The 72,089-nt window shown below is 40.9% G+C and overlaps 2 protein-coding genes across 2 annotated transcripts; both read right to left on the bottom strand.

Moving 5' to 3' along the window:
• Positions 1 to 23,010: 23,010 nt before the first annotated feature.
• Positions 23,011 to 28,391, bottom strand: SLC35D3 (solute carrier family 35 member D3). Its single transcript, XM_058020317.1, has 2 exons — positions 27,956 to 28,391; positions 23,011 to 26,741 (listed from the first exon to the last, which is right to left on the bottom strand). Exons 1-2 carry the CDS (start codon positions 28,389 to 28,391, stop codon positions 25,912 to 25,914), a joined length of 1,266 nt encoding a protein of 421 aa, XP_057876300.1. The 3' UTR covers positions 23,011 to 25,911.
• A 3,084-nt stretch (positions 28,392 to 31,475) lies between these two features.
• Positions 31,476 to 70,803, bottom strand: PEX7 (peroxisomal biogenesis factor 7). The gene is made up of 10 exons (XM_058020323.1): positions 70,678 to 70,803; positions 69,305 to 69,362; positions 67,667 to 67,817; positions 63,192 to 63,269; positions 62,780 to 62,888; positions 55,529 to 55,635; positions 55,015 to 55,128; positions 51,963 to 52,018; positions 45,550 to 45,649; positions 31,476 to 34,220 (listed from the first exon to the last, which is right to left on the bottom strand). The coding sequence occupies exons 1-10, from the start codon at positions 70,799 to 70,801 to the stop codon at positions 34,152 to 34,154; spliced, it is 966 nt and encodes a 321-aa protein (XP_057876306.1). The 5' UTR covers positions 70,802 to 70,803; the 3' UTR covers positions 31,476 to 34,151.
• Positions 70,804 to 72,089: the final 1,286 nt, after the last annotated feature.

Here is a 72,089-nt window from a genome sequence, read left to right as displayed (position 1 = left end):
CCAACAAGAAGAACAGAAGTCTGACAAACCCAGACTTCAGGGCAAAGCCGACCAAAAGGATCTAAGTAAACCACTCTCTAGTTAACAAGTCATGCCAGGCGACCATCTAAGATGGCATAAATCTCTGCTCTGCTGAGTGGGGTGAGCTCCAAATTGCCCCTCTGCTGTCCCATTCTGTTCCACAGCCTCATTAACATTGACATTAAAGTTTTGCTGGATGTGGTTTGTGTGCTAGTTTATTTTTTAACACTTCTTTCTTCCAAGGGCACTGGACCAGTGGAGTAGATGGTTTAGGAAGAGAGGACAGACTTCAAGAATTAAAGAAAAAAAAATAAAGAAATATCAGTTGGAGTGGTTTAAATACAATCAATCTTGTATTTATTGTATGGTGCAGGGTGAGAATCAAATGAAAGACTCCTGTTTTGTACAGCAAATGTCATCAACCCAAATAGCACAGGAAAATCCCAGGGCACATTGGTGAGACTGTTTCTACACTTCTCCTTTGCTCTTGGCCACAGGTGAGGAATGGGTTGAGGGAAGGGGTTCTGTTCTTGTAAACTTCTTTCCCCAGCTGAGATGGGGCCCTCTCCACCAGTGTTCAGGTTTCTCAGTCATGCCCTTCCCAACCTGTGTCGCCTTCCAGGCTTCTGATCTTCTAAGCTCTGAATGGCCATTTCACCCTTAGGCCAGCCCTGCTCCTGAAGGACCTCTGCCCTGCAGACCCTTAGAGACAAAATTTATTTTACTAATACTTTATTGGAAAATGGTTTTATGTGTTTCTGAGTTTGCTTAATTATTCTCTGTGCAAAATAAAGGGTTGTTAGAATATATCTGTACATCTATTTCTCGCCCTTCCTCTGGGAGAATGATGTTCTTTAGGTTACCCCTTGCTCCTTGCAATGCAAGCACCATCACCTCTACTGAGATCAGAGGGACTCAGCCTGTGTAATGTGATTTAGAAGCATGTTTATTCTTCTCCCACTAGACTTAAAAACACAGTGTGCTTTATTTGTCTCCTTCTAAACTGACTTACACAAGTACCCCAAAATAATTCTCCTGACCTGAATGTGCTTAAGTTTTCCTATGTGGTCACAGAGACATTTTGTCCTTTAAGCGGTTGTCACATATTATATGCATCGTAAAAAAGTATTTCATGTTTACAATTAAATAGTTTTTAAAGATAAATCCTAAAAACTCTTGGTGTGGACTTTTCCCTGGCATGCAAGATTGATCTTGCATAGCTCTCAGACTGCTGGAAATAAATATTTGTTATTTAGCCAGGATACGTATTATATACTTATATGAGGATATAATAGAAAGTTTAGAAACATTCATAGAGCTTTCATGATCAACCAGGATTTTTAAACCCCTCCATATTTCTTAGCTGTTGGAAAAGATGAATAGCAGTCTGTTCTGCTGGTCAATGCTGTTCTCTCTTTTCCTTCTACACCCAGTCTCCCTGGGGCTCACATTTTTAATCTGCACCCAAAAAGCAGTCTGGCAGCAGGGCAGCTGTTATCAGTCAGAAAGGGACAGTCAGCAATTGTCAACAGATAGACAGCAAAATTAATTTCAGGCAGTGCAGTTGGCTGCAGTAAAGACAGTGTGCATTGCCAAAGAGCAAAGGAAAATAGTGAAAGCTGTTTAAGGGTTGCCTTCTGTTCTACTGAATCAGGAGTTTAATGATGCTATAGATGAGCAGAGAGGCTCTGTGCGTACCCCGAGGCAACAGCAGGAGGTTTTTTTACCCTCTTCTTTTTGCTGGGAATTCGTTTCCTACAGGAAGGAGGAGTGCCTACATCCCAGCACAGACCTATGAGCAACCTCAGCATGCAGTAATGACAGCATTTGGCAAAGGGCTCCAAATTAATTACAGCTACAAGTTTCACCTTTGCCTGAAGCTGACACTCAATCTCTTTCTGTAAGTAGTGTAAGCAAAGATACTGTTAGGGAATAATAGGGGTAGTGATAGGAAATCTGCTCCTTTCTCTCAGTCTCTTGCTTGCAAAGAGACTTTATTGCAGCTGCTAAGAAAGGGCCTGAAGCAATGTCACCTGCAGCAAAGTCAATCTCTCTCCTGAGCCTCTGGAACCAGCACTGATCTGGTCTGTATGTTCCTGTACTGCTAAGGAAGCAAAGGTTTGTCAGCAAATAGGATCTGATAGCTTATAATACACAAATGTGAGCGTGAACCTAAAAAACCTTCCAAGTTATCTACTGCACTCATCTCTTGATGGCTAGTTTACAGTACCTTTGTGTACCTTACATCACTAGTTAATTATTTACTTTCATTTATGTCCTTCCTGTATTTGCCATATCCTTAATTTCTCATTGCAATCACAAGTATTTAATCACAATTTTTTATCTTTTGGGACAATTGTACTTCTAGATCATCAAAAATACAAATATCAGAATTACCCAGCCTTGCAGCCCTTGTCAAAACAAGCCCACATCTCTGTACACACATTCTGCTCCAACACATTGGGTGTGGCAGGGCCATCACCTTTTACCCAGTTAGTAAATACAATTGATCTGTGTGGCAAAGAGAAGAGTCTTGCTTCCCTTATGCAAACAAATAAATTTTTTATAAAGTCTCTCAGGAGGGACCTGTTCTAACCCCCTTACACCACTAGCTTTAATAGAAACCTTTCTATAAGCAACACAAGATCAATCTAAGCATGCTTCTCAAATCCTCTTGATTTTCAAGTTGCAGAGTATGCTTATGGAGCAGAAAGTACTCCTGTTTTCCCAAGATTGCATCAATGCCACTAATAGAAACAAGCTGGCCAAGATTAATGACATAGGGCAGCTAAGCTACAACCTTTTTCTACAGCAGAATGCTGTGCAATATGACATTGCAGCTGGCCTTGGGTCTCTATACTACAGGCTCTATTGTTTTCATTCTCCTGGCTGTAGTACATTACAGCAGGTGCTTTACCCTCCTGCTTTTACCCTGTGCCATGCTCTGTTTCCTCAAGTTTTTTAAGGTTAACACCAGTTTTCCTTTCCTAATTAACCTCAAAGGAAATCTCAACTTAATCCTGGTGTTTTAGTGCTTCTCTGAGATCCATTGTGTAACCTGGCCACCTGAGCATGTAGGACATTCGAAAGAAGCCATTGCCAAATTGCCAGCTTTCTTCTCAATGCCACATGAAAAATGTGAGAGAGAGAAATCCATGGCTTCTGCCAGGGCTGAGGAGTTTGAAAAACGGGGTAGTCAGTACCCAAAATGCTGTGGTTGCCCTGGACACTCCTGCCAAGGACTGGAGCACTTGAAATAGAAATTCCACCTTCTCCCAGGAACGGGAGCTAAGTGCTACATTTGATGTAATACAGATAATAAACTGAACTGGAACTGAAGATTTTGTTCAGAATGCCATGAACATTCTATAACAGTTGATAATTTTCTGATATTTCCTGATATTTCATTCAGAAATGCAGAATCTCTCATTACTAGATTTCTTCACAATAACTATGATTGTTTTGAGGTCCATCCTGCAAAAGCAAAACCATCCCACCTATCCTCTGGAGCTTGTGCAGTGATCATGTTACTACTGGCTCCGTTAAAAATTAGCATTTTGCTCGTGGCTGATCCAATGCCAAATATTCCAGTAAATAGCAATAATCAAAATCCATTAAGTCAATGGGCCAGTTGTGGCTTGTTTTCCCTACCTTTTTACTGTTCTGTTTTTCATTAGTAAGAAGGCAGATCTGTTCCACATAACTTTGTTAACATTTATCTGAAAGTTATCTGCTATAGAGAGGCCATCAGAGTTCCCGGGAAATACAAATAAAGACCAAACCAAGCAACTTTATTGAGACTAGGTTTGTAAATTTGCTTATCTTCTAACTTCTGGTCACCATGACACAGGGCAGATGGCTAAGATTACTTTCAGTCTGATTCGATTATTACTTGTTTTTGTCTCTTCTGCAAGAGAGCACAAGAGATCCCACACTGAGTTAGCTGGGGAGAGCCTTGTCCTAACAGTCTCACCAAGGGTATCTCATTACTCCACGATCCAGTGTGCTCTCCAGTCTTAGCAGCAAAGAAACATCAAAAGTCAGTGCACATGGTTGAAATTCAGTTAAAGTGAGCACCTGAAATATAGATGTAAATATTATCTATTAAAAATAAAAATATCATTGCAACAAGCACAGTAGAAATACCAATATGTACCTTCAGTTAGAGATGGAAAACTCTTGGCAGTTCAGATTCAGCTCAGGGATTTAGCACGTAATCCTCAGGCTTGCAACACACTTCACTAGGGCTTCAGGCAAACCAATCTTTTTTCTTCCTGTTTTCTATTTCTGCCTCTATTACTCCACGTTTAGTATTTAGAAAGCTCCCCAAATCTCTCTCAGCTTTGCTCTGCCTGGTGCAATACATGCAGGGACTCAGACTCCTCCTCAGGCAGTTTTCCTTCTCTGAAGGAAGCAGGAGCATTTTGGCTGCCAAGACAAATTGCAACTTCTTATAACTAACACTGGGAGCTGCAGGGGAAATCCATTGATTCATTCTCTCAACCATGAAAACTGCTTGGCAGAAATGTGTCACACCATGGTGTGTTTTGTCTGCAGGTTCATGAGCACCCCAAGATGAGAAGTCCCTAACTTTCCAAAGCTCTTGCTTCCTCAGAGGGAGGGATTGGAGGCCAGGCCCTCTGTGCCTTACAGAAACCAAGGATGTTTGAGTCTTCCCATGCAGAGGGAAGCCTTCCAAAGGAAGTTGTTCATTGAATAAGAAAATCTTCACAAATTGAGTAGGACTACTCAATGAATGGACTAAATGGATAGACTAAATCTGCTTTATCTTTTTAACATTTTAAAGGTGTTGCCAGCAGTGCAAGAGGAAGTAGAGAGTGAGATTCTTGTTAGGCACAGTTTCAAGGAGAGCAGATGACTGGGAATTTAGCTACTCTGAATTATGCTGAACCCCACTGTTCACTGCCTTTTTTCTCAGTTACTCCATTTCTGTGTTACTTGTCTAGGTTTTAAGAGTTTCAGAGCCCAGTTCAGACCCATCTGGTTTCCTCTGCAGCTTGTCAGTAATACAAAAAGGATGAAAATGGCAATGGCACATTCAGCATGGGCCTTCTGGTCTATAATGAGCACATCTTCAGAGGCAAAAACTTGCAGTGGGTGACATCCACTTGTTATTTCAATATCTAAAAACATAAACCAAGTGGATGTCTCCCAGATAAATACATTACAATATATAATATAATGCAATATAATATAACATAATATAATAATAACAACAACAACATCATTTTAGAAGGCTAAACCAGACAGGCTGTTCTGAAGAAGCATGAGTGTGATACATAACTCAGGCTATTGCAGAAACCTGGAGCAGTCTTGGCCCTGTAACTAACTACAAATGAGCACACACACTGCTCAGACTCCCTTTCGCCCATCCATTTGTATTTATTTCCGAATGAGACCTTTTTGGGAAGGCTATCTCATGATTTTGCATCCCGTCTCAATGACTGCTTATAATCTTGCCTGATTTCCATTCATCAAAATTAGTGTCTCACACTAAATAGCATTAGCTGGTTTATCTACCTGGGCAGTTTCATCTATCATGTGTCCAACATCCATGGGAATGTTCCTCTACAGGAAACCTCTGAAGGGAACAAGCTGAAGGGAAACCTCAGATACAGGCACCCAGCTGTTCACCCAGCAGTTCATCCGTCTGCAAGCAGGCCAGCACAAACTCGGGTCTGAGGACACCCTCATATTCAGAGAGAAGAGTCATCTTTTATGGAAGAGGGGGCAATGAGCACTTGGGGATGAGCCCTTGCCGGATGAGTCAGAGGCCTCTGGTCACATTGCCCCAAGCAGGACAGGGGTACCCTTGGATTTCAGGACAAGTGAAAGTAAAACAAAGATTTTTTTTTTTTCTCAACCACTCTTTAAATTCAGAGCCAGAAGGATTATGAGTCCACTTGCAGAATAGGTAACACCAAGAGACTGAGAGATGGGCTTTGTTCCATCCGAGTTTTTATACTTTTCCCTGAACTGCTTGTGAGTTTAGTAAAGACTCAGACAGAAAACTGTGCATGGTGCAAAAAGTAAATCATGTCACTGAGAACTTATATGAAGCAAATCATGTCACTGAGAACTTCTTATATGAAGCAATCTTTTGAGGGTGAAAAAGCAGATGCAGAATTACAGGTGGTGACTGCCACATTTCAAGGCTTTTGCAGTAATGCCTGAGAGCATCAAAAGAACACATTTTTAATGTAAACCTGGACCCTAACCCTAAGCAGAGAAGGAAAAGCAGCCTTTTCCTGAGGTTCTCACCACATGGGTGGTGCCAAGGACCAAGATGTGGAGGGAGCAATGTTGTGGCAGTGCCATGCTCCCCTTGGCATGCCTTTTGTAGTTATAATGGAGCTTTAAATTTTGTGGGTTTTTTTCAACCCTAATTGTAACCCTAAGCCTAAGCCCAAACACCTCTGAGACCTGGCATACATAACTTCAAGGACTCCTTGCAAAGCTTTTCCTTTCTTCTTTTTGTTACCTACATGAGAATCTTTCTCCAGGCTTCCCAACAACTTCCCCACCAGCACATTCAAGGGAAGAATTAAACCAGCAGCTGGCAGCTGGACTGACTTACCTGTCTAAACCCACAAGCCAATGACATCTCCTGGGGCTCCACAGTTTTGCAAGCCAGGCTGATGGCAAGCTTTTAGCTGGGGTGACAGCTTTCTGCATTTCAGTGCTTTGGTGTGCCAGTTATTTAGGAGCAGATGAGGGCACTGAACCCACCAAACTCCTGGAACCCATTTGTCCCCCCACACCTCTGCTGTGGCACACAGAAAGGCCTGTTGGTGCTCCAGCAGTGCTGTGCTTCCCCAGCTCCTGCAGGCAGGTGGGAAAGGATGAGGAGTTTCCTTTGTATTTCTTTATTTAAAAAGGAGTCAATGTATTTTTGCTTGCTTAAAGTGCTTAGTGTGGAGAACGTTACCCGCGATCAAATTGTGGAAAGTGATAGTGTTATTTTAGCCCATACCCAAAATACATATTTAGCTTGTTTGGGATGCCCTGAAAGGCACAAATAACCACAGTCTCCGGTGCCTATCTGGAGCATTTGTCATTGACAGCTCTGTAGCACAAGACGTCTTTTCCTCCGAGCATCGCACGGATTACGTTTCCCAATTTTTCCCGTTCCTGATTTTAAGGCGGGGCTTGGCGCCGCCTGGCGGTCACGGCGCGCCCGGCTTTGCTGCGAGGCAGAAGTGAAAGAAAAAAGAGAAAAACGTGATTCCTTTCCCCCCAGTTTCTTAGTTACGTGCACTCGTGTAATTTTTAACACTTCACTTTAAAAGTTCTTAAATACAGCACCAGCTGTGCATCCTTCAAGTGAAATAAAATATAGTCTCCCTGTCCTGATTTCAGCTGGAATAGAGGTAGTTCTCTTCCTAGGTGGCTGGTCGAGTCCTGTGTTTTGGATTTAGGATGAGTGCTAACACACTGACATTGCTGAGTGCAGTGCTTGCTCTAAGTCAAGGACTGCTCAGTTTCCCATGGACTGCCAATAAGGAAGTGCACAACAAGCTGGGGGGGCCCATGGCCAGGACAGCAGATGGAAACTGGCCAGAGGGACACTCCATCCCCGGGAACATCACGGCCAGTATAAAACCTCTGCGGAATTGGCTGGGAGGGACCAACTGCTGCTTGGGGCCGGGCACATCATTTGCTGGTGGGTGGTGAGCAACTGTATTGTGTTTCCTGGGATTTGTATCTCTTTGTCTTCTTCTTATTACTATTATTATCATTATCATTATTATAATGTTTTACTTAGTTTCAATTATTAAACTGTCTTAACCCAGCATTTTTACTTTTTCCCCCTGATTTTTCTTTCCATCCCACCGAGGGGGCAGGGGGAGTGAGTGAGCAGCTGTGTGAGACTCAGTGGCTGTCAGTGCCCCCAGTACACTGGAGTTAAACCACACCACTTCTTTTGCAGGTATTTTAACTGCATGAGCGCATCTAGGTTCAAACAAACCTTAGAGAGGGTATTTTTCTCTTTATCTTTTCACAGAAAGGATTCTGTGACAAATGTCCTCACATCAGCGACATTTTGGAAAGGGAAGCAGGTTAAATGCAGCTGTTTAAAAGCCATCATCTCTGCCCAAAGTTACACACAGTAACCACCAAAATGCTGGCCATAGAAAGGCAGGCTCTGTAAAGGAACATGTATTGTGGCTCTTTTCATGTGTCTAGAAGCTCCCCATGAGGCTCTTCTCTGAGGGTTGTCCTGTCTTTTTCCAGATTGTGGAATTGTAGCCCAAAATCTTTCTAGTAGTTCCAAATGCAGTTGATCCTCACAATTCTCTCATTATTTCTGAAATGTATATTTCCCAATTTTTCAAGAAATGGTGAGGGCAAAGCAAAATTCAAGAAAGATTTTAAGTGCAGGAACCTGCTGTGTTAGTGCATCACCACCCTCCCCTGCACTGCCCTGTCCCTTCTTACAGAAACCTAAAATATTCATTCATCACACCAGCCCCAGAGTGGACTCCAGGCTCTGAATTGGTGCCCAAGTTTGTTACTGAAGGACAAAATAGGGACAGTCAGACATCCCATGAGGTGCCAGAGCATTCAGGGTTCAATGGATCTTATGTCACCAAGCCTAGCCACCAAACAGGAATGTGCAGAGGGAAATCTCATGCATTTCTAGGGTGTCAGCACCTTGTGCTAAGTGAAAAGACAGGAAGCTCCTACACTCAGTATCTGGAGCCCTGAAATAATACCTTTTGAAACCAGGTATTCACAGCAAGAAAGGCTCAGTCTTCTCTTGAGCATGACCACTAGATGGTGAGGGGATCACCAGTAAATTTGAAAGGCTGGATCATCCACTCCAGAAGTGGGTCACAGAAATTAACCTCTTCCTCTGCCCAAGGAGGGATCCAAATCCATGTCAGTTTGAATATCCCCCACACCAGGAGATTTTAAGCCTACATAGAAATTCAAGAAGGAAGACATTCCACCTCTCTTGAAGAACACAAGAGGAAGCAATTGTATCTTTTCTTGTTAGTAATGGGAAGTCATTTATACTTGTCTCTGCTCTCAATCCCAGTTATCTAATTTATGCACAAATGTAAATGCTGCCTACAGAGGAGAAAATGACACCTCCTCTTGATGTCCTGTAGGAGAACACTGCTGCCAGAATAAAACTCGTACAGAGATCAGACTTGTCAGTGTCTATGAGACATTCTCAGGGTAGACAAATTGATAAAGCCCTTAGGGGGATTTAGGGGAAAAAGTTATTTCTGAATCCTAGTCAGACTGAGACATAATTGAGATGTATCTCCAGACAAGACTCAGATATTGCCAAATCTGAATTACCTTTTTCACTATTTAAATAACCGAGTTCCACACACCCCAAACCTCCAGATACTGAAGAATTCTTTTCCCCAAATTGTTATTTTTGTAAAAAAACCCTCCATACTATTGTCATTTGAGAGACTAGAAGCACTTGGATAACTGGGCATAAACTCAGGACTAATCCAAGGATGGTAGCAAACTTTCAGCTTCAGTTGTTACCAGTGAACATGATGAAGGACAGGACGAGCAGGTGGACACAATGCCTCAGAGGCACAGAGATGCTAAACTATAATTTGCTATCCATGATTTGGAAACAGAATTTAATTACTGAGAGAGAAGAAGGGGGGGGGAAAGCTAGAAATGAGAACAAAGTTTCTCATAATTGGAGACCTGAAGCTCTGAAAATCTTTTTGGTAGCAGCAAAGAGCCCAAACCTGGAGCTTCATAAATTAGTGAAAGGGACTAAGGACTAGACTGAAATAATCCCAGATATCTTTAGCAGTTCCAGACTCATCTTTTTAAATCATGGAACAGAGAGTCAACAAAATCCCTTAGAGCTAATCACAGTGACCCTTCTGTAGAACTAAAAATACTGTTAGAATACAAAAAAAAAAAAAAAAAAAAAAAAAAAAAAAAAAAAAAATCAGCCAGATCAAATAACAAGGCAGATGAAGCCAAATTTTGCTTCCAGTTCTTCAGATTTCACATTATCTATGGGTGAAGCTTCCAGTCTTGGCTGTAGTCTATAATTGATATGTTTCAAGCAAGTTTTGGACCATCTCCTCATTTCCTGCATGGTCACATAGAGGCACAAGTCCTCAAAATAAATGGGAACATTTTGTTACATCTTACTAACAAATGGATGCTTACAGGAATCCTCCATGTCCTGTCCTGCCACTCTTACAAGGAGAAGCCTGTGTTGCCAGGCCATGAGGCTGCAAAGCCAGGGAAGCAGGGAAGTCTCACAGGCAGGGATGAGAAGGACGCCTTTTCTGCAGTGAGTGCTTCCTCTTTCTGCCGAAGCAATGCCAAAAAAATGCATTTGAAACATAATTTTCCTTGCACCAGCACTAAGGCACGTAGCCAAAATGTGGTTCTCTTGACTTCTGTTCTGGTCCATCAGGAAAAGTGAATTATGGTGTTCCCATCTTTTTTATTTTTTCATAGAGCTGCTAGAAAATGGCAAATTTGTTCCTGGAAGGGCAAGTGTTCTGAAAGATAAAGCTGGTACTGCCCAAGCTTCCTGGAACACTTTCAGGTCACTGTAAACAGCCTGATAATACTTGGAATCAATGGCTCAAGATTAATAAAATTTCAGCAGGTAGGAACATCATAGGTAGAATGACCACGTGAACCTGGTAGCAATCCTGCAGGGATAATAATACCAGAAATTTGTATTGTACTTTGAATTTATTTTCTTTTTTAAAATTGTTTAAATAAAAGCAAACCCTTTTACAGGGAAACAAAAAAAAATCAGGGGATCTGTCAAGGCTTCTTGATTTTCTCTTTGAAGATAAATAAGGTGCTTTTATGGTCATATATAGAGTCTTCTTCTAGGTAACTTCAGCCCATTGGAGACACTGACAGTCTCTGGAAACATCCAAAGGGACAGGAGGCCAGCTTTAATCATTTGCAGATAACACACTGTGCAACATAGAGAGACTGGGGAGAGCAATTCTACATGAGAAGGAAAAAGTACTGTATTCCTTACAATTACCCATCTTCAAAGGAAATAAAGGCTTTGGTGGTATAAAAAAAAAGTAAGAGTGGTGCTGTAGTTATGCCGTATTTGCTGTATCCTGTGTGAATTAATTTCATTCAAGTATGAACTGTGCTTGTGGCTCTCTAATTTACATGATGTTGCTGAACAATTTTCTATAGCGCCTTTTGAGAAGAACTTGGGGTTTTGGACAAATTGAATATTGTTCTCTCTTCCATGGAGACCATCCAGAGCCAATGACGCAGTTTTTTATAGCCCTTTTAAAATTTCATCTTATTTTTAGAGTGTAGAACTTTTTTTTGTTGGTTGGAACCTATTCTTTTGCAGAGACACATTGTTTGAGAAATGACAAGTGGCTTCACATAAGCCACATAAATCAGGAAGGATCAGAGACTGGGGAAGCTGTAGAGACTGTAGGAAAAGCTGAGGCTGGAGCATGGCACCACACTGCAATGCAATAGATTGCAGCACACATCAGATTAGGTGGAAGAGCTACCTGCAGTTCAATATACCACATGCTTTTGCCATGCTGGTGGTGGAGGGAAGGGAAGGGAAGAGCTGGGAGCTGCATTTGCTGCAGAACACAGCAGCAACAGCAGGACACAAAGAAACAAATTGGCTGCACCCAGCCATGACAGAGCAACACTGCTGCTTCCCTGGGCAGAGGACAGCCATCTGCTGCCTCTCGCAAAATGCAAGCCCTCCCATGTGGGCTCCAGCTCCAATCTTTAAATTCCCAAACCCTCTGACTCTAAGGACTGGGAAATAGAAACCTTAAGCCTGACTCCACGGAGGTCAGGCTTTTCCTCTCTCATGGACATCCCCCAACTGAGGACCACAGACAGAGTCCCTGGAGAAGGCAAACTTGGTTTGTTTGTTGCAACTTTCTGATGGTCACTATCCCACCACTCTCCATCCACAGCATACGGTTCTCACATCCATTTTCACTTGCTTCTGGAGAATACACCGTTCCCTGCTGTAGAAGCAGTTGTCTGGGGCAAGGACAGCAAGTGTACTGTAATAGGTGTCTGGGTAGCTGCTTCTACAGGTCTCACAGCATGCCCTCTGGTATCAGGAATAGTAGGTTCCTGGTACCTGATTTAAAAATAAATAAATAAACACATTACAGAGGCACAGAAATCTGCCTTGCCAGGGCTTCTGAGGCCAGACATGTGAGTTGGGCAGCTCAGGAGAAGTGCAGCTCTATTCACATGGTGCTACACCCATGTAAATCAACCCAGGTAATCCAATCTGTCTCTGCACCTAAGGCAATCTGTACCTGTGATAATCTTCCCAAAAACAATAAGGAGCTATTGAGAGTAACTCATACACTAATCCCCAAAGAAGTGTTACAACCCAGTTTGTGGAGGAGGAGCAAAACTTGAAAGCCCTGCAGAAGGCTTTGGGCAAGGCAGTACCTGTTTCCAAGGCTCCCTGCTGCCTGTGGAGCCCTCTGCCCCGAGGAGGGATGCAGGCCTGGAGACAGCTCGGGAGAGCAATGGATGGAGCTCCAAAGGGCAGGAGCTGGAGGGTCAGGCTGCCACCGTGACCTGCTAACATAGTAAATGCTAATCAAGGCAGTGTATCTGAAGACACTGTTGTTTCAGCTCTTTTGTTTGTTTGGTGCCCATGGTAATTTGTCTAAAGTCTGAAGTTTGCCATTTGGTAATTTTTGCATAGCTAATGAGAATGCACCCAAGTCCCCAACATCTTGTAGCTCTCTCTGTGTTTAGTCACCCCAGAAACTGTCTTCCAAATGTAGATATTAGACAGCCTCCAAAAGACAAGAGATTTACAGTATGTGAATACAGCATAGGCTTATATTTACCAGTGAAATGAGTTAAACATTTTTTAGCAAAGCATGAAATTCAGATTTCTTCAAATGACCCCTCATTGTTTGTCTGTTTGATCCCATTGGAGTAATCTATAAAACTCCCATAAACTAAACAAGAAGCACATAAAAAAAGCTGTTTACCACTCACTCTCCACTTATCTTCTGAAGTAAGTCATGCTCATACATGCTCAAGCCCATGTGATCAGTAGCTCCACAAGCAGGAGTGTTTCTCCAAAGCATGTTAAAGAACACCCCACACTTTATTCTCGCTTACTTGGTTCACAGTCAGAGGCAGGTTATTTTTTTTCCTCTACCAAAGAGTAAAAGGAGCTGTCAGAAGTCCCAGCACCATGTTCTATTTGCAATAAATTTGCTCAATTCCTTGCAGCAGAACCCCAGGCAGTACGAACCTGAGCTATAGCTCAGCTGAGCCTTTTGCTGCAAACAATACCCCATTTTCTGCACAGAGTAAAAGAACATCTGGTGGCTGCTTTACAGGGGGACTCACTGCACCTTCTTTATCACACTTCTACACCTGTGATCTCTCTTCATTACTTCTTCTTCCTCTCTTCAGATACGAGTTATTATGAATTGTTAAGGAGTATTGCATAATGTCTTCTCCTAAGAAGGATTTACCCACAGATGGAACCTGGTATTAGATGAGGCAATGCTATCTGTCTGCCCCGACAGGTTTGTGAAGTGCAAGCACTTCTATTATGCACTTGATGCAGTTTTATCTTCTAGCAGCACATACAATTGCAGAGGATCATTCAACATTGTATTTTGATCGCCAAGTCTTTGGCCTGAGACCATCTCTTGTATAAGCAGAGCCTCATGCACTAGGGACCTCTTTTTGTCTGTGTCCTCCAGATACTTCTGGGATGAAAATTCTAAATATTATCAATCCACAAGACTGAACTATTCCTGAGCCCTTCCACTCCATAAAGTTGGCATAATCCATTTGGTGTTGGGCCAATTGCTTTACAAAGTTAAATCTTTGTACTTTTACTACAAAAGCACAAGGAAAAAGTTAAAACTACATGTCCAAGGACAAACACAAACACACAGACATGGTATTTACAGAAATCCTGAGCTGATAAAACTCAGCTGCTGCCTGTCTCTAAAGTCCACAGTCTTTGAATCTTGTCTCATCAGATCACCAACCACCTATAGAACTCCAGCCCTACTCCCAGTTTCCATCAGTGCATCCAACCATTGCAGCACTCAGAAATTCGTCATATTGTCCCAGTTCTCTTCAAGGCACAGGAGAAAGGGTTGAGCTCTGAGCTGGCTGGCCTAGCCAAAGGGGGGAGGATTGAGCTCCTAACATCAAGCCACAGATGCAACACACACAGCCCCCATCCTGCTTTTCACAGCTCAGGGAAATCTGTACCCCAGCTACTCAGCATAGATACCCCTTGGGCTCCTGGGAGGGGCCGGTCACCTTAATATAGGGGTGGAGAGCTCTGCAACTGGAGGAATAACTAAAACCAGGTTTTGTACCACTAGTTTTTTTTATGCCTTTGGAGTGTTCAGCCCTGCCTCTGTTCAGCTGTTAGTGCTTTAAACAGATCTTCCAGCCATGTGAATGAAATTATCATTGAATGCAGTGATTTCAAATCAGATCAAGCATGAGTCATTAAATTAAAATATATACAATCAATAGAAGTATTTTACTATTGTACTCTTGGGATTATTTCAGAGATGCAGTTACAGATTTCCATTAGATGTGGCTAACCTGATTTACTAAAGAATTTTGCTGTTTTAAAACTCTCCTCTGTTGCCATGCATAAGACCCAGCTATAAAATCCTGCAGATCCTAATTTTCATCAACTTCAGAGTACCTTCTGTGCCACACCCTGAAGCACATCTATCAGCCTGCAAAGCAAAAAGGTGATACTTGCAAAGGATGTGGAAGCAGAAAACAAATGGTGGATACAGCAAAGGAGAAGCATTTAAGACCACTGCCTCCTATAGCTGCAAGCATCTCTTAGTGCTGCACTGCAAGACATCAGCCCAGCTCCACACAAGTTTTGTAGAAATGATGGATGGAAGAAGTAAAATGGAGGTTTTGATGACTATCTGCTGACACAGCTTTGTACTGTGCTTGTAAACCGGAGTTTGTCTAGTAGCTCCCTGAGAGAGCTGGACCAGGTACATCATTCATTTATAGGGAATACTTGCTCACTCTTAGGAGCACGGTGTAAGTGGGCATTGCCTGTAATAATGACAGATACCACGTGTCCCTTTGTGATTACTGTGGTGTTTTATAGCAGAGGAGGTGAGGGAATCCAGCAGGTCATACACTCAAAAGCAGTCAGTTCTGGTGAACTTTTTCAGCAGAACTCAAAGCCTTTGCAAGGACCTTTCTTCTAACTGTGTTGAGGCACTATTTTGGTGCAGTAGGATAAGTAAGTTTCTGAAGGATAGGATTTATAAGACTTTTGAAGATGGAGTGTATCTTGAAGAATCTTTTATTAACTGCTCCTCCTCAAGAATGCATTAAAGAAAACATACAAATTACCAAAGACTTATCTTGCCTGGTATCCCATTCTCAGCAGCACCACAAGCAGGTTCTCGGGATGAGAGCAGGGGGCTGTGCATGGTACACCCTCTGAATACTCTCCCAGGCTGAAAATATTTCAATCTCAAAGAACTTCTTGATGTATATGAAGTTTTCTGCATTTATTGACCCTCAGGTACCTGGAGTACATGGGTGCAAGGAGTTCTCTTCACTGTGCCTATGACATAAAGGAAAGTTTCAGCTTCCACTGCATCCTTTGGCAGCAAGTGCCACCAGTCTAATGCTTCCTGTGTCAAGGACATGTCTATTTGCTTTGAACCCAGAGCTACAGCACAATCCTCCCATTATATCAGATAATTCTTCTTGGAAAAAAAAATATAATGAGAATTACAGTTGTACATGAGACCCAGAAAAAACTCAGGGCCAAACATGGAAGAGGCCAGTCTGCCCTAGATGGCACTGAGTGGTCATGATAATTCTGCACCACTTGCAGTGTAAACATGGCTGGAAGGGTCAGCAATGCAAAACTAGCCTGGGATTTGACATTATGAAATGCAGCAGAAAAGCGAAGGATAAAAGAATGTAACTTCTAGCTAAAGTAAAGAGTAATAATTTCAGATGCTGCTACAAGGAAGATGGGATGAGGAACCTGTCAAAGGACAGTCAGAAGGAGAAGGGCATTTATTGCCTCAAGTGATTCTGGCACAGACTGAGGAAGTTTGCAGCCCCCACTGAGTTCATCCAATCCCCATTTCCTGTGCTGGACATTCCTGCCCCTGAATTTTGCCAAGTAGCAGATTCATGACTTGCAGACTGCATCTGAACTCAAGAGGAAGGTATCTCCCTGCACAGGGTTTGTGGACACAGATAGTGGGGTGAAAACTAATGACAAAATCACAGCAAGCCATATAGCACCAAGAGAAACAACAGCCAGTTCAGTCTCTCAGTTTCTGACATCCCTAAATGCAGGCAGACAACAATTCCCACAAGGAACAGTTCCAGAATGTGGGACATATGCAACAAACAAGGCAAAAATCCTGAGCTGCACCTCAGAAGCCCCTAAGACAGGTATATAAAAATCACACTCCCCTCACAGGAGTTTTTATGCTTCTCTCTTCTGCCACAGCAGAAAAATGCAGTTTTATGTGCAGCATTTCCTGATCAGGAGAGATGCTTATAGATCATGAGGGACCTATTTGTCCTGAAACAGCTTTTTGCCAATCAGTTTCATTGGCATCATTGTGGGACCATGTCAGTGTAGCAGAAGACAGCCAGCTCTTTTCTTGTTTTGAAGCCCATTGATCTCTGCAAATATACAGAAGTAACCCACAGTCCAAAATCGATGGATGAAACCCCCAAGTACTCATGTGTCCTCTTACAAGAGTGAGTGACAGCAAAATTTCAGAGGCAGTGCAATTCTATTTACAGCTGAAAAGGTCCCAGCAATGAAAGACCTGGCTATAGTCCAAGTCTGGTGGACTTTGTTTAAACATAGACACCAGCCCTGGAACACAGCAGCTCCTGTCACAAGTGGTGTAACAAAAATGCCAAATTTGATGGATTGTCTAATCTTTATCTCACATATCAGATAGACCAAAAGCAAATGGAGTGGTTCATCTAAATCTTCACCTTTAAGAAAGCAAGTTAGCAGAAAAAAAGAAAAAAAAAAAAAAAAAAGATGACTAAATTAACCTGGAGGCTGTGGTAAAAAATTAATCTACACTTCTGGCTTGTTCTTTTTCTTTTTTTCCTTTTTTTCCCTTTTTTTCTTTGCTGCTGTTGTTTTGGGGTTGGTTTTTAATTCCCCCCCATCCCCGGCAATACTGTAATATGAATACCAGTTGAGGCATTGTCACAAAAAAGAAATCTGGGTAGGGAGACATTTGCTCCTGAAGGAAAACAGGAAGCAAATGAAATGGCTGTAAAGTTTTAAATTTTAAAATTCTATACAAAGACAAAACAAGGCAGCAGATATATTTATTTCCAGCCTCACAGATCCCTGTATGTGGTGGGTTTCTCCAGCCTTGAAAGTACTGTGATGCACTGGGATGCTCATGGCTCAGACTCTGGTGAGCTCCCTGCACCTGCATTTGGATCAGATAGCAGCACTGGATTGAAAATAATCAAAATTATTTATGTTCTTCTTGTTATTACTCAAATGTTTATTCATTATTCTGATTGGAAAAGGCTGAGTAACAGCACTGTAAATCTTTGGAAATGTGTCTGTGGGACTCTATGTTTCTTTGCTTCTTGTGGCTTACCTTCTTCCCAGATAGCTTATAATACTTTATAGTTTATATTACGACTCAAGCTTAGCATTTTTAGTTAAAATGTGAGCAGTTTTTTGCATGAAGCTGCAAAACTGCTCCTGTGTGTCTCTACTGGCAGCCACCCACAATCAGACTTTATGCACCCTAATGCTGGAAATGCACTTACCTAAATTAGATGTCCCATTGCAGCAGAGCTCACCGATGGCAGGGCAGATCGGCGCTGCCTGCACCCTGGGAATCAGCTGGCCACTCCTTATCTAGCAGCAGATTGAATTTGTGGCATTTTTTATTCTAAGGCTCAGCTGTCAAGATGCCAGAATTGTTTGTCAAGTCAGCTTCAAGAATAATGGCAAATCCCTGACATTCTCAGACGGGCTTGAAGGTTCACTGTAGCAAAGCTGCTTTACAGAACTCATTCCTTATTACAGTCCTTACCTTCACATCTTCTTTGTCCCAGCCACTTCGAAGGCAATGAAAATAAGGCAGCCCCCAACCTAATCCATTCCATACACTGAATGATTTTGCAAGCTCAGCAGGAGTTGTATTGCCTGCAGGACCTCTCTTCTGAAATAAATCTTTTCTTCTATAAAAACTATTAGTGCATTTGCATATTTCCTTTCAGAAGCACAGAGGGAACTATGCCTGGAAAAAAAAATGTAATAAAGGAAGAATTTTGCTGCAGTAATATCTGGACTGCACAGGTAAAATCTGTGCTGTTTCTTTCCCTTTCCATGATACCACTTTGCAGCTGAGCTGACCTGTTACCCTGCACGGGGAGGGACTGGGTTTTCACGTGTCAGCTCCCTGTAAGGAGCTTTGGAAAAGGGGCAAACCCCTGACCCCACAGGAGAGCACTCACCTATGCAGCTGTAGTGTCCACAGCAACTCTCCAACAACCTCTGCAGTCACAGCTCTTCGTGTCTGAGGGTGCCAGCAGGGCCCTGGCAGCTGGTGGCCCTTCCCTGATGCCATGGAACACATCAAACTGACAGAAACTCCTTTCTCCTGCAGCAGCAGCTTTTACCGTCAGCTGTATTGCCACAGCAATGCCACCTAATAGATTTGGGGCAGAGGGGCTCTTTCTTTGGCTTTGCATCGCTGGAATTCTGAGTGGCAGCTTTTCAAGCACAGACCTCTGCTTGGCAGGATAGAAAATAATCCTAAAATCCACCTCCAACACTCTCCTTGGCTTGGGGAGGTGGAACACCAGACACTAGTGAGCCCCTAAAGCAGCAAAATGCTTTCATTTGGGCTCATGTCCTACTGAATGAAGGCATGGTCAAGGCAAAAAATGCAGAAATGTTTTAGTGCAATGAATGAGAGCATTCCTGAATGCAAGGAAGGGCTGTGGTGACTGCTCTATATTGCCACCTAGGAATCTGTTCACATCACAGCTTTTCTTTAAAGTTTGCCAATTTATGTGCCAACATGTTGGATCTATACAAAACACAAAGAGGAGCCCCACTAAAAAAATAATCTCTGTTTTCACACCATGCTTTAAATGCAGAGATGCAGCAAAGACTTCTTGGCTGTGAAGGTCTTACTCACTGTGCTTTTCATGATGAGTATGAATCTCAAGTACAGAACAAAGTGTCCTTATTTTTGACCCTGAAAGTGGCATCTGACATTTTTCGTCTGCTGGCTGCTAGTGTGTGCCAGGCACAGGACTCTGGGTGCTGTGCCCTACCTGACCAGTGACAGGGAGACAGGCAGAGGTGAAGCTTTCAGAAAGAAAAGTAAAGAACAGAAACCTCCATCAACACCAAAATCAGCAGATTTTGAGGAAAGGCACTGAAGTAGATAAAGATGAGGAAAGACTAAAACTTGGGTAGCAAATAACCCAAACTCCTTCTGCAAAACCTTCTGTTGTCATCCTATTGCAAGGCTCCCATACCTTCTCAGCGATTTCTCAGGGGCAGCTCCTCACAGCACTGACTCCTTCTTCTTTACTGTACAGCCAACAAACTCCAGCTCTCTTCACAGCACAACCAACAAAGCCCAACTCTTTCCTCACCCAGCTAACCCACTCTTGTAGCACACATCTCCTTATTGGACACAGCTGTGGCCTGTTAAGGGCAGGCCTGTTCCTAATCTCTGGTGATTAGTACAGCTGCAACTCCTCAGGTGTGAGATACCTTCTGCACTATTCTCTTACTTTCTATCCCTCCACAACCTTCCAATGAAAATGCAGCTCTAGCTGTCATTTTCCTCCCCTACATCACTTAGATATTGCTTAGCTTCTTTTCTGAACTGTGGCATTGAATATTTGGAGCAGCTATAAAAGATCTTTATGGGTATACAAGCAAACTTAATCACTGTTAAGTGGATTCCCCAGACAGAAAAACAAAGTGCTCTGCTTGTGTTGGATGACAGAGCTGGATACAGCACAAATGACATTGTACTGGTTTTATCAAGCCACTGCAACATGCAGGTGTTGGATGAAGAGTTCAGCATTTAGAATGTACCCCAGGACATGACCAGGTATTACAGATGATTCTGCTCATTCATACTATCTATTAACAAAAAAAAAAAAACATAAGGGAATATTTAGCTGGTTTTCATATGTTTGTAGCAACATATATTGTTGAACATTTTATCTGTTCTCATGAACGTTCACTCACTCAAGAAGATGCACTGACAAAGGGAACCTCTCTGCCCTTCAGACCCCAGGTTTGCTTGTGGCTTGAGAAACAGAAAGAAAAATTCATATTTTACCTTTTAACCAGTAGCACGTTTTGGAATTAGACTAACCATAAGGACAAATTTGCAGAGATACTCTGCAGACAAAAAGTGCACTTAACAGAATTAAGACAATTCAGGACATGAGGAGTTAATGGTGATATACACAGCAGCCTTTAGCTGTTTTCATCTACTGATGATACTGATCATTATTTACAACAGCTGGTAAACCTGCCTGGTTTACTATTATGGCCAGTTCCAAATCATTATTCTGTCTCATTTGACCCCCATGTCAGGCAAGAAATGGTCTGTGTCTTCAGAGGTTATTGCTGTTTATCAGAGAAATCCTGAATTCTGTTAAATAATTGTTGGGATCTTCTTGTTTTGTCAGGAACAAAATCAATAGCACCTAATAAAAAAAGTACTGTAATTTTGAGAACAGAGCTGACATTGCTTTTACTTGATAGAAGACAAACTTATTAACAAGATTAATGTGCCCAAAGCAAAATTTCTTACAACTGTCCAGTAAAAAAAATAATCACAGAACCACAAAGAATAGATGCAGCCATCTTTTCCCCAGCCAGCTCGCTCACTCTGCCTCTCTCCTTCATGTCCACTGCTCTTCCAGAGTCCAAATTCAAGTGCATTCACTGCAGATTCATCTCACTTTTTGGCCATTGGTTTCTAATGCTGTCACTTTTTTTTTTTCATTCAAGAACATTTTTCCTTTCTGCAAACTATCACATATTCCCCATCCATCCTAATTTGTAGCTCACATATTTTCCCCATCCATCTTCATCCCATCCCATGTACCTCTTTGAGCACTGTTTTCATGCTCTCTACCTGGGTTTTCAATTCAGGCTGCCTCTCTTCTGTTCAAACACAATACCCAGCACTGAAGAAAGCCAGTGTGACTGGCTTTTTTAAGTCTCAACCTACAAAAAAACAGAGCCTGGCTCAACAGCAGGTTTATAGCCTTATTACTTAAAATGTTGTTACTACAAGAAGATCTCCTGGTTCTGTGTGTATAATAAATGTCCCCACGGGCAGGCCCAGCCAGGTTTCAGTGCTGGCTGTGTGGTAGAGGGGGGGCCCTCACTCCAGAACCTGTCCCGTGCACAGCCCAGCTCCACAGGACACTGGGACACAGCCCAGTGGGCTCTGCTCCACGAGAAGCTGGGACACAGCCAGGGCTGAGCTATACTGGGATCTGGGATGCAGGGAGCTGGTGGGCAGAAACATGCACGAAGGTAGAAAGAAGCAATCTGGACATTCAAGATCCTGCTGGTCTATCCCTTCCTTGCCCTTCTAGAAAAAAAAAAAAGCAGGAGAAGCCTCTTTGGCAAGTCCTCCATCACTAGCAGTGATTTTCAGGATGGACACGGGGAAAATATTTGGGAAAAACAGCAGCAACAAAAGAAGAGAAAAGAGGGCATGTGCATGCTCATCAATTCCTGACAGAAACAGGGTTGAAGTGAAAAGCTTCCTGACGACCTTCAACAAGCAACTGAAGCATGAATACAGCAGCTCATTGAGAGCAGAGCTGATTGCCTCCACTGCACTTAGAGACTCCAGTCAGAAAAACACAGAAGAAACCTCGAAGTAATACATGAAATTATGCAGGACACAGGCAGAGAGGGATAAGGTGTTAACCCTTCACCATGATTAGCAGCAAAATGCTCAAATGTTAATTTAGACCAGAACTGAAGGCCTTGCATCTTTTTGCCTACTAAAGCCTTTGCAGCAAACAGTCATTTTTGCAGCAAACAGAATTACAAGAGGCTATTAAACACTGGCAATAAACTATCCCAGAACCTATGCAGGGGTCTGAATTGTTGGTTAGTAAACTGTAAAATTTCTCTCATTCTCAGATGGCTCTTCGTAGGTTGCTGCATATTTTCCATGTGGAAGGGATGGCAAATACAAGATTAGTGATGTATGCAAATTTTTAATTTATCCTTAGAAATTTTAACTGTACCTGCCTCAAAATAAACTGTCCTCTCTTTAATTTCTTAGAGAGAAGAATGCATTTCAAAAAAGACAGCCAGTCTGGCTTTTGTTGTCCTGCTGCGTGTGTATTTGTGTGCGTGCATGTGCGCGTACGTGCACGTCTAGGAGTGCTACAGCAGGTGTTACTCAAGGATGTGTTGACACTGAAATTCCTGTTTATTCTCAAAGCAGTCATTGTGCATCAGGTTCATTTATTATCTGACAACAAGGATGGTCTCCTTCTCTAAACCAACCTGCAGGCACATTTGTGTGGAGCTCTAAGATGAATTCGGCAATAACCACCGACCGCAGCCTGGTCTGGCACAACCCAGTTTCAGCCACAGGCGTATTATGTACTTTCCATCCAAAGCAAACAGGTAAAAATTAATGCTTGAGTCATCTCCTAGTGCTGCCGTGCGACATAGATGATAATACAAATACTTAACATTGTAAAATGAAATTAATATTATGTCCTTTAATAATGCTGTCATTTTATAATGGAACTATTAATAACGAGCTTCATCTTGCTTTTATTAATTCTAGAGTTATAACAGCTACACCAGTGACATTAAATTATCTTAAATATGTAACCAAAAAAAATCACCACTGAGAACCACTGAAATTTTGAGCTGTACCGAGGTTCCAGCACTTCAGAATCCTGTGCTCCTTTGTCTGTCCTTAGCCCCTCTGTCCGTGACAGTATTTATAGTGTGTGGTCACATGTTGAGAAAACTTGGATGGTATAAAGGCACAAGAATAACTATAAATGAAGCAAAAATGAGCACCCTGGAGTAGCAACAATAAGAAAAGCAGAAAGCTTTTGGAAAGCAGTGCATTTTATTCCCACATCTCATTCTACCGTCTTCCGCTGACGCTATTAAAATACCTCAGCACGAGGCAGTATTTTCATTTTATTGTGCGACAGTGTCTGTTACTGAAAAACTGGATTGCATTTGCCAAATTCCCATTTTAATTTAGGGAATTTACAGGTAAAAACAGAATACAATATAATCACATTTCGACTATACATGCAAATGTACAACATTGTAACAGCAGCTTTTTTAATAGTCAAAACTGTTTGAATTTCCATAGATTTCTACTAATAATTTAACAACAGTAAGTGGCAAAACATTTAACCTCCTCACAGGAAAAAGTCCTGAAACAAGAGTCCAGTGGGAGAGCTTCCTAGAGCACATGTCAAACACGGTATGTGCACTACAGCATCTAAGACTGGCATCCAGGTGGTAAGAAGATCCACATTTTTTGTGGACAGAAAACACTGAGCACAGTGAGGACAGATCAGAATTGTGTGTTTCTCTCCAGCCATCTGTATGATTACAATGCAGTTCAATATCGCAATGAGTTCGGTAACACAGCGACTGTAAGTAATAGACACAAACTTCTTTAGCCTAGGATGCATTTGAAAAACTAACAAAAGCCCTATTATATTAGCCTAGAAACAATAAATAGTACTTTTATTGAAAATCTCCCATATGGAGCTCGAACAGAAGGTAAACGTATTTTGGCAAACAGCCAGTTTCTCTTAAACACAAGCTATACATAACATGTGATGTACAGAGCTCCCTGCCCTGTCCCCCAGTTCAGCAGCTCCAGGCTTTTAGCATAAATGTCCTTTTAGCCTTCTCTTTCAAAATTCATGGGTGATGCCAGGTGAGCCAACTTCTGCAATCATTCCGAAAACACACTGCCACAGCACCTGATGTTTCTGGTGCATTTATTGACAAGAACCTAAAGCTCCCCCAGAGAGCAGTTTTGCAAATATTCCCTGCTGGGCAAATTGCTCACTTCAGACTGAACACGCTGTGAGGCTAATGCTGCCTGCTCAGCTGGAGAGAGCACTGGGCCAGGCACTGGGTAATTAGGGCTGTGGGAATAGCTGATTTTCAGTTCAGTGGCTTAATAGATAATAATAAATAATTATTAATAACAACAATAACAATATTGAAAACAACAACAACAACAACAACAAACGTGGTTCATTTTTTCAGAAAATGGTAACAACTTGTTTCAGTCTGTTGTCAAGGTGGCCTCAATGGCTGCAGCACCCTTTTGGGGTGAGAAGTACTCCCAATCAAATATCTTCTCTGTCTAGTTCCACCCAAGTACTCCCACCTACCAAACGGGTATCTTCAGGAAAGAAACACTCAAACATTTTTTTCCACAGTCCTCTCAGTTAAACAGATGTGGGACAAAATACTAGTGTATTCAGCTGAGCCTCGCTGGAGTGCCTGCTTCCCACTTCCCGCACGGGCGCTTGAGTTCCCAAGGGGAAAGGCAGCTCTGCCCCTCGCAGCCCATGGGGACAGGGACAGTCAGGGCGCTGGGGAGCTGCCTCTGCCAAAGCCATGGGTGTCTCTGTGCCGAGCACACTGAGCATCCCGCTCCCCAGTCACTCGGCTGTGGGATCTGCCGGAGCCCCGGGCAGCTCCTGCTGCCTGCCCGCGCTTTGTTCCACAGGACAGCCCAGCACAGGGACAGCGAGGGCGGATACACACAAAGCCATGTACCAGCACGTGGCCAGGATGTAGCACAGCTGTCCTGCAAAAGCACCCCTGGGAACTTCAGAGTTGCTGTCCCCAGCTCTGCTCTCAGCCTCTGCTTGTGACAGAATGAATGGAGAGGACACCTGGGTTCCAGTCCAGGCTCTGATTCATCTGACTTTAGGGTACCAGGAGGGATAACACAAGGCACACACTTTCTCCTTAAATTTTTACAGCTCTCCCAAATCCAATCAATACATACCAACATTTCCAAACTCTTTTATTTGAGTCAAGCTAATATTTCAAATGCTACTTATAGTTAAAGCTCATAGACAAACATCCTTCTTTTGCCGGCCAAAGCTTCTCAGAAGCTCAGATCTGGTTCTGCTTTCACATACACCACCACAAGACTAAAGGATTTCTACTGAAGACACAAAGCACCCAAGGTAAACCAGGTCCAAGGCTTAGCCCGGAGGGCTTCAATTCATCAGAGAAGAGAGTGATTTTACACCAATATAACTGAAGTGGCACAACCTCTAGCTCTGTTGTAATTGTACTGACACAGAGGAGCACAAAAAAGTACAGTTAAATACGAGTTTATATTGTAGGAATCGGTTACGTAGAGTACCTATAATTGGATGGATACAGATACAGAAGCACACTGACAGAGGCTCCAAATGTGTAAAAATCACTAGGCTCCAGACACAATCTAAGGTATAGACCACTGCTGTGTCACTGGTACTGCCAAGTATCCCAGTGGCACTGATATCCCTCATATTCCCAGCTGCTGGGCAAGCCCCTTCCCCTTACCCAGCTCTCTCTGTGTCTGCAGCAGAGTGTCAGCACCTTAGCTGAGGTGGGTCTAAAGTGACATACTGAAAGCAGCTGAAAGCAAGCCCAAAGCATGAGCAAACTATGATCTTTTGCTTTTTGACAATGAGGTAAAGTCATCCTGAATGATCTGGATTTGTAAGCATTGATGTGGAAATGTATGCTCTGCCTTCCCCCTGTACAGAAAACCAGGTGTCTGTCCTCAAACAATAGGTTTTCGAATCTGCTTTTTAAGGGTTTGGTAGCTCTTCATTTTCTATCAAATAATCCTTCTTTATATAATTAGCACCCCTCACCAACCTCCATACTCCAAGATAGGCTTCTTTCAGCGAGCTTCTGTTCACTTCTTGTGTGACGGTGGATTTTCCCTGAGCCACAAGTGCCGTGGCTGATTTCTCAGTGACGTCCTTCTCTTCCTCTCCACTCTGTCTCTGCCCTGTGGATGGTCCTTCCACCGCTGCTTCCTCGGCCTCCTTCCCCTGGGAAATTGTCTCCATGGCAAACAGAGCTTGGTCCCCAGCCTGCCTTTTCCCCTCCTCTTCTCTAGCTTCTTTCTCCAGGTCCTCATAGTTGCTTTGCCGCCTGGTCTCAACGTACTTGGCCACGCAGTAAATGACAGACCCCAAGGTGTTGACCACAACCCCAGCTATAAATAACTTTGTGGGCTCCACATCATTGAATGCCACCATGCCTACCGTGATGGTGGCTATGCTCTTCACCACCCCTACAAAGCTGGTGGTCACAGCCGAGTTAATGTAGGTGCAGTGAAGGGTGGTGAAGTTCATGGCACAGCTAATCAGGACACAAGCAATAAAGATGCATACCATGGCAGGGTCCTTCCAGCCCGGGAAGGACCAGACGTTGATGGAATCCATGCTGGCAAAGGAGCAGATGATGAGGAAAGGGGTGGCCGAAACAGCGATGGCATACTGAGCTGTCAGGGGTCCATATTCACTGTCTACACTGGTTTTCTGAATGAGCACCAGGTAGGCAGCGTGTATCAGCACGGCCAGCACGCCTGTCACATAGCCCATAGCGTCCCCAGTCAGGTCACCAGCTCCTGTCACGAGAGTCACAGAGAGAAATAAGCATAGGTGGTGTACGGAGAGAGCGCCGTTCTGGACTAGAGGGATATTTAGGAGACAGGCATTACTGCACTTTCCATGTCCCCTAGGATTTGTCATGCTTGTCCAAGTCTTGCCTCCCAACAAATCTCTTATGCATTTTTTAAAGCTGCAAACATACTGAGTGTTTTTTCACACCCCCTCTAAATCCCCAGCCAAAATCAGATTGCCTTCTCCCTTTTGTGAAGACACTGTGGAAGTTCTGTAGCTGAAACCACACACACACACACACACACACACACACACACATACACACACACACAGAGCGACCCTGAGCATCCTCTTGCCAGCACAGACACATGGCAGCTCTGGCTGCCTGGGCTGCCTGCCCTCCAACCCACTGGCCATTCTGCACCCTCTAGTCATGAAGCCCTGTGGGATTTCTGAAGGAACACCTCCCTCCCGAGCCCCCTGTCAGTCTCTTTGCATATTAAATTATTCACTGTGCGTGTGCTCTGCTGTCTGAGGCAGCCCCCAGCCCAGGAGTGCTGTCGGGCCACAAAGTGCCAGCTTTGCCTCCCACCCCACCCACCCCTCGGCTGGACAGCAGCATGGGTCCTGCTGGTCCCAGAGGGCTGCAGCTCACCCCTAAGTTTGCACCACACTTGGCCCCAGCAAGGCAGAAGTTGTCCCACGGGCTTGCGGCTGCTCTCAGAACATTACATCTACCCCTGTAGGTTCACCCACCCGCCATAAGGCTACAATTCCCTCCATAAGGTTGCACTTTCCCTAGTAGGGTTGCAATAAGGTCGCAGCTACTCCTGCACGGGCCCGCATAAGGACGCACCTATCTCCAAAAGGTTGTACCGAGGCCTCCAAGAATGTGCCAGTCAGAGCGGGGCTGCATCCAGCTCTGCAAGGCTGCACCTGCCCGCCCGTGAGGCTCCGTGGGGCCGCAGCTGTCCCCCAGCACTGCACGCACCCCGTATCCTCGCGTCTTTCTCCCGGTCCGGCGCCCGAAACCCGGAGGGAGCGGCTACCGCTGCGGCCGCCCCTCCCGTCCCGTCCCGTCCCGTCCCGTCCCCTCCCGTCCCGTCCTGTCCCGTCCTATCCAGTCCCGTCCCGTCCCGTCCCGTCCCGTCCTATCCAGTCCCGTCCCGTCCCGTCGCGTCCCGCCCGGTGCCCTCGGTGCGGTCGCGGTCGCGCTCACCGGCCAGCGCGGCGCCGCAGGTGGTGATGAGGACGGCGACGAGGACGCCGGGCGATGGCATGCCGTCGCGGAGCACCAGGGCGCCGGTGACCAGCGTGACGAGGGGCAGGCAGCGCTTGAAGACCACATACATGGGGAGGCTGAGGCCGCGCAGCGACCAGAGGGTGAGGGTGGACTGCAGGGTGGCCAGGGCGGCCACGGCGGCGAAGGGGCGCGCCAGGCGGGGCCCGAAGGGCGGCAGCGCCGCCAGCCCCCGCCGCCGCAGCGCCTCCAGCCCCAGCGCCGCCGCCGCGCTGCTGAGGCACTGCAGCAGCGTCAGGAAGGCGAAGTGGTAGCGGGCCAGCAGGAACTTCAGCAGGATGTTCAGCGAGCCCGAGCACAGCCCGTGCGCCACCGCCACCGCGACGCCCCGCGCCCGGCCCCGCCAGCGGAGCATCCTGCCCGCGCCCGGCCCCGCCGCCGGGCCCCCGGCTCTGCCGCCCGCCCGGCCACCCGCCGCGGCGGCGGCGGCGCGGGGGGACGGCGACGAGCGGAGGCAGGGGGCGGGAGGAGGCAGGACGCTCCCGGCAGGGCGGCCGCCGCCCCCGACGTGTCCCCCCCGCGCCGCCCCCAGCGTGGCTCCCCTCCTACCCGCGTCCCCTCCCCGCCCCCGGTGTGTCCCCGCGCCATCCCCGGTGTGTCTGCGTCCCCGCTCTCGGTGTCCCCCATCCGGCCGCCCCCGCCCCCCGCGTTTCCAGGCTCGTCCCGCGGTGTCCCCCGGAGCACGCCCGGCTCGGCGGGGATGGGAAGCCGCCGCTGTCCGCAAGCCCTCCCGACCCCGCTCGGGTGCAGCAGGACGGGCAGCGGGAGCGGGCGCTCGGGTGCTTTCCCTGCCCAGAAAGCCGCGGGGCGCCGGCGGCTCCGCAGCCGAGTGCCACCGGCCCGAAAATAATGTGGAAGAGCCGTGGGAAACCCCACGTCTCCCGGAGAGGGGAGATCAGTGCAGGTCCGCGCATTCCCAAGCAGGGAGTACCGCTTTTCCTACTCTCCAAAAGTATCCGGCCTCCCGGGAAAAAGCATCTACCGAGCCTGCCGGCAGCATCCCTCCCACTGCCCCCCTGCTGCCTCGGCTTCTCGGGCTGCGAACGGCAGAGACAGGGACCGCTGCTAAGAAAAGCAGGGAGAACCGGGTTCTGGCAGAGGGAATTGCCTTGAGAAGTCACCAAAACCTGGTAGCCACACAGCTTTCAAAAGTGATGTTTTAAAGCCTGGTAAAGCTTAAATAAGCTGATGGTTTCTCCCGACTTTACAGATGAAAGTTTTAACAGGAGATGGCAATAGACCATATCGACTCCAAGGGAAAGGCAAAGCAAAAGCAGTTCTCACGGGCAGCCAGTCCCCTCCACCACTCTCCTGCAGTGTCAGGCAACACGAGGAAAGGAAAAACTATAATTTTATTCAGAGCTACCTTATAATCATCCATTGATTTCTCTCATCAGGGCAGGCAGGGTAAAGGACACAGGGCAAGGTTTATAAAATGAAGTAAGGTACACATTAAGAATGAATGTCAGAAGATGAAAACTGGTAATGCAGGAAAAGAAAACGTAGGTACTGGAGACCAAGCCTGGTTTCAGAACCCAATGAAGAAATGTGCCAATACATTTACATCAGCCTCTATTTGGACTCACCCCAAGCCCACATGCAACACAATTTAAAGAAAAGTGGGGATCACCTTGACAGTGTTTGCACATGTGATAAAAACAACTCCTTCTGCCAGGTAAGTGCAGATGGAAAAAAATCAGACTGTGCTTTCGGGAAATACCGTAGTAATTTGGACTGTACCTGAGTGTACCCTCTGGCAGAAACCATTTAGTCACCTCACCAGTGAAATTGTCACTAGAGAAGTGAATGTCTGACATTGCAGAGCATCAGGCTGAAAAACTGCTTTGGAGGCTAAATATTTCCTTGACTGAAACACAAAAAACAAATGTATCAGAAAAAATTTTAATAGACTATTTCATTTGTATGGACTGTAGAATGATCATCCTAGTCCAACTGCCTGACCAATTCAGGGCTGAGCAGAAATTAAATCATGTTGTTAAGGGCATTACAAATGCCACTTAAACACTTAAACAAGCTTGGGACATCGACCACCTCTCTAGGAAGCCTGTTTGTGTTTGAATGCCTGCTTAGTAAAGAAATGCTTCTGAATGTCCAGTCCAAACCTCCTCTGGTGCATCTTTGAACCATTCCCACACATTTTGAGTCCCAAGGGGAAGAGATCAGCAGTTCCCTATCCTCTTGCCCTCCTTGGGAAGCATCAGAAAGTGATGATGTTTCCTCTCAGTCTCCTTTGCTCCAAACTAGACAAGCCCAAAGCCCTCAGCTTCTCCTCACAGGACATGCCTTCCAGCTTTTCATCAGCTTTGAGGTACACTTCTGGATGCATTCAAGGACCTTCAAATCCTCCTTAAATTGTGGGGCCCAGAACTAAATGGAGAACTCAAAGAGCAGCTGCACCAATGCTCAGTTTGGAAAGTCAATTGTTCAAAGTGCCAAATCCTATCTTTTGGATCTCCCTTGTGCTATAAGGTCAGCTTCTCTTGCAATATCTCTCATGGTACTCTTAATTTTGTCTATAGGCAGGAAAGGGAGGTGGAGAGGAAGCTGTTGTCCCTTGCCAAGCCACCCTTTTCTCAACATGGATGGAGGCCAGGTTCATTACTAGTCTTCCACTGCCTCTCCACCACTCCACAGTCACACAAAGTGTTCTCCTGCTCTTTACTGGGGAGGAACTGAATAAAGCAACAGGGAAGTGGCATCAGAGGTGACACTGCAGTGAAGGAACTTTCCCCACACTGGCTGTTCATGTGTCCAGAGGGAACAGTGGCTGCTCAGTTCATACATCAACTCTGTTAAACTCTGTCTGGCCTGGCAGTGGGGCAGTTCATAGCAATGAATGGCTCTGTGGTTCCTTACCCTAATGAGATGATTATGATACCTTAACTCTCATTGTTTAAAGGAAATTATGCTCAGATTTGCATTTCACCTAGCTGCAATTACACAGGTGAGAGGAAAACAAAAAATGCAGCAAATTGGTGTCTTCCTAACGGCATAGATTTTTTATAATGGCTTCTTAGATGAAAATGTTCAAGACCTCTATAAAATGTTTTATGGGAAATTTGCCTTAATTAGAGTCTAATGCAACCATCAGATCCATCAGGGAAGAACTGTGTAGAGTTGTATCCATTCCCCATTCCATGACCCTGAGCACAGCTGAGCAGTACTACTGAAAGGCACAGAACAGCCTGCTTATGCAGCAAAATTTGAGGCCAGCACTATGCTTAGCCAGAAGAAAGAGATCACTTCATCACTGACACATACTCTGCACAAGCAGACACAAAGAATGATTTAAAATAGCTTTCCTTTATGAAAATAAAGATGGGGCACACAGCTAGGAAAAGTTGCATAAAGTATGGTTTCTACCAGTACAGGGGAAAAATGTGACCATGACCCAGTATTCATACATTAAATAAACCATGGTTACGATATTCTTCTTAGAAGATACTCTCAGTATCTTTCACAGCATTTACTTTTTGAACAACATTTCTTAATTGGGGAAGTGAACACAAGAGTATAGCCAAAGATATTGTGTGCAATTAATTTAATAGCATTATAGAACAACAAATCCATGCCTTTAGAACTTGATTAATCAAAACATTTCTTAAACCAAAGAGAAACCCAGACTTAAATAAAACAAAATCTTTCACAGGAGCAAGTTTGAAAGCAGAACACATTACAGGTTTTAGATTGTTGTTGTTAACTGTTTCAGTAAATGAAAAAAAAACTGGAAGCTAGTATTTTGGTCATAAAATAAGTATTTTTTCAAAACAACTATAGCAATATTCCCTGAGAATTAAGAACCAGCAACAACTATTGCCAAATTGTTTTTTCTGTTACAGTGCAGAAATGTTACAGCACATTCTCACCATTCAAAGATCACACAGCAAGAATAAAGGCCACAGTTTTTATTTACTATGTGCATCTTCTGGATGTGCTCAGCTTTCAAGAGAAATAAATCTGGATACAGCAACCCTCAGCATTGAAGTTAACCAAGACATGAAGGGAGAGAAGGCAGTTGAGGAAAGATTTAATCCATGTGCTGAGTGTGCATGTTCAGAATTCCTAATTTTTCCCCCTGCACTAGGTTTTCTACATTTTCCCTTCCAACTGATAGGCTATGGCAGCATTCTAGGATAACCCACTCTCCCTGTCCCCCCAGAAACATGCATATAAAATACACACCTGCCACCAAAATGTTCCACTCAGACAAGCAACTAGTAATCAAAGCAGAAAAGGGAGATAAAACAGAAGAGTGGAGGAACTATTGAAGTTGAAATAATCAATTTTAATGCCTAAAATTAGATTTTATGGCCCATGGTACTGCTGAAAGCTGCGTGCAGCACAGCTTTATTTTGCATTATTCCTCAGCACACAGAATTAAAGTGCAGTAAAAGGTTCAGATTTGGTACAGCACACTGTCATAAAAAAAAAGATAAAATCTATTTTTGTTAATAATTCAACTCAAAAAGATGTCAGTCTGGGGGCAGTTTGCATTTGACCAAGAAAAATACAGGATCCAAATGGGATCCAAATTGTCATGTTGCAGAAGAAAGTTTCTTCCTGTCCAGCCCTATATACCCCATCAATATATATCACATGTCTCCCTGTGGCTACCTGTAAGTTTCCTGGCTCTTTCTCCAAGATAGAATAACGATTCTTTCCTTGCAATTTGCGGGTCTTAGCTCAGCTGAATTCTTTCCTTCATTGCTTCAAAGCACCCAGCAGATCTGGCAGTGTCTGCTGTTGGCTGATCTATGAGTGCTGCAACCCAGAAGGGTAGAGCATTTATTAACACCACTATGAAAACCTGAACAGAGATCTGCAAAGACCCAACCTGCAAAGAGCCTTTTGATGGTAGTGTAGTTGAGATGGACTAACAGCAGAAAGGAGACAGTTTAAAGTAGGTAAAAAAAATGGCTAGCAGGAAACGAGGAAAGGCTAACACATACCAATGAGTGCTGCAATACTAAAACACTATTCAGAGATGTCTGGATAAACAAAACATCTGAACATCTCTACTTGCCCCAGAAAACTTAGATGGAAGTACCAGCATGTGGGTTGAGGGGACAAACTGGGAAGGCAAAGTATTCAACATCCCTAGAACATGTTGCATATTGTAGTGACTGCAATAGTTTGGCCATGCTGGATCTGTTATGCTTATATCATGCAACTAATCTGCATCTATATAGGTCAACTGGTCTGGACATCACTTCTCACTTTGGCCAGGCTATCACAGGTCCTGAAACACTGGATTTATGGCCACTTTCCACTTCTATTTCTTGGAAGAACTTTCTAAGTGAAAATAGAAGACAAGTCTAATAGAAGAGATGGTTGCCCTATCTCTAAATCTTGAGGATTGTGATCCAATTAGTTTTGTATATATTTCATTTTTTCATAACCATTTTCTCTATTATCAGAGCATCTTTCTACATAACTTCATCAACTGTTTTACTCAAAGAGATATAAAGGAAAAATATATGAAAATAATCTTTACCATCTTTGTGAAGCAGCAATCCAAAAAGGTCAAACAAATCAGCTGGCTACAAACTATGACATTTACTGTCGATCAAGAGTAAATGCATCATATTGCAAAAAAAAAAATAATGCAACATGACTCACAGCAAAACATAAATGCATCTGGGTGATACAAACTTCAGTTGACATTACAGTACTTTACAGTAAAAAGCCTTTATTTTCTTTTCCTTTCTTTTCTTTTCTACAGTGACATCTCAAAACACTCTGCCAGTTTTTTTTTTTTATCTTTATAAGGAACAAGAAGATTCAGGCCTCTGCTCTCATCATTAGCCAGACAGATCACAAATTCATGCTGGTTATTCTGTTCTGAAGACACCACTGATATCTGCTATGGCCACTCTTCAGCCTCTGAGGAGCTGTGGAACATTTTGCTACTCAAGTACTACCTGCACAGCCGACCAAGCCCTGAAGTCTCCACATGTTCAAGGGCACAACACTCCATTCAAGAAGTTCTACTTATAAAGAGACACTGAGATTAGTGACACTGTTGACACTTTAGCACAAGTCTGGTTGTGGGGGGAGAGAGAAAGGTTCCTGGCGTGTCAGATCATCTTCTCTTCTAAACAGGAACTGCCAGACACGATGGAGTATAGATCTTGACTAGTTCATCCCAAGCACAGTCCACCACCTACAAAGCAAACAAAATCTATTTAGGTCCTTCACAATTGTCATTTTTACAAAAAACACAGGGAATTTAATGCATATTGTAGATTTAGTATCAGTTGGTACTCTGACTTAGCATGCTCCAAAATTATAAAATAACTAAATTGGTTTTGGTTTGGGTCTTTTTTTTAAACTTTAACTTTACTGAAAAACATTAACAAAAATTAACAAACTCCTATTTTTCATACTCTTCATGAGGAAAGCAGGGAAACGTTTAGGTTTCAACTGATTGTTCCAAATAGGCAAAAAAATGTAACTGAAAATTAAATTAAGGAAGGACACACAAAAGTCCCGACCCTGCCATGTTTCTTCTCTTTGCAGAGTCATAGGATCCTTTCACCATAATATCTAAATATTTCATGACCAAATCTGAAAAACCTTCTTATACTTGCAGATACAGAAATTTCTTATAGACATTTTCCTAATGTCTAGTGCTGAGGAATGGAAAACCAAAAGAGTTCAATGAAATTATACAGGAAGTTTCCTGAAGAATTAACCCAGAATTTCAGTCTCACGCTTGATAAGCCATGAGGTCACTGTCAATTGTTGAGAAGAGAGATGTGTACTTGCTGATCACTGGGATTTGGGGGCCACAGTGCTGCTTCAAGCACTACCTAGACACCCACTAGTCTAAATAAGAAGTGGTGCCACTTGTGACAAAGGCATCTTATAAACACAGTGACTGATTTGAGTATAACCACAACTTCTCTGAATTCATCATCCCAGGCTCTATCCTAGATGAAGGCTTGAACTTAAAACCAGAAACCCAGAAGGTTAACCTGAGTCTGTAGTGCTGAAAGATCTTAATAAATAACAAGACTCCAAGGAAAAAGACTACAGAATGCTTTAGGTTTGAAAATTAACTGAAAATGCACTTTAGAGTCTGTAACAAAGTGAAAGGGTTAACCACACTGACAATGACTCAAAAAGATGACCTAGGTATGATATATATTCACAAAATATTGTAGGAGACAAGAATTAAGGCAAACAGAACAAAGAGGAGAGCTAAAGAGAAAAACCTCAGGAGGTCCACAAATAAATGCCAGCAAATCTGGCTGAAACCATATTGCATTATCTTTACAATGTCATTTCCAGTTGGGATTACAAAAGATACAGTATTGGATCCTCTGCACAACAAGCTTCCTTCTGCTGCAGCCTGCAATTCCTGTTCTCTCCTAGAGCCAGAATGAACAGCTGCACACTAAAAATTTGGAAATCCAACTACAGTATTTGATTTCAGACTATAATTAGCCCATTTTGTGTTTACTATACTGCACTATTATTCATTTTCATTGCTTCCTTAGCTGGTTCTACTTAGTTATTTGAAGTGCTTTCCATATACATCTAAATGGGTCAAAAAAACTCTTGACAATATGTCTGTCTATTCATACAACATAATAGAGCTTTCTGTAGCAAATGTTCTTTCTGCTGCATTGCAGTCTCTCAAATCATACCAAAAAGAAAATTTGAGTTTTCCACTAAATACTGTGTAGAAGCTGGCAATCACATAAACTGCAGGTTTTTTACTATTCTCCACAGCTACAGATCAATGTTCTATAGGCAATACTTTCTATTTTTGTAAAGAAACAAGAAACAAAAATAACATTTGGAAAAAATCCCATGGGAATTCCCACCTGTTATCAATGTAATTAGCATCCCTGAAATCGCCTCTGAACAAATATAGTTATCAAACCATTTAATCTAGCAACATTAAAAATAAACAGGGGATATTAAAAGAGTTTGAAAAGGATCACTATGCGATAAGTTGCCCAACTCATTGACTTAATGATACCACGTGAAAGGAGAAAACACAGCCAGCCAGCAAGAGGAAAACAAAAGCTACAGTAAGTAACAGTGAATCAAGTTCTCCTGTGCAGCAGGAAGTGTATAATGAAATGCTGATACCAGAAACCTTGATGAAAATACACATGTGAAGTACAGAACACAGGTATCTATGGGAAACTGGGACACTGCAGCATGGCAGAACATTAAAAAAGGAATGACATTGCCATTTCTCCTTACTTTCTCCAAAATACAGGCAAGACTGTCAGAGAAAGGGGCAACTGTAAGCTAGGAGTGCTGCAGCCAGTATTTTTTGATGGAGAGTGCCACGTGCCCTTTTGCTGTAGCTCAGAGATTGTCACTGCCTCCAATACAAATGACTAAGATGAATCCTAAGATGAAGAGAAGGACTTGTTCATGCAGCAACTGCATTAGTTTAGAAAATGTCTTCTCCCTGCATTTTGCCTTTTATCTTGTGACCTGTCTTATACAGTGGTCTTAGAATACTTGTACAACAGTTGTGTGCCTTTCCCCAGAAGAGGAGAATGTGGGATATTGAATGTAAGTGCTTTAAAAGTATGTAGAAATGTCAGTTCTCCTGTGACATACGACCATTTTTAATATATACTTCAAAGCAATTTAGTCTTTTTTTAAAAATAAACTAAATGGTACCTCATTTAAATATTAAAATAGAGGTAGAAATTTCATTGGGATGAAGGCTCATCCAGCATACCACGGTAAATAAATATAGCATACAAAATGGGCAAGTTCCTGGAGTTTATATTTTGATCAATGAGATGATGTTACTGACAGGTGAAGAAAGTTCTTCTGTGGTGGGACGAAGACAAAGGAAAACTGAAAATGGACTCACACTTGATTTGCGAACCTGATAAAAATCCCTCCATTAGGAGAATGAAGGGATGGAAGTTTGTCATCCTGTAAAAATGTCTGCTGCTTTGTGGACAAATTTTACTCTGATATTCAAACAAATCTCACGGTATTTTTGGGTCGTTGAACTGTATAAATTGCAATATCCTTATAATATTGACTATTTTGCACGGCAAATTTTGTATATCATGCAAGTTCCATTATCATTTATGAATAGCCTTGTAACTATAGAATGCAGTTTTACCATGGAAACTTTTAACTATTGAATAGCAGGGAAAAGCTGAATAATTAGAGCTTAATTGTAAAACAAGAATATTCTTTGTTTCACTGACTGGTAAACTATATCAAGAAATAGCACAAATAGAAGAAGCATTCTAAGCCTGGTAATTTTCATTGTAACTAAAACTACATGGAACAAAGGCAGTCTAACAAAATTACATTTATTAATTGTCTTTATTGCTTTTATTTCAGTAGAAAAGTTATGGCACCAGCATATACACTAAAGGTATTATACTGTTGTTACTGCAGAATAAATATCTTGCCAATTTATCTGCCAGCGAAAATACAAAAACAAGTACAAAAAATGGGGATCACTGAATTTTTTTCAAGTAAAGCCAGAAAAGCAAGCAAAGAAACAAAAAACCTGCAGTCATCCCAGAAAGCTAATTGCTTGACTATAAAATCATAGTTCAACTCCGCTAAAACAGCTATCCCGTATTTTATTGAAATGTTTATCCTTGTCCCAGAGTTTAGCAATGTTTTCCACCAACGGATTTAATACTGACATCCATTCATTATCAGAGTCATTTCCATTGACTCACTAACTGATTTACTCCCTCGACAGGCCCTCTGTTTCCTATTCATCACAATCATCTTGCCTTGCAATAGACTTAGACCTTTGCCAGCACCCCAGGGCAATCCACTCAGTCTAGTGCAATTACCTGCATGACATTCTGCCTCTTTACTCTTCAGAAGAAGCAAGAGAACAAGAGAAAACTCCCGAGAAAACTCCCAAGTTTGCCACCAACTTTTTTATTCACTACTTGAAGACACAATAAATCTGCTAGCATAATCAAAATTAAAAATATTCAGAAGAACAACTAAAAACTAAAGAGTTCAATTACCCTTTATGAAAGGGTTTAATCAGAACAAAGCACAGACCTCTCTAGATTAGTATCTCCAGAACTATCTTGGTGCCACTAAGTTTCCAGAGCTCATAATGAATCATGTGATAATATGTAAATGTGCCTGAGAGAGACTCATTTCTCAGCTTCTCCTCATCCCATTTTCAAATAAGATCTGTCTTTTCTTTTTTCTGTACAGGAGCCAGCAGAAAAAAAAAATTCAGTTCTTGACTCTCATTAGTTGTGTTTCCTTTCCTCTTTTAGTTTCTTATCTTCTGTGTCTTCTCAAACATAACTTAATGGTCTATTTATATCATTATTACATGTTTTTGAGGGATCCTGAACATCCTCTAAGCTTGTGGGACGGAGATTAATTGAAGATAAAGCAAGCTATTAGGTTTGCTACTCATCAAATGATTTTCACAGGTGAACATTAAAACTAATTGGTCAAGTCCATAATGGATCATGCATGAGTTTAAACTCATTCAATACCTATTTTCTTCTAGAAAATCTGGACCACTACTGTGGCCTGTTTGGTTAGCAGTTTCCCGAGTGAAATGCATGATGCCAACCTTTACATGAGACTGAAAGTGATGGGAGTTTGCAAATAAAACTTCTTATTTTCAATGTTCAGTAACACCAATATTTTTTTAATTTACTTTTCAGAAAATACACCTTGATTTAATTATTATTTCCAGTAAAGACAAAATGAAACAAACCCAGAACAGAACTTCTTATAAAGGTCTAGGTTAAAATTAGAGTTATCAGAAGCAGATGCTCCAAATGCTGCTTAAAAAATCCATTTATTTCTTAAGGAAAAAAAGAGATAAGAAACTTGAGGGGCATTATTTTTCACATTGCAGAGATAGATCATAAAGAACTGATCTAAGAAGCCAAGAGCTGTCTCATCATTTGTTCTGTTGTTCTGACATGGGTAATGAGAAGATGACTTGGAAGTTATGCCACACACTCCTGAATCCAAGTCTTCCAAGTGGGCTTTCATCAGTAAGTTGTAAAGGAAATGGAGATGCAAGTTGCAGGTTAGAAAAAAATCCTTGAAATCTCCAGATTTGGTAGCAATTCCTCTGTACTCTAAAAATTAGGAGGAAGACTCAGACTTCCAAGAACTGGTTTAATTGATTAGTCAATTTTAAGTTCTGTAAAAGGTACACTGGAACTGCAAAATGCCTTTCTGTGCTGATACTGACCTTGGTGACCCCAAATGCAGTCAATTTCTACCAGTGAAACTGTTTTCTAATGACCCTATTTGACCTTCAAATTCATCCTTCAGCTCAAAGTTCAATTCCTTCCTTTTGGGATATAATTACAAGTAATCCAAAGCCAAACAGTATTTTCAGTAACAGCTGCATCATTCTGCTGTCTTCCCCTGAGTTTCACTTGTGCAATTCACTGGGACTTCTCAAATGTTTACTGGTCATGAGGAGAGTAACAGAATCCACTACACTGAGTAAAAGATGGGGCTCAAAGAAGTAGCAAGTATTTGTAAGCCATTGCACCAAATAAAATGCACAAGCAATACATTTACTGAGCAAGAAAGCAACGTCTCCCATCCTCCCCAGTACTTCAGTATCAAAATTTATTTTCCTCTCCAAACACTTGCAGCTTTTACAAAATTGTGATGCCTGACAGAAACCTTTCCAAACACCAAGAAACTATTGCTGATAATGGCAAATAGTGACCATTACTCATGAGTGCCTGGCTTTGACTTACACAGTGAAAGTTTAATTTTCACAGTTTGGGAAAGACATACAGTAAGCACCACTAAGAAATATCTCCTTCTTTTAGCCCCTCCAACTCAGTAAGGTGTTCAGATTGGTTTAACACTTGCAGCTGTGAAATCTGAGTGAAATCTCATATTTTATGGAAAAATCCACTCTGAAATTTGGTAAGTAGGTTCTTTTTATCTCAAAGAATCGAAGAAACTGCATAACTTCAGTAGCATGCTGGAGAAGGACCATAAGGAGAGACTAAAATGAAGTACAGATAATGTTATAATTATAGCAGTGGCATAGCCACAACAGCTGGGTGGAAGCTATCAGGTCCTTAGTAATTAAGTGTAAAAGATAATAGCAAGTGATCAAAAGAAAAAAAGCAGAGAGTATCTGTTCTTCTGTACATTTCCACAAGATGTAACTCCACTTTTACATGGAACAATCAACATTTCTGGGCCTCTTGAGCATCCACAATTACTTTAAATGAACAGCAAAACACATAGCCAAACAGCCTTACTAAAGACATCATCTGCATTTGTATTTGGCTATACTGGTTAAGCCAGCTTCTGCAGCCCCTCCTGTCCCTTCTGTTTCCTGTGTTGGCACAGCAAATGCAGCACACTGCAAAAGCTGCACAAAGAAAATGAGTCAACAAACCTGCACACCAAAACTTGACAATGATCAAAAATTCCCCCATAAAGCTGGATGAATTTAGAACTAGATTTCAAGCTACCTTCAGGGCATGCAGATCAAGTGTATGCAGTTTGGCCATGACCTCCCTCCAGCTAGTAAGGAATTACAGCTTTAAAATTTTAGTGACTCAGGATACCATCAGTTTCACTGGATCAGCAGACCAATGCAGGCACCTCTTCTCAGCTCTAAGTACCACTGGCCAGGTGGAGGGAAGGAGCAGACAGTGGTTGTGCAGAACATGCTGGTGACACCCCACAGCTTTAGGAAGAAGAGAGTGGAAGTTCAGGAGGGCCAAATCACGAAGCCAGTGTAACACAAAGCACAAGAGCCATGGGTACCACACTGGTACCACCACTGTCTCCATAATACGGGGTGCTGTGTGTGTGTCATGGTTCAATCCCCACCAGCAACAGAGTACCACGCTGCTGCTCACTCACCCTGACCCCACCAGGCTGGATGGGGAGGAGAATTGTAGCCAGAAGGTTAGAGAAACCAAGTTTTCTCCCAAACTTGTTGACAGAAATAGCTATTTACACAGACAGCTGCCATTTGTAGTGCAATTATGATCCAAACACACAGTAGAACCACAGGAGAAGCAAATCCTAAGTGATCACTATTTGTGTTGTACACAACTTATTCTAAAACCTAGACTTCAGCAAGCATTCAGGTAACAGATTATTTTGAACTAGAGAATGGTCACCTGGTTCATTCTCATTTGGAGCTGAAGATTTTTAATTTCCAAAAGGAGCACCTCAGCACAGTACACTGTGGAGTCCTGTTCTGATCTGGCATGTCTCAGAAGTCTAATGTGCTTCTCACATACCAAGTGCTCCCTCCACCACTTGCCATCACTCCCACTGAAAATTACGTATCCTTGCAGTTTAGGAATGGCATTGTTCATAGCACAGAAGAATAGAGAAATTTAAAGATTTCTCTCCTGTTCCCATTAGATACTTAATCTGTTCTCAGCAGCACAACAGAAACCCTGACTCAATGGAAATCATTAATTTATACTTTCTACTGCCTGCATTACAGAGTTCAGAACAGATGTGAGGTGTAGCTAAAGAAGATTTTCAGACAAAATTAGTGTCAGGTTTTTTTACATTTGTGTTATGCAAAATTGTTTTAGAACTGCAACAGAAAGGGCTGGGTATCTTTTGTCCATTATTTAAAGGAATTCATTATACATGTGTATTTTCCATTCTTTACATACTTACGGAAATAATTTCAGAATCGAGTCAAGAAAGGAATGTTTAAAGGATCTGTACTTTTATCTGTGTCATTAATGGATTGCCTGAAGATATTTAAAAAGCATTCATTACTCCCATATGGCATTTAACCTACAGCAGAAGAAAAAGGCTGCTTTTAAATAAAGCTGCAAAAGTAACACCAAAGGAAGTAACCTACAGCATGTAAACATGAATGTAACACAGCAAAATCCCAGGAAGAGATGGCTTAAAGGAGTATGATATTTTTATTATACAGAGCACAACTCCACTACATGGTCTAGCATTACCAGCCCAAAACAACGAGTAGTTTATGGCTGATAACCATTTTTTAGTCCCTACATACATCCTATGTCTATCTAGTGCATATACAGGGAAGCAAGCTTCAGTTGTTTTTCTTATCCTTAAACTTTGGAAAGAACGATCTGGTTTTAAAAACTGCATACTCTTAATGTTGCTGACAGGGTAAAAAGGCTTTCTCAGTTCTTAATACTATACAACATCAAAAATTTAACAGATTTTTGGTGCTTAGGGTCTTGTCACTGTTCTCATGTGTGCCGAGGTTGAAAGCTGGAGTTGGGAATATTTTCTCCTGGAAAACATGCCTGTCAAACTCTCACATCAGGACTTGCAGTTTCACAGAGGAATACACTGAATATCATAAGGATCATTTCTGTTAATGCTTTGCACGGCAAAATGCACATTTTTCTATGCACCTGAAAGTTTGTTTGTTGTCTCAAATTTCTATGAATCTGATACTAACATTATGGTGGGGGGAAAAAAACCCCAAACCAAACAATATCTGATTTTTAAAATTCAAAGCTTTCAAAAAACACCTGCTTTACATACAGGCAGATAATCCAAAATAGATACTAGAATATTTAATTAAGCACAAAGGAGTTTACTGTTTCAGCTAGCTAATACTAGTGGGTCTCTTCACATTCTTTATGACCAGATTCTTTTCCACGTTGCCTCCCTGAGCACAAGAACAAGCTTGAACCTCTCTGCCTGAGGGTTCTGTTCAAAGCTCAATCAGTTCCACAGGAATGTCTTGTAATTCCTAGATTACTAGCTACTTAATCACAATATCTATTCTGAACACTTTCAATAATGCATATAATTTTTTCCTTGATGTGTAAAAAAATGCTTCAAAAATGCTGAAGTTCATTGTGCAAAGCCAAAGAAAACAATCTGTCTAGACAACAAAAGATATCATTAAGAATGAAAGCAAAGGTTAATGACCAGAATGGTACTTAATTTGAGCATAAATGAATAGCTTCTCCATTATAAACAAAATACCCTGCATTCTCCCTGGATCCTTCACTTTTTCCCTGGAGGAGAGAAGCAGTTCAAATCTGAAGTCATAACTCCTTATAAAGCAAACAGTGAAAATCACAAATCATGCAAATAAATGAAGAAAACAAATCAAGGAGGTCATCATCAGATTTATAAAGAACAGACATAAAGACAACCTACTTATTGGGAACAGCAGCATAAAATTTAAGCAAATAATCTTTGTTGGATGGATGCAGAAGCCAGGGAAAGACTCCAAGGGCTCATACTGGAAGCAACTATTCAGCAGGTGCTCATAGAATCATAGAATGGTTTGGGCTGGAAGGGACCTTAAAGATCATCTAGTTCAAACCTCCCCCCAACATGCACAAGGATACCTTTCACTAGACCAGGTTATTCCAAGTCCCTCTCAGCCTAGCCTTGAACACTTCCATCCACAACCTGTTCCAGTGTCTCATCAAACTCACATTAAAAATTTCTTCCTTATACCTACCAATGATGTCTCAGTTTGAAGCCATTACCCCTTGCCCTATCACTACATATCCTTCTAATAAGTTCCTCTCCAGCTCTCTCCGAGGATCCCTTTAGGTACTGGAAGGCTTCTACAAGGTCTTCCTGGAGCCTTGTCTTTTCCACGCTGAACAACCCCAACTCTCTCAGCCTGTCTTTGTATGAGAGATGTTTCAGCCCTCTGATCATCTTCATGGCCTTGCTCTGGACTCATTCCAACAGGTCCATGTCCTACTCAGAGCTGAACAAAGTATACTCAAGGTGATATCCCGTGGGTCTTCCTATAAAAATGGGGCTATGTTTCCCTTGTGTTCACTCCTAAACTTAGTGAGAGTTTAATTTTATCACAGATTTTTAAACTTCTTTTAAAAAAAACCATTCACAATTTGCATTGCTGTGATATCCAACCCTTTGAATACATTAAATCAACTCAATGGAAAAAAACAGAGGAATATCAAAGCTGCTGCAAATGCCAAACTTCTGTCTGGAACGCACATTGGCACTCAGTAAATATGGATATGTACCCCAGATTTATAGATTTTGTGCACTAAGTCCAACATCAGACTTGCAGAATTTCTGTGTGGGAAAAGAAGATACCTGAATGCACAAATGTCCTAGTGTTGATGGGGATGCACACCAACATTTTCCTTTTTTCAATGTAAAAGTGCATGCGCGCTTTTCTTTCAATTAATTATCTACCATGAAGCAATGGGCTTGTAGTCAAAGTAATCACATTCTCAATACAAAATGAAAGAAAAAAATCTTCTTTCTTCATTCAGACCAAATGCAAATCCACACCAAGTCCATGGAAAACTGAGCTGGGCTCAGCCCATGTGGGACTGTGAAGCCTAAATGCACTATGCTATGCTTGCTACCCCCTCTGGACCCAGTGCAGCCAATCACATATGTGCAGTCACTCGGGATGAAGTTTCCATCCCCAGCAACTGGCCCTCAAGTATTCTTGCCTTGCACTGATGAAAAATAACCTGAACCTTGAAAGCTTTTTTTTGAGCCTTACAAATTTCCCCATGCTCACAGCACAGCCTTGTGTACAGTAACTGCAGCCCCACTGAAGCAACAGAACTTAAGGAAGAACAACCACACAGAAAACCCATCAAGCTATCATTTGGCTAGAATGGTTCCATGTACAGTAAGCTAAGTATTTGGCCAAACTTACACCTTTCTCCTGTGTCATTTTACCAGCAGAAATGGTTTTAATTACAATGGTTTTAATTTGCTTTGTCCAAACAGAATGTGAATGCAGATGTTACAATTTTTATTTGGGGTAAAAAAAAAAATCATTTGACTGTGAATTTGAGAATAATCTAGATATAGATTATATCTCTGGCATGTTAAATAGTGCATTAGGAACAGTTAACATCTTGACAGTAATTTTTGTGTGGAAAACTAAAAGCTTTCTCATTTTAAAGTAAAAAATTAACTTATGTTTTTCAAAGTTTCTTGTCTAAAAATCATTTCATACTACAAAGAAAGAATCCGCTGTTTACAAAACAGAAACAACTGTAGCAACAGAAGGAGAGGGGAATCCTTACAGAACCAGTACATAAATAAGGGCTATAGCTGAGGGTTTTTGAATTTCAGCCAAGATTAAGCCTCTCCTAGTCCTCTAAACAGTATGCCAAACCAGGTCTAGGCATCCTGTGTGACACTACCAACATTTAACTTGACAATTTAAGTAAATGGAAGAAAGCTCTGTATCTCAGCTCAGCATTCTAGACTCTTCTCTACTATTCTTCCTTCTGAAACAAAATACTTCATTTTCCCAGAGCTCACCATGGCTTTCTGCTATCTGATTTTGCAATCTTGTCCGTTCTGCCCTCCTCTCCTACCCAATGCAAGGAACTGCTTCACAAAAAAAAAAAAATGCACCTGAAATGAGGCTTATTTGATAAGCATTCAGCCAGACTCACTTCCAGAAGCTTACTGCAATCTGGTGACTTATTCAGGATCTGAGTCCTGCAGCCCAGCCATGACCACAGTGCCTATAACAGGCAAGGGAACAGTAAATGCCTCCCAGCTCTTACCTGACCACGGTTGTGAAGACTTAAATCGAGACCACATGTAAATTCAGTGTGATGCTCAACTGTCTCCAGCAAAGGATTAGGCTTGGAAAAGTCCCAGAATCTATAGATAGAATAAAGGAGGGAGAGAGAAAGGGAAAAAAAATCAAACAAACCACAATTAAAGTAATTGAAAGGCCATTTCAAAAATATAATGCAAGATATTGACAAATCTGTCGCTGCCAGGGTATTTAAAAAAGCAAACTCATCCACTTAAGAAACATAACAAATCATACTCCTGGTAAAGCCATCTGCTGATTTGCATAAATTAAACCCCACTGGGCAAAGCCATCTTTGTGTCCTGTTGCAGAAACTGAGATCAAATTTGGCACCAAGGAGCAGTCGTTGGGACATCATTAAAAGAGAAGAAAAAACGTAGGTTAGAATATTCTTGTTATATTTCTTGATGGCTGGGGAATTTTATCCCTGAAAGATATTAGCACAATTTGTGATTTTTCTCAGTTTTTGGCATCATTAGCTATGGGGTCTTTATTTATATAAAAATTACACAATCATTTAGAGATCTCAGTCATGCACATTGTCAAATTTGAGACTGTGTTCCTGCAAAACAGAATTTAGTATTATAATTTAGTAACAAATTTGTACTACGCTGCCTTACACAGATAATTCCACTAGTTCATACTTTTAAAGTAAGTTTTTCTTTCGAGTCTTGGTTATTAAAAAATACCAAGAAAATAACAATTCTGAGGTCTTCTACTTCTCCCAGCTACTGTCCCAATAGATGCAGTGTCTATCAATGCAACTAACAGGAAGTACGAGAGATGTAAGAGTAGATGGGATTAAAATAGAGGTAAAAGGCACCTCAGCCATGAAAAAAAGGATTCAGACACAGAACTTTCAGATCATAACACACTGACAAAACCCTGTATGCCAGCACAGAACAAAGATTTATTCTCTTTCTTGTGTTGTATATACCACTGAGAAAAGTCCACAGGCTGCACAGCACAGCACATTTTGTGGGCTGTCAGCTGTAATCAAATTTTGTACAGCCCACATTTTCACACAGGGGTCAATTATATGCTTTACTACTTCTGTAACAATCATAAAGGTCTCTTTGCCTTGTCTTTATTGGGAAAAGTGACAATACTTAACAAGAACAGCTCATTATCAGACCAACTGCAGTGGAAGTACTGTAAGTTCAAACCAATTCAGGGAAAATAGCAAACACTGGAGCCAGCAGGGTCAGTTTGTTTAATATGTAGATGTTATCTCCTTCATAAACAAGGAGAGTGGTATCAGCACAATGGCTATGCCATAGCAACAACCCTCTTAATTTTTTCCTAGTACCTGAGATCTAAAATAAACAACTTATTTTGCAGGAGAGAGGAGCAAAAGACCATTTCAGCATTTTCATCCTCCCACATTTGTTCAAAAGAAGGCAAGGAAACAAATATTTTTGTTACTAAGTAATAGTGTTAGTTCTTAGTAATAGTGTTAGCCTCCATGTGAGCTCTCTACTATTAAATTCTTGAAAGACAAGTGCTCAAAATTGAAAACGATTAAAGGAGATAACTTTAGATCTACATGAATAAAGAACCTAAAAAGACCTTTTGATCAATTTAAAAAATAGCAGGACAATATAGTGCTTGTTATATGGAGTCATGTTGTAAAGAAGCAGTTTTGAGATTAAGAATACTGCAACTTAGTTCAAGTTCAACAGACTGACTAAAAGCTTTGATACATTTTTTAATATATAAATAATTACTAGTGAAAGCTCAAAAAAATGTTCATTGTCAGGACTGATAACCATTGATGACAAATTAATGATGTTTCTCATAACAACTTTGCACTTCAAAGTGAGAAACACTGGTCTATTGCACAGCTTTCAAAACCACCATGGTGACAGCAATGCTTTGCTCAGAGTCGACTTCCACCACATTCTGCAGACTGAGAGGGCAATGCAATTCTTCTAAGACACTGTTTACCACAGCAGGAAGGCTGTACAGAGAACTGAAGATGCACTCACAGCACCAGTAGGTGGGCTTGCATAATTTCAGTTGTAAGTGTTTCTACAGAGTTAGCAGCATTAACTTAAAACACATGCCAGACAACCACAGAGGCTTTTAGGGTCCCTTACAGGTTTGTACAGCCTGTACAATCACAGGTGTGTCACTTAAATCGTTATTTTTACCTATATTATGTATGAAGCCACCACTTCAGTCACACCTGCACAGATCACAAAACCCCAGAACCTGTATGAGTGCATCTTCTTAAACTTTTTAAGGCTGGAATTGTTAAAAACATAACTTCTCCCTCATTTCTCTACAGTTTCTTTGTTTTACATGTACCTGGCACGCAGTTCATCGGCTGCACATATATTGCATGTGCAGAATAAGTGGACTGCTTATTCTGAACAAGACACTATGAGAAGAGAAAAAGCCTGTCAAGTAATGGATTTTATAATTTGTACCACCCACAGCAGTGTCACAAAGACCCGTGCTCCCTGACCAATTCACTTTTGCCAACCCAAATATAGTCTGTCCTGCATTTCTTCTACCTTGTCCTCACCCCCACCCTACCCTTACCACGTGTCCCTGCACCTTCACTACTGGCTGGGAAAAAAGAGGTAGGGAGTATCATTCCAGGTCCAGTGTCTGTACAATGCCTGTGCTGTGGCACCCTGGTGCTGCATGGTGAGGAGCTAGCAGACCAGTAGGAAGGTTACTTGTGGTGAATTCATGCTACGTCTCTCACCGTCCTTAAGGCAGTACTTGGGGTTCCCCTCTCTTGCATGCTCAGGAGTTTCCATTAAATTTGTAAAAACTTAAAGCTTTGTAAATTCAGACTACGAGTTTCCTGTTAAATCTAGTTAAGTTTTCAACAGGTTCAAAAGCTACTCCAGGAAATGATTCTACGAAAATGCACAGATGGAAGCACAAAGAACAACTCATCAAGTCTACATCCTCCTGGGTAAGAAAAAAATATTAAAATATTATGATAAATATTCATGAAAGCTTTACTAATGTTCTTAGGCTACATTATGTCTTCATACATAATATTTTTAGGTGGGTGTGAAGCAGATGTTTAGAGGGTGCTTTCCATACAAGCCCACTCAACAACTAGTGCTAGCATTCACACACAACCACACCAGACACAAGTCACAGTAGCATGTGGATGTATAAAGCCAAGAACCTTTCAAGGGCAAGACAGAACTCAGTGCCAGCTTACTACAGGTGTATCACACAATTCATCCCCCTGCTCCTGTTCTCCAATTCCTGCTCTGACTTGTAAAAGTTCTTCCTGCAAACTAGAAAAACTGTCAGAGGAGAGCTTAGTGTCAAGCTACTTTTGGATACAGGCTGATCAGGGCAATGATGTTACTTCAGGCATTAACATCTAACTATTTACACACTAATATTCTGAAGAGATTATTTCATTATAGTTCCAGTGAAGTATCAACATTATGAAGCAATTTGGGTACAGAAGGACATTTTCCATTTGAGGAAAATAAGAAAAAACCAGCAAATGAGCAAACACCCACTTTTTTCACCTTGAATGAAAATACCAGAAAAAGAATACAAGGATAGTAAGGATACCTAGCTGAAATGAAACACAGTTTATTTTATGATCAGCCTTATTCTTTAAGATTTCTTTGTGATCTGAGTTACTAAACTTGACATAGTGATGGAGAGCTGGAGATAGTGGTTTACCTTACAGTGTGTTGCAGAGATGATGTCCAATATAAAAAGTACAACTTTTAACAAAAATTGCCTTTCTGCCTTAGTGATAAGCTTCTGTGAATATGATCCAAGCTCTGGCCTGATACCAGCTTAATGAAGCTCTATAATTTATCAGCTCTTCTGTTTAGATTTTGGTGAGCACTGTCTGTGACTAATGCACCAAGATTTCTTCTTTATATGGAAGAGTCCAAAAATACAAAATGGTGATTCCAGTAAAAGATGACACTGGTGTTCTTCCAAACTGAATTTTGACAGAGATAGCATTTAAGAATATGCATGCAGACCTAAAGTAGTTCTGGAAATATTACAGTACTTTGTGTATTTCCTGGCATTTTAATGATTCATTTGTGTTCAATCTGCTCTTTAATTAGCCTACATTTTTTTCTGAGCTCCTCCAAAGAGTAAGGAAATGGTACAGAAAGCATTTGTCTGAATGAAGCATTTACTGGACAGGGATTATAAATCATTATACCAAGGTATGTAAAAACTCAAGTTCAAATCAACATCCTCATCCTCTTTTTCTCAGCTCCCAGTACCAAGTTGTGAACTAGGTTTCTTAATAGCTTGACTACAGTGCTTACATTCCATGATTATACTATTTGCAAAGTTAACAAAGCTAAGCATTGTTAACTTTGTTTTCAACCTATTTTTTTCTTTTAGATAACCAGTCGTGATTATGTGCCAAACTAGCTGTATGACCTGAAATAAATAAAACCTCTGCTTCTTACATGGTAGTTTGATAATCTGAACTAATACTTGCAGCTGTTTAGTTAAACTATAAAGCTTCAGTAACTTTTAAGATTACAGAACTCTAACAGTAAAGGATTGCTCCAATACTATGCTGTATCTGTTATCTACTATAAACTAATGCTTTCAGGTAATTCTGAGCTTCAAACAGACACACCAAAGAATATAAATGAACAATATCATAAAGTGCTATTAAAATAACACTGCAATGAATCTGTTTTTAAGGGGCTGACATACCATGCTGTTCTAGGAAACAAAATTCAGCAACCCCCCACCAAATGGGGCTAAAATGTCACAGGCCTTGAGCAGATTCAACAAGATCCATAATTAATTCCATGTACTAGAATCCCTACTTCTCTTCCACCTTTTATGCATTGATCAAGGATTTTTATTCTTAAATTAAAACGTACGTGTATGTGTGCATATATTCACATCCATGTGTGTGTGGGGTACATGGATGTGCACATATGACAGGATGTGTACATGTATGTACATGTGGAGTCTATGGTGCATCCAGTAAAATGACCCTATGTGGTAGAGGTACAATATAGCCTTTAAAAGAGATGTTCCCAAATTCTTACGGCAACAATTTTTCTCCAGAATAGTTATACAGAATATTCTGCTTGTGACACCTTTTCCAAAGACTTTCACCTAGCCTTCTCTGTCGTTTGTTCACTCATACCAAATCCAACAGTTTTACTAAACTGTTAAAAATCTTTATTTGATCTCTTCAAGTATGCTGTCTCCCCTTAGTAATGACAAGTAAATCTTGGAACAGAAAAATTATGCCTAGAGTGAATTTTGTGAAGAGGTCCCCAGGCTCTACATTTATAGACATGATGCTTTGTGAGCTAGTAGCTCTCTCTGCCTTTTCTGACAAATTCCACATAGGAAAATGTCAGAGATGAAATTGCACTACATTTCAGTACTGCATGAAGCACATTAGCACCAAACCTGAAGGATATATAACTGGTGTCAAAAAGGGGAAGAGCATGACAGCACAATCAAGTCACTTCAATGCTCAATGGGTTAACTTCATGATGCAACTTTATATGATGCTATAGCAGAAGACTGGATAGATTTATGATTTGGCAACACAGAGGCACTGAGAATTAGCAACAGAACCCTTTGGCAGCAGAACCTCTCTAGATCTGCTGTCAGACCAATTAGGACACAGCCAGAAGTGACATTACTTGAGATGATGTGGACAAGTGCACAACTTTGCAGTCCTTTATGGAGGCAAGAGGGCTTCTCCCATTTCTTAAGGTACTGCCTATTACATTCAGTCCATATTAGAAAATTAAAATGTATATCAAGCAATTTGGTTGAGGTATTCAAGAATATTTCATAGTGCATTGACTTGTGATACCATGTATCTTAAGAGAAATCCCAGTATCAAATCAAACTTATTTAGGACCTTAAATCAGCTTTAAAACAACAGTACTATGAGATCCTCAGCAGTATCAGATATACTGAGCAACCAGGGGAACTTGCAGAAGTGCTGTCTAAATTCAGCATACACATTATGGAACACTACTAAAGCTTCCTCAGATACTGGTAGGACAAAAACATTGTTCATAAAAAGCCTAAATAAAAATGTGCCACAGAAACATATGAACTCACCTAACTAATTTAATTTAGGGGGTTATTACCTTCTTATCAGACATTATCCCAGCTGGATGCAACTATGCTCAGCAGAGTGATGTGAAAAGGATTGCAGAAAGCATGTGACAGAGCAGATATTGCTCAGCAGAGTGACTGAGCTGGGCTTTAAGTGACAAACCCATGTGTTTTCAACATAGCTTATGAAGCATCTGACAGCAACATTAACTGCTCTCCAGTATATCCACTCTGGAACTGTTTTCTATTGCAAGTCATATTAAAATAGATCACTTTTCTGTTTTTATCCAGTTAGAGAAAATACTGTACCTTACAGTAAAATCATAGGAGCAAGAGGCCAATATAGTTGCATGGAATGGTGAAAACTGCAAAAAAACAAAGCAATTTTTAAAGTTAAAACATTGTGAACACATACAGGCTTACTGTAAGCAGCAAGTTATCAAAGTTTAACTACTTAAATGGTTTTGGTTCATATCACATCATGCTGCAACGAAACAGACTACATCAATGTATTTCTCCCCCATGCTTCTAATTACAAAGAATCATAGAATTAATAATCACAAGGACTGCTCTGTGGGATCCTGTTTTGCTTAGATTTCATTACAGCAGTACCAAATAACTCTGCTGTAAAGTTAAGAAGTTCTGGAACAGTCATTAAGTTCTGCTTTTGGCTAATAGACTAAGTTTCATCTTGTTATGTAAATCAAGTTTCAAACCAGCTATGTGACCAGTTAATTATTTTCAGAGAGACAAAATCTGTGCCATACTGCAGAGAATATAAGATATATTACCATCATTATTCTATATCCCCACAATTTTGAAATTATTCATACAAATGGGAAAATTGGAGATAAGTGGAAAAACTGAAGGCAATATAACATCACTTCATGATTTCCCCCTCTCCTACAGGGCATTTTACAGGATACACTCTTCGATGGACTCTTGCAGACTGGTCTAACAGCTGCAGCATAAGAAGGGTGCAGTTATGCAAAAATTATTCATCTCAGCTCTAGTTTTTTTGCAACCTTCAGTTTCCAACTATTTTAAAATCTGTACTTCTCAGTAAGAAATACAACAAGCCACTGACATAACTTGAGTTTGAAATGCAGGTCCCCCACACTGTGGTTCACAGTTAAGTCTTCCTGCAAGACTTCTAATATTATTCACAGCAATTACAAAGTCAAAAGTTAAGTCTAGGCTATTGCCACAACCACCCAGGTTGTCAAGAGAGCAGCGTATGTTGATGGCTGCTGAAGTCTGCTGACAGAGCTCTCTTTATTACAGCAGAATTGAGGAATGTGCATGCTGGAACTTGAACCTCTGCAGAGTTCCTGCAATTTTTTTTTGAGGGGAAAAAAACCCCAAAACAAAACGGGTTCTGCACCTCAGGAAAATGAATACTAGAGGGGAAGAAGTCTGACGGGCAACAAAAAACAATGGTACACTTTCCATAAGCCCCCTTTGCATATTCTCATAGTTTAAGATAAAGCAAAACCATACTGTCAAAGTTTTATTTAAATCTTAAGTATCCTAGAAACTTACCTAAGCAAACTCTATCAAAATACTTAGCAGAGTGCTACACATGTAAGTTGAAAAAATTTGCATAATTTCTTTCTGCTACAAGAGAAAATTCTGTTCAATTTAGCTGTAAGATAGTACAATTTTAGCATCTGCCTGCTAAACAGGCAGAAGATACCACCACATCATCCATCCTGATTCCAACATATCCAAATATCTTTTTAGGTAAATTTGAAAAATATAACTGTATTTCAGTGTAAGACATTGAAGCCAGCTAAGAACGTGAGGATCAAATGCACCAACATCAAAATCACCCAAAAAGGACTCCAGATGACCTCAGTGCACTGATAATGCCCTGTACTGCAGTGAAAGACCAAAATAAATCTGCAGGAATCCTGACAGTTTTGTGTTGGGTAGAATTCCTTGCCAGCCTCAGATCTGCTGCCAAGACTTGTGGTTTCCACTTTCTTTTCCACTTCAAACTGTGTGCTCCTGTACCCCTCCTTTGTGTCAAGGCTTGCAATTGTGTGGTTGAGCAACAAATTGAAACAGCTTAATGATCCAGACAGAAACTAGTCACTTCCAGGGACAGGGTTTTCAGTCAGAGCCATCAGCTGAAGCTTTACAATTGCTTGTGTCAGCACAGCACAGGGGAAGGGATATCAGTAGAGGCAGCTGCCTCTATAGAGGCAGCATCCAGGTCTCTCTCTCAACTCACTGTGACTGGTGAGTTACACCACACAAGTGGAGATATTGCACCACCTCGAAGGGCTGGCCCACACTGTCATATCTTATGTGCTCAGGGACCATGGCTGTCTTGAAATGGAAGCAATGAAAGCCTGGTAAGATGGAATAGAAGTCATGTACTCTCAGTGAGCCTCCTTAGTACATGGATGCATCTTCTCCTATGAAAAATATTTTACAGAGCCAGGTTAGAGAATAGCCATGCAGGCATTAAATTAGAAAAAAAGACTCAGCATCAAATACCAGTGAGGAGAGCAGACCAGGAGTAGCTGGGATAAGCAGAGCAGGTGCTTCTCATGTTGTCTGACCATGAAAAGGATTTGTGATACAGAATGACTACCTGAATCACACCCTTTTCTGACAAATTACAAACTAAGCACAGTAACTTCTAAATATGTTAGAAACAAATCAAGGCCATGTGAAGCAAAAAACCAACCAAGGATAACTTCTTCCGCCAGAAAAAGTTTCTTTCCTAGAAAATATTAATAAACATACCTGTTCTAGAAAGGCTTTAAAAGAATTAAGTACTATCTCCTTTTCCAGGAGACTTTGATATTGATGTATTTGACCCTCACACTCTTTGCTAGTTTCAATATTTCACACTGAAACACAGTTTTAGACTTTGAGCTTACCTAAAAAGATATTTGGATACATATTTTCATACAACATGATAAAAATGTCATTGTGCATTGAAAGCAAATTCTTATTGGTGGGTGTTCTAGCTGTACACAGATCTAGTAAAGTCATCTGTAGCCTTTCAGGCATAAAGTTTCAAAATCCCTTTGAATGCATTAATATTTTCTTTGTACACACAAAAGTATATATTCACAATGTGTTTTGTATCTTGTTTTCTGTGAATATTTGCCCTTTGTGTAGAAAGAGAAAAGCATAATTTAGAAATGAGTAAGGGAACATGTTTTCCCCATCTCAAATTTCCCTCATAATTTAACTGAAAGTAACCTTCAAACCCTCTCCCAAGCCCTCTAACATCCTGTTGTTTTTTTTCCTTAGCTATTAGATAACATAAAATATTACTGGCTCACAGAAAAATTTGTGTAAAAATTCAGTGATGGTCACTGGGAAATAAAACACAACTTACTTTTACTCTTCTGATGGCATAGGTATGACCAAGCAAGACGAACACTGGTTGCCGGATGTTCCTCAAATCCCAGCCTTTTAAGCTACAGTCAACTGCACCGGTCACCAGCAAGTTCTGATGATTTCACAAAACAAAGATGTATCATGACAATTTAATTACTAAATTGTAGCAATGTATATGTTGGATACAAAAGTTAGATAAATCAAAAAATACAGATTCATAAATCATAAATGAAGTGACACCCACAGTATGTAAATTAAAGAGCACAGACAAACACAAACTGGTCTTCCACTTTTGACTACTCTGCCCGCTAGAGTTAAGCAAAATCTCTGATCTGCTTGGGCTGACCATCTCTTAGAACGAAGCTCTTCTGGAGATGCAATAGTGAATGAGAGCAACAATGCAACTAGGCATGTTTTCATAAAGAGAAGATGCAATAATGTTGCAGTAAAACCCCCTGCTATTTAATGAGAGTGGTTCAATTAGCAAAACAGTGGGATGAACGGTTTTATACCTCATCATATTTGCACCAGTCACAGCTCAAGACCTCAGCCTGGTGGGCTGGTATCACAAGTTTGACTCCTGGAGTTTTCACATCCCAAATTCTTAAAGTCTGATCACCTGAAACAAAGAGAAATCGATCCAATGTTGTTGCATCAGTTACAAGTTTCAGTTAATCCGTTAGTACTTAGCAGACAAGTGTTTCTTAGCTTTCTCATCTACCCCTAAAGACCTACAGCATTTGTATACACCCTTCTTACAAATTCAGTTCCTAACAGTTTGTAAAGATATTGAAAGCTGCATCAGCTGACAGGACAACTAAGCTTTTCAATTTTTAAAATTGGGATTTTAAAGCCCTGAATATTTAGCTTTGTGTCAACAAAAATAGATTCTCTAGCTCTCTAGCTTCCAGAGAGAGAAAATTAATTAGAATTTATTATTACTATGCTTATGTTCATTCAAGAGACAAGTTTCATCACTAAAAGATGATTAAAACACTCATTATTTCTATATCAATAGAATCAATACTTGTATCAATACTACCTAAATTTAAAAAACACTGTTTTATGCTGCTACTGAAGAAATTATTGATAATTCTGTATAATGATTGTTTTCATGCCCTTTATATACAAGCACTTTGATGGTTTTAGTGCCCTGTTGGTCACTGGCTGTAAAGTATACAGCTGGGCACAAGAAAAATCATAGCTCTTTTCAAGAAACTGGCTAGAGATCAAACCCACTCCTAGAGCCACAGCAACACTCCTAACTGCACGAACCACCAGACTCCCAAAACAAAAATCTCATTAAACATTTGGAAGTTTAAATAAATAAGGCAGAGAGAGCTTAGTTCACTACATGTCACAAGTCCAGCCTTCTGACCACAGAGACCATGAGGAGCTTGCTGTGGTGTTGGCTGGCTTGTCCTCAGCCCTCAGGACTGGGAGAGATGCTGCACTCTTGGTGGATAAATTCCCCATCTGTAAGGTGGGAACAACACCCAATTTCTCCCTGTTTTCACTGCCCTCCCCTACTGTCAAGAGGAAGACTGCTGCTCAGTACAGGGATAGCACTCCTGACTATGGCACCCTGCAGGCAGCTGAAGCCTCAAACATCGCTGCAGAGCTTATAAAAACAGGGCAACATATGGAGAGGAAGAAACACGAGCAGCAGGGTTTTGGCAAAAGAACAGGTAGCACGCCCTGGATCCACTCTCCATTAGCCTTGCTAATCTGCTTGCCTGCAGAGGACAGTTCAGTTTGAGTTTTAAGTCTTTCTGAGATATTATAATGGACTTCTTAAAAAGCTTTTATTTTAATTTCATCAGATAACATAGATTTGAAGGGGAAACACATATTTCATGACAGACAGGATCATTTTCCCCAAGCAATATATAAATTCAGGTGAACTAGAATGAACTGCTACAGAGATGCTACAGTAGCATTATGAGGGCCAAACGCATTTGGAAAAGTAAGTTATTCAGCCAATATCAATTTTGACACTAAATGTAAAATTGCCTCAATTACTTCTTTTTAAATAGAAAATGCTGATGCATGAGAAAATGAAAAAAATTGTTATTTTTCCACGGTTTTTTGTTGTTGTTGTTGGTTTTGGTGGTTTTTTTTAAATTTGAAAATGCTAGAGTTAGCAGTTATAATTCTGGCTGGCACTATTAGTGAAATGTTTTTAATGGAGTAACACAACATGCAAGTGAACCTTTCTGTGAATAGAAAAGACTGATCTAAAACCAAACGAAAATCCAATTTTTCCATTTAAGTGGAAAAATCAGATTAATAAAAAACCCCCTGATAAACAGTGTAATCCTGACTCAGTGCACCTTTTAACAAACTTTTTTTAACCTCAAGCTTATTTCCATTCATACATATATATTTACATTTAATTTCAACAAAACCTACAGTAAAAAATTTGCAATTTCCACATTTCAATGAGTACTACAAATACTGAGGATGCACTTCTCCTACAAGATAAAGCAAAAGTAGGATAATAATAATAGAAACTACAAGGAAAGCACACCTAGTACAACCATATCTATTAACAGACACTTCTAGCTGACACACTAAAGTAAGCAACCAGAAAAGTACCCACCATTTCCCCCCTAAAATATTTCTATTTTTGTAAGAAGCAGTTTCTCTATGGCAACAGACTTTTACTGGTCCATTGGATAATTTATTATGATTTCAGAATTGTTTATACATTGTACTGCTTTCTTTCTTTCTAATGAATATTTGTTAAATCTTGGACGAATCAATAAAACTACACAATGTACACTCATCTATTCAAAACTTTTCAATTGATGCTAATCTACAAGTACATCATTCTTATACAGAAGATAAAGATTGCTAATGTGAATGACAATGTCTAATAGTGAAAAGATAAAGTATTTTCAAGATTTAAATTTCATGTAGGCTTAATACTATCTTTTATTTTCATAGATATATTTTACCCAAATTCATAAATCATCATCTCCAAAGTCCTGTGAGAACAACCAGCTAAGTAAATGTTCTCTCACTACAACACCTAGTGTACACCTTCCCCAGCTCATTATTTCATGCAGTATGATTTGTTCAATCATAGATGTGTTTACAATTTGAATACCAAACACAGAAAGGTGCACCAGGACTACATGCCAGCCTGATCTATGAAACTACAGCTTGGCAATCCCCTTACTACACACATTTATCACCAAGAGACCAGTAAGCAAGAAGAGACTTCTTAAAAAGCAACTCACTAACTCAGGGCTCGCAGTAAAACAGAACGTGAAATAAAAAATGGGTTTTAGTTTCAACGTTAAAGTGTAGCACTCAATGCAAGGACTTACAAGAGTGGGATCTGGATTTACAGATTCATTTGTAAAGTAGCAAAGCTACAGTCATCCAACACTTTTGTCAGCATAATAAAACTGTATCAGAAATTATCACATCTTGTTGTGATACAAGAAAATTTTTTGCCCTGGGCTTTGAGTCTGAAAAACAAGTCTTTGAGCAAAGACTACAATTAATTGATCTATTCTGATGAATACACACATTGTCAGGCAGATTTCAAAAAAATTTCTTTCCCTTATTAATGAATTAAGATATTATTAAAATTATGTACCTGCCCTGATCAGTAAACTTAAAGACTGATTTAAAAAGGAAAGCAGTATTAAAACTAAGGGCCCAGTATTTAATAAAATAGCTATCAGTCATTCTAAATCTGGGCTTTGTTAAATCCAAAACATCCATATTTTTATTTGTCAGTGTTGTATCTGTATCGAAGAATACTTGCAGATAAAGTTAAAATGGTATTTATTAGGTACTTTATATTGTTAAAGGACAATAAACCCAATTGATACTAAAAAGGATGCTTTCTTTATAAACCACAGGACTAAGCAAGGCCTATTGTTCTGCAGCCATGGAGAATCATTTAGCAGAACTGATTAACATTTGACTAAATACTACTGTTGTGTGCATTTCAAATGTTTTTTATAAGATTCTTACCAATTTGCTCTCTGGGTTAAAAAAAAATAAAAAAAATCTAGACAAATGACATAATGACTCATTAAACCCCTTTAGCCATGAGGCTGCTGTTAATGCTGTTAGTGGCTTCATGTCACTTCTTTAATGACATTTTCCACATCAGTGTGTTTCCAGCGTAAGGCAGACATTTACCAGGGCTCTGGTTTGGTGCCACACGTACACCTGAACATCCTGCTTATCTGCTCAGAAATTGTTACTGACATCACAACAGCACTTATTTACACATCCAGAATTAAGTTTGCTCTGTTACTATGAACTCCCAATTTTAAAAAATAACAATAACAAAAAAAAGATAAGATATTTACTTTCAGGTTTTGAAGTACAAATGATTGTGAATGAAGACAACAGCATGGTAAAACACCTCACATGTCCCTGTAAATGTTAAATGGAAGTTTATTAGATGCTGAATAAAACCTATTTGACTGAAGCATGAGACATATATATCTTCTGCAATTCAATTGCATTTTATTGTCCGCTGCAGACAAGCTCAGTTTTCTTGTATGTATTCAGAATGGAGACTTAATGAAGCAAAAAAAGCTATACCCAGTATCAAATTCTTTCTCAATTGCTTTTTATTGCCATCTTGGATTTCTCATTTTCTTCACTTGTATTCCTCTTCTAGTCTCATAATAGCTTGGGAAAAAGCCATATTTCAAAATCAAATATAAGCTTCAGGCATAGGTTGATCCTTTTGAACAGCTATTTTACTGTGGTTTGCAATTCTGTATGGTTTTCTGTTTTCAGTGTTCACAAACTAATTAGTTACATGGAAATTAAACTTCTGCAGGATTCTATGGGGATTCAAATAAAGACAAAAAATGGCAGGGGTGTGGCATGCAATATGATTTTAGATCTTCTTTCCCCTTGCTCACATCCTTTAAAAGTAAAACAAGAGTGCATTGTTTTACTTACATTTAGTTTAATCTGAAGTATTTAAAGAGCAACATTTTTTCCAATCTGTGGTTCACAACATACCTAACTTACCTTACTCATACATGCAGAATTGAAGATGCTGCCACATTAAACAGTTCATTTCTCAAGCATTACAACTTCACTATTAAGATAGCAGTAAGTACATGGTTGTGAGTAGGTATGTGTGAGGTGGGATGAGAAAGGAGACAAGTGGGGCAAAAGAGAGAAAAAAAAAGACACAGACATACAGATACCCTACAATCTCAAAGCAGTACAGACTCCTTCAAGAAAAGAATGGTTCAATAATATTTAACAACATCCAAAAAAAGCTATTGTTTTTAAAAGTGAAGAAATACAAGTGAGATGAAAAGAAGTATGAAAAGAAGTGCATAAAGTTTCCCTCCAGATGCATTTCAGTTACTAATTTTCAAGACAACAAAAAGTTGCATAATAAGAGACCACAGAACTGCAGGTCAACCTTTCCAGCAAGCACATCCCAAAGAAGGGAACAGCTCTAAATTTGACACAGTACTATCACATTGAGATTCAAGTTTCTCTCCAGCTCCAACTTTAGCTCAATAGAAGATGAATCATCAGTGAAATTTAGCTTTCTGTCCCATGATTTTCTGTCATCCTCATAGAGTATGCAGATCATAGCAAGTTTTAAATGAGGACAACCAGCTTCCTTGAACAGTTCCACTTTACTCCCATCACATACCTTGACTGACAGACTAGAATGCCATTAAGCACTGAACAATAAACTCTCTGAACACCAGCTGTGTGATGTACGTTTCTTACAAGGAACTGGCCTTTACACACAGAGCTAGAAGGTCATGAGTCCTTTTACTATCCACAATCCTTCTGACAAAAGAAATGACTGCCAATATGTATTTTCTATAGTAAAACAATCCAATCAAACCACAAGAAAATTACAATGCAAACACAAAACCTTTTCCACATCAGCATGTCATGATTTCTATGTTATTTCATCTAGAAGTACACCAGACATTTTATTTTGGAAACTGTAAGAAAGTTCATCATAATTTTGAAGACTTCTTCTAAAATCTAATCATTTTATACCCAGAATTACACTATCAGTGTACCAATAGCAGATTTTTATTTCACACCCGAGTGAGAACTTCACACTTAGGGAACAAAAATAATGTGTCTTTTGTGCACGTTGTTTTTCCATCAATGAGGGAAAACTGACTGCAATTAGCTTTAGGCTCCAATAGCATAATAGTCCCTTTCAAGCATCAAAGTAAAAATTCACAAAAGAGTAGGAACTCTGTAGTGTTCCTAGTCAAAACTTCCAACAGCTGCACCCACTGAGTCACTCAAAGATCAGATCAATTGTTGTACCAAATTTAGGTACCACAACATACGGCATCTAACAATCAATGTTTCCCAAAATTGTTCAAGGGGCAATCTATTAGAAGAAAGTTTGGCTACATATCCTAGAGGTTCAAATATGAAGTAATTAGTTGTATCAGCAAAGCCCTTTTGTTCATCTAGAATGCCAGAAATTTTGTATGGCTAAGACTACCATGGACAGGAGGGTTCTAAGCAGGACTTTGAAGAGAACATTCCTTAGAACTTGCAAAAAACACTTAAGCACTTAACCTTGACCAAATGGTACTTAGGTACTTATTTTGTTTGTAGTATATAGATAGTTGCATTTCAGTAGAACTGTTCATACAGTGTACAGGCCTCAATCCCACAAGTTTCTGCACATCATGCTAGACAGGTATCCATCACATAATGTGGAAAAACCCATGCTCTAACATTTGGCTTTCAAGCACTACTATGTAGAACAAATAAATGTTACTCATTCATCATTCTAGCTAAACTCTGCAGGCAGTATCAGTTGGAAACAGCCAGACTGAAATTTTACGAAAGCCACATGTACTTTTTCATCTGGCTTCCCACAGAATAGGAAAAACTAGTATCTGTGTGTACATACTGCCTCTCCAACTTCAGCAACAGGAACATAGTTATGTTTACCCTCTCAATATTAGAGCCAAACAATTTCTATTAAAATCAGTACAGAAGTACAACAGATATGAAATCTGAGAAATTTAGGCCACCAGAGTTAATCTATCAATATTTGTATTAAGACAGTTCCTTATAGCCCTTTTAATTCCCAGGCAAACTCTGTGGCTCGCAGCACCCCTCTCCCAGTTAATCATCAGCAGGGCCCCAGGTTTCACTGCAGAGCTCTCCTTGTGCCTCTGAAGCAGGAGCAGTGTTTAGAAAACACTACCATCTCACCTCTCTCTGCCACTGTGTACACCCAACTCAACTGTGATTGTATTTACCAGCAAGACCCACAGCCCCTGCCAAAGCAGAGAACAAAAATTGATTGAGCAAGGCACAGAGATCTACAGAATTGCTTAAAAAAGCACAGTGGGAACTGACTACATTTCTCACAGAGTTAACAGTCTACCAACACTTGAGATAATTTGAGCAAAAACATAAGCCAAAACACAAAATAAATTATAAAACATGATTTAGTGCTCAATAACAAGAGTGAGAGGAATGGAAGAGATATACATAAAATAACTGAAAAAACTGCCACAAGGTCACTGCTAGAAAACTGCTGAGCCCCATTTAAATGGCCAAGAGGATGATCTACTGACTGTAACAGAACCTACAAATTCAGCTGCAGCAATACATTTACCTTTCCTTGTTCCACTTTTATAGAACAAGTGTATATGACACACACTACCATCTGCTGGAAAAAGTGCTGAACTGATCCACTAACAGAGAAGGCAGCTTTTGGGTTTTTGTTGTGAGAACCTCTTTACCATCATGCTTACCTGAGGCAGATGCAAAACAACCTGGGATGTGTGGAGACCATATAGTGCTGTAAATTACTGCTTCATGGCCTTTAAAAGTGCATAATGACTTCCCCACAGCTGGATCCCACTGAATAAAGGAAAAAAGAAGACTGTTGAGATATACATTCAATAAGAAATGAAAGGTTTCATACATTGAAAAAACCCCAGCTTTATACATACAGAAAGGATTAGATGAATGTTTTTAAAAAAAGGCATTTTTAAGCTTAAACTGGTATCATCTCAGAGCTTAAGCAACCTCTCAATTAAAGCAGAATTTCAGCTGCAGAGTAAAAATAAACAGGAAAAGAGAATCCATGTTGTTTCTTAACACAAAGGACTATGAGATCCAAAAGAAATCACACTTTTCACCTTCAACAGAAAACCAACATACCAGCTTGGCTGTTTGATCCCATGAACCAGACACGACTAGCTGCTCTCCTCTAGTTTGACTCCAGTCAACACTATATGCCTGTAAATGACATAAGAGTATAGTTTAGAAGGAGCATTAGATTACAAGTTTCAGGCTGTAGTTAGCCAGAATTTCACAAAATAAACTGGGATTTGCAGATTGTATTCTACTCAGCTGAAGTACAGCAAAACCTCCCAACAATACCATTTGCCTGAACAAAAATTAAATGCAGCCTCTCAGTCAGACATTAAAGGTACATACAGGCTAAGAAAAGTATCTGAAAAAGCAAAGATGGGCCAAAATGGAGGAAAAAGAAAAGTTGCAACAACATCCACATACATCTACCATCACTAGGAGTCTACCACTTTAAAAGCCATAATTCAGACTTGATTTCTTATCGCTGATCCAATTTTATTCAGAGATCTACAGTTTCCAATTGCTAGCCATCTCTCATTGTAAATGCAATCTCTCTTCACAGGTGACTTTGAGATTTTGACTGACTAACAATAAATGCTTTTTTATTATATTTTTATTATATCTAGATCTCCTAAGAAATATATGTCATAAAATACTCCTGGTTACCACCTTTTCTAGGTTCTATGGCACTCTTTTTTGATCATCCAAATCGTCAAACAAGTAAAATAAGATAAATTTAAAACTCACTTTCCCTCATAACTACCCATTTCAGCTATTAAGAAATTACTTTCCACCGTGTAGTTGAAATAAGCTCCCTCTTCCCTGACAGCATATTCTAATGCTGGCCCCTGCTTTGACAGAAGATACCTTACCTCCACCCTTCACTGCTGATTTTTCAGCTCTGCTGCCTCACAAAACAAATGCACTAAGGTAGTTCTTCAAATTATTTAAAATCCTCAGGTGTCAAGTACATGTACAACTTCATTCTTCAAATTCACATCTTTACTTGATGGTGCATTCTGTTTTGTCTGGTTTTACCTCATTCAATAAGCTGCACTGGGGCACAAACCATTTCAGTGTAAGGTGGATAAATATTAGATAAAACAGTTCATCCACTTCACCTCCTGACCCAATCAGAGCTCCCAGGACACTTCTCAGAAATGTGGTCATTACCTATGAGTAGCAGGTGGCACTGCCCTCAACAGCTGGGTCACTAACCACCAAGGATTTGTACTCCACCTGGGATAATCTAGTTCTAGCACAGCACTGGTCTGCAAGTCAACAAATGTTGGGTTTGCCTTGGATAGATGGAACTGTGCACTTAATAACAGCAACCCTGTTTTGAAGGTGGAAGTGCTTGGATCTGTGTCACCAGATTAAAAGAGCAGAGTAGCTGAAAGGGAAAGAAATCCAGCAACTGTTTGGAAGTCTTCTGTGGAAAGCATCCTGTGTGAGAATGGAAATTGAGGCAATATTTAGCTATTTCTAAGCATTTTCATTTCTAAGAAATATTTCAGCCTATGCTAGATCCAGCTTAGATGAACTGGTTTTCATCTATTTGCTTATCTTCCATAAGTCAAACACAACCACTGCCCAGAGAAAAACAAGCTGCTTTATCTGCAACTCTCCTTTTTTATTTAACAAAGTCCTACTTTCCATATACTGAAAGCCAAACTGCTCTAGAACCATTTTGTACTGAACTCCCTTTCTTGAGGAGCTTACAGCTCAAATGTACAAGACACTGGGACAGTACTTAAAAAAGCCATATAACCAACTGAGGGGTAATTATTTTGGGATTTTTTACCAACCATACTCTTGACTTTTCTGCTTTTGTTGGCTAACTAATTATCCTACAGTTCATTAAAACATGCTCCTTTCCATTCTAACTCTTCCACTAAAATAGTGGAAGGAAACACATCAGTACCTCTCCATAGATTCTAAGAACAGAAGACACGACACTTCTCCAAACTGGCTCCCAAGCTCCTCACAAATATTTCTCTCTTTGCCTTTGAACCTCTGTGATGGCCTGAGCTCAACTCCTAAGCTGCTGCTGTTTGGAAATGCCGCTAATTGCATCACTACACAGTATGCCTCACTCACACAGCAGCTCAGTAAGTATTTGGTTCTCATATTCATATTCAAGATTTTCCAGAGAGAAACAGATCTTTGGGAAACATGCACCTGTGTCACACAATCCACACAGCTGGCACTCAATACATCGTATGTGGGATGTATCAGATCTGCTGCAGGGATAAGGCAAAGCACACACAGGGCTCCCAGCTCCCTCCCAAGCTATCAGCACGTAGATCTGCAGAGCAGGTGCTGTGACACAGGCCTGGGCACATATGGCACACAGGGCTGGCGCTGCTCAGCGCTCTGCAGCTGCAGCGGAGGCAGCAGCACCTGGGCGAACTCTGCTTCGGGCAAGAATTACCAACAGAACAGACAACAGGCTCAGGAAAAACAAGAGATCCTGTCCATTTGGCATGTGACAGGTCTAGCTAATAGGGAGAGGATGGAAAGAAGACAGCGGGACTAACCCAGTAAGGTTCACTTTTACTCTTCTTTCTTTCTCATGCCATCCTCCAACATAAATGTAAATACACTTCAATGGAAGCTGTGTTGAGCAACTGGGAAAGACTAATAACACAGCATAAACCTTAGCTGTTAATCTTTTAGTGCTTTATCTTCAATCATAAAATAAATGAACCCTAGCTTATTCCTAAACAGCAGTAAGAAATGCCCCTGGCAAGATGAAAAAATGAAGGAAAAAAAGATGTAAAAACATAAAAAATAGCTTAAAATAAATGTTCAGGTTCACTTTACAAGACAAATTTAATTCAAGCATTCTATTAGCTCACAATCCAGTGAGATTTCACCAAAACCAAAGGAAATTAGACTAATTTATTCATAAGATTCAGCAATTGGCTAGTGCTGGAATAAAACTCATCATCCTTTGATAATACAAATTCACTTTTAAATTAAAAATGCACATTCTTTTTGAGATGGAACAATGACCTCATTTAGGAAAAAAAAAAAAGAAACAGATCCCTGTCAATCATGCATTAGAAATAATATAAAATGCAGTGACAAAACTGCCATTAAAAATGTCAGATAGGGATTAAAGATTAGGAAGGTAGTGAGAACACTGTCTGCGCCAGTGTTAGCCAGAAATTGCTAGGCAAATTCCTTCTGAAATCTATCCTCTTAACACAAGTTCATAAAGAATCAATACAAACCTTTCATTTCTCACAATAAATTCTCACTCAGCCCATGTTTCCTATTCTGTCTTTCTGAGCACAGTTGAATATGCCCACCTCCCATGCTACCAGCTCAGCTAAGACATAGACACAGAAATGTTTATTTCACAAACAACAGATGGTGTAACAGAACCAAATAAACTTACTGACGCAATTTCAATGAGAAAATGGCAGAAACAAACAAAAAAAAATGTTGGTACTATGCTTCACCTACATCTTTCTGTAACTACTATCAGCCTTTGAATATTATCAAAATCCTGATCACAACTAGAAACTCCTCTCTCAAAATTCTCAGTTTATCCAGTAAGTGTATTAAACCAAAGTAGAAAAACTACCAAGAAGTAAGCTATAGAAGATGGGCTCTTGTGTAACTACAGTCACTCAGCTTTTAGCCTAGTGCTTCATATCTGAAAAAATCCTGAGATTTTTGAGAATTAAATTGAATTCCCTCAATCAGTTTTTTGACTGCATATCTACTAGATTATTTTATTAAGATCGATGTGCTTTAGATAAAGTATCAGTAAAGTCCAAGCTGAAACTCATTGCGTCTTAAGTTCAAAGACTTAACAGAAGCGAGTGGAGGGTCAGAAGGAAAGCTTAAAAGAAAAGGGAAGAAAAATCACTTTAGGGAAGATATATGTAGTACAGAATAAATAACCTTAAAACTATGCAAATGCATTTATGAACCTGAATATAATATTCTTCTCTACCTATACACCACTGCACAAAGAGACTGAGATTTTAAGAAAATCAAATGTAACAGTATCAAACCAAGGCTCAAAAAACATACACACTGGCCCAATATTTGACTGCTGTTATTTGAGTAGGAGCTCACAGATGCTAGGAGGGAAAAGGATAAGCAGATCTGAGTGCAACCCCCTTGCTAAGGATGTGCATAATGTGTATCACTCCACAACCTCAAGAATAAGACTGATATATCAGCTGTCTGATTTAGGCCTAGCTAATAAGGCTCTCTAAAAATCACAGTGTAACTGCAGTAATTTCATACATCACAATGATTACTTAGGCTGTAAGGAATTACAAATGCTATTTTCTGAATATATTAGATTTGTGTAATCAAGCAGCACCTACTACAGTGTATGAACATGCACAAGAATATGTACATCCACTTTATATTCAAGTTATTAATTCAAACCACAGGCTCAAAAAAGTTAGAAAATAACAAGCTACTTTTGAGTATAAGACTACAAATAAATATTTTAATTATTCAAACATAAGAGCATCCATTACATTTTTTGTAATGTATTTTGCCTGATTTACCTCCAGAGTGTGCTCCTTATAGACTTGCAGCGGACCTTTGGTTTTAGCCATATCCCAAATTTGCAGAGATCCATCTCCACTACAAGTGATCAACATGTTTTCATTGTTCTCACTCCAGGTCACATCAAACAGGCCATCATTCCAGTCAAAACTAAATTGGAAAAATGAAGATATTTGTCTGTGAGAAAGCATGACATAAAACATGGACTAGTTCCATGCAAAGAAAGTCTTTAAATTGCCTTTTTTACCATTCTAAACAGCATTTTTACATATTTGAGTTTCAAGTGAACTTCCTATTAATTTACTTGTTTGAATGTCAATTTCTACAATCCTATGCCAGAACAGATTGATTAACTTAAAGCATAAATGAGCCAAGGATATTCCACAGACAAAGAAGGAACTCTGATTCCAGTCTAAAACTTGCCACACAAACAGAGGTACAACATGACTCAGTCTGATTTATGGTTTCTCCAGAATGCAAGAGGCAGTTTGTTTCTAACAACTGCGATAAAGAAAGAAATAAAACTGTGTTGGAAGAGCCTTATCCAATTCACACCACTATGAATCTGAGTCACAATGAAAACTCAACAGAAGCTCAGTCATGAATTTACTGAAGAACTCTACACTCCCTTGAAAATGCTTCCAACACACCTACAATTCACCATATGGTATCTGATGCCATACATTAGTTACTCTGCAACAGCTTCCAATTACTGCAATACTATCTGATGAGAAAAAAGAATTTCTTTACCCCCTTCTCACTGAAAGTTTAGCTAAGCTTAGGTCAAATTTGATGGCATCCTGCAGCAATGATCAGGTGCACATGGAACACTTTGATAAACCACACAGTCTGTGTGGGTCAGGACTTAAGAGAACTTTCTACCACAAAATAAGTGGAGTCCCTGAAAACAGAAATGAACTGTACTAAAACAGAGTACTTGCCAGAAGTAATAGAGTGTTGAACATCTTCAAAGAGTATTGTTTTACAATTATGAATCAAAAAAGGTTTCTTGGAATATGATTAATTATTTTTAATCATTTCCACATCAGCCACCTTAATCTAAACAAATACTGCTTCAAGACTTTCCTTAAAACATTTTAGGTTAACAACAGACAAGTATTAAACCCTCTCCTTTCTAACCTTTCTCCCTCTTCTATCCACAACAAAATCAATCTCCTTAAAACCCCTAGAAAACTGTATCTCCTAGGAAGGACCTCCATGACTTGACGTAGCTTCCTGCTCTATTTTCAGTATAAATCAATCATAAGGGCATAAATCTAGGTGTCAAGGCACTATTCCTAAAAAGGTAGAACTTATAATTTCAAGCTAGGGCAGAGAAGCTGCTCTTAATTCACATTGTCAGTTTTCCACAAAATGGTTTACACTATGGAAATGGTGCAAACCAAATGATTTCCCATAACAAAATCGATGCAATGTAAACATATTTTTTGTACTGTATGTAAATACAAATACATCAATTTCTATGTAAATAAAAAGATTGCATCCAGTAGTTACTTCAGAACTGAAAAGATACTTTATATCGCCAAAAATAACTAAAAATATTTCAATTGTGCCTGGTACTCACAAGTACAAAGTAAGTTTTTATCTTACAAAAATAAAAGATAGACCTGTATTACCTCCTGAGCAGAATAATCCCAGCTTCATTTTGTTCCAGCACTGCCAGAGTTCCACAACCTAAACCAGTAAAACAAAACAAAACATCACAACTAATTCCCCAATGTCAATGCAAACTGGAGTGGTTCTGAAGCAGCTTCAGAGTGCAAACACAAAGGGCACGTGAACTTTAGGAAGCCTAACAATTACTTGCATAATTAAACATCTTGTGGTCTCGTGCTCTCTAAAACAGTAATTAATTTACATCACATTCTTCTGGTTTGATTTTGGTATTTGGTGGTGGGGGTTTTTTTTTGGCTTTTTTGTTGTTGGTTTTTTGTTTCTATTTTACTCCAGTGTATCTGTCGGTGAGGTTGAAAAAGACTTGCTTATAAAGCATAAAAGTGCATTTTCCCCATGGGCCTCACATGACAGACATACCAACAAAGAGTTCCCTTTTGTCTTTTTGATAGCACAGGCGACCAAACACTTTTTTCATCCCTTCCTGAATATAGTAATACAAACACAGCTCACCAGAAACTAAATGAATAATTCAGTTCTGATAAAACACACATCGGTTCTGCTTCCTCATCTGATGGGGATATTGTTAAAGTAATTCTACACTTGGATTTTTTTTTTTTTAATTAATGTTTTGGGGAGCAATATTCCCATTGGAAATGAAAAAGATGCCAGTATTGAAGAGGGCCAGACTGGCTCTTCCAAGAGACCACGGGGTCAGCAGGGCCTGCCTGGACACTCAGGGACAAAAACAAGAACAGCTCAAGAAGGTGCAGAATCACAGAATAAGCTGAGCTGGAGAGGACCCACTAGGATCCAGTCCAACTCCCGGCCCTGCACAGCACCATCCCAGAGAGAACATTGTCCGAACACTTCTTGAGCTTGTCCGACTTGGCGGTGTGACAGCTTCCCTGGGGAGCCTGTTCCAGGGCCCAACCACCCTCGGGGTGAAGAACCTTTTCCTGATATCCAACCTAAACCTCCCCTGACGCTACTTCAGGCCGTTCCCTCGGGTCCTGCCACCGGAGAAAGTTATCTTCAGACATTTTATTCACACTGTGTACGTCTTTACTGCCACATTTATTCTCGACCCTAACAAACGAGCGCTCCCCCCGAGGGCGCTGTGAGAAGCACCAGGGCAGCGGCGGGCTGGGAAGAGGCGGATCCCGCCGGGCTGTGGAGGGCGAGGGGCAGCAGCCGCGACACCCCCGGCCCGCGGCGGGCACAGTCGCCGTCTCACGGCAGAACAAATGCAGCGGAAAGTGAAGCCGTCCCCTGGCATTTGACAGACACCGTCTGTCCTTCCGCACACCCACGTTTCCAGCCTCCTCCTGCTCAGCCACGTTCCCGGTCACCCCCGCCGCGCCGCCCCCCGCACCTGCCATGCCGTAGTACTGCGCGGCGGCGCAGGCCACGCGCCCCGGGCAGTATGGCGAGAACTCCACCGCGTACCCGTGCAGCCCGGGCAGCCGCAGGGCGCCCGCGCCCGCCGCCGTGCCCATGGCACCCGCCCGGGCCTCCGCCGAGCCGCGGAGGAGCCGCGGAGGAGCCGCCGCGCCCCCGGCCCCGGCGGAAGCGCCCGCCCGCCGGGCGGTGCCGGAGCCGCGGCGCCGCCACCGCCATCTTTGGCCATGGCAGGGGGCGGCCCAGCGCTGGCAGCGCGGCGAGCCGGGCAAAGCCGGCCCTCAGGATCGCCTTGTGCCCCGGGGGAATCGCTGCCAAACTGCAGAAACAATCCGCTCTGTTATACGCCGCATAGATCGGCTCGGTGTGCGTGCATCAGCTTGAACACATAAGACGTATCAGTCATAAGTGTGTGCGTTAGCTTTCATTTTTCCTTTTAAAAAGACCTTCTAAGGTTCTCATTCTAATTTCTGGAATAGATCTGCATATTTTATCATTCTTCTCAGTATGCAATTGTTCTTTATGGTAGTCCTTTTATGAATAAACTTCTTACACCTGTGACAACTTCTGTTTAAGTCAGTGGGAATTTTGCCTTTGAAAGAAAAAGGTGGTCAGGGGGTGTTCAGGCTTAGAAAATTAATAGCAGAGCAGCAGCAGCAGCAGCTTTTGCCATATTATGTCCTATATATATCCATATCTATATCCTTTAAAATAAAGACACTGAGATTATTCCAGTTGGACACAGACCACCCTTATTAGTAACAATGACCCATCTATTTAAAGACAGACTCATCTCTTTAAAGATAAAAATGCAAAAGTATCGCTTTACACTTTCAGAACTTGCAGCAAAGGCAAATTAAATTATTTAATCACAGATACCTCATGGAACTTGGACCATAGTTATGTACTCCTGCGACCTGGCCTTATACTTAAAATAAAACCTCAACTACAAAATCCACTGTAAAGCCACAAAGTATCAATTTTCTTAAACTGGCACTCAGATGCAGAATTAGGTGGTTCTACTAATTCTTCAATTTTGTAATAAAAATGAAAACAAGTATGCTTATTAAATAGCCTCCAGGATTTTAGAATAAAATCAGTTCACTGCAAGTGAAGCTCAATTTAATGTATCCTTTGGATTACCACAGCGGTTCTCAAAGCCTCATAACTGGCAATTTATAGGCTTCATCATGTAAAATCAGATTTTTTAATCCTGGGGCAAAGGAATACCTTACAGAATTGGCTGCTCCAGGCCATATTCAGCCAATTTTAGCTTCAGTGGAATCTTTTTACATCAATTTATCTTTTCAAAATGTAAGTTACAGGACAGTTTTCTGAGCTAGTGTTTTTAAAGTAATTGCCATTTATGACTGTGATGTCAATAGC

Source organism: Melospiza georgiana, chromosome 3 (genome assembly GCF_028018845.1).
Source record: "Melospiza georgiana isolate bMelGeo1 chromosome 3, bMelGeo1.pri, whole genome shotgun sequence".
NCBI classification, from domain to species: Eukaryota; Metazoa; Chordata; class Aves; order Passeriformes; family Passerellidae; genus Melospiza; species Melospiza georgiana.
The sequence above is the reverse complement of the archived record's forward strand: the minus strand, read 5'-3'. Positions and strand labels throughout refer to the sequence as shown.

Coding starts and splice junctions, on each gene's coding strand:
- SLC35D3 (XM_058020317.1), bottom strand. CDS start 28,391: ATGCTCCGCTGGCGGGGCCGGGCGCGGGGCGTCGCGGTGGCGGTGGCG. Junction 26,742..27,955: donor CTGCGGCGCCGCGCTGGCCG/GTGAGCGCGACC, acceptor CTCTCGTGACAG/GAGCTGGTGACCTGACTGGG.
- PEX7 (XM_058020323.1), bottom strand. CDS start 70,801: ATGGGCACGGCGGCGGGCGCGGGCGCCCTGCGGCTGCCCGGGCTGCAC. Junction 55,636..62,779: donor TTGTTTTGCATCTGCCTCAG/GTAAGCATGATG, acceptor TCTTTGTTTCAG/GTGATCAGACTTTAAGAATT. Junction 52,019..55,014: donor ATGCCATCAGAAGAGTAAAA/GTAAGTTGTGTT, acceptor GTTTTTTTGCAG/TTTTCACCATTCCATGCAAC.